Genomic DNA, 63,296 nt, shown 5'->3' with positions numbered 1-63,296 from the left:
TTTAAAAATATAGCAAAACATTTACAAAAGATATGACGCAAGATATGATGCTCATGCCATCAGCTAGTTAAACAGCTTAATATATACTTTTTGTATTGAAAAATGAATGGTGTAAAAAAGGAATTATTTTCCTCCTATTAATTTTAATTGTAATTAAAATTAATTTTTCGTCTTTCTGACTTAATGCAGACGAATCCACTAACACCCGAGAAATTACATAATTTTATCACGTTGACATGTTAATTTAGAGCTTCGCGTTACATACTGGTTCAACCGAGTGCCACGTGTGTCATTTCGCCATAGAGGCAGAACATGATGCGAAAATCCCACCAAAAATCAGATGTACTCAAGTTAGGCTAAGTAGTTGGCAACGTAAGATGGCCGCCGGTGACGTCACTTCTAGCACGAGCAAGCAACCATACTTTTAAAAACACATGATTCCAAACCAGCAAATCAACGAGTTATTTGTTATCCCATTGCCCAATTGACAAAATTTGGGCACGCCGTGCTTTCTTTTTTTTCCAGTTAGTGTATTGTTGGATATAATTTATTTACGTATTAATTGGTAAAATATTATATTTGGTCACTTGGCGTCTTTTTTTTCTAAATAGTAAACCCACACGACTCTCATAAACCAATAAGTGCTTTTACGTCAATTTCGTCATTCAAACCTTCGGCCAATCAGCAGTTGCTAACACGCCATACTTCCGTGTTTTCAATTCAAAGACAGGGAGTCGATATTGACCTCAACAACTGTGTATTTTGTGATGAAGACATTGAAACAATGGAACACTTTTTTTTTCTTACTGCAAATTCGTTAATGTATTCTGGGAAGATCTGTGTGATTGGTTATTTCCTAAACTGCCTAATCTGTCTATTCTGACAAAAGAAAATGTCCCGTATGGTATTTCTTTTAAGGAGTAATCTCATGATTTAGTCATTAACATACACATTATTCTTGGGGAAATTTTTGTTCATAAAAATATATATTTAAAATCCAAACCTAGCTTCATTCGTTTTCATAAGGACTTATGTCAATATTTTAATTATTTAAAATGTCTGAAGAATTAAAAACGGGATGAAAGTGTATGGGTTGGAGGGTCTTGATCTTTTTAATAACCCCTAGCTCCTCTCTTTTTTTCTTTCCTTTTGTGTTCTTTTGATTTATTTTGTTCTATTTGTATTTGACGTGGCTTGTTTGTATATTTTGTTCTTTTTTTATTTGTACACTTTGGACTTGTCTGCTGTGGATTGGGCGCATTGTTATGCCATCATGTTTTGTGTACATGTAATTTGTTTCAAATTGGAGTTTGTAAAAAAAAGTTTGAGTGGAAAAAAATTAAATGACAGGGAGAACACAGCTCTAACAACAAATACATTAGATGTATTTATCACACCGTATTACATCATGTTTTGCGTTCTGTACCCGTACTTATAATTTCCTCAATCACGTTGCCTTTTTATTTTATTTATGTATTTTTATCAGATGCTTTTGGGCCATCTTCAGCGTTGACGAGGATTTTGTCCCACCTGAGCGTCCACGATCACGACATTCCAACAGATACAGCTAGATATGTGGCCTACTTCCAGAGGTATGCAAAAAAACAAAACAAAACATATATTGTTGTTAATATCTTGACTTCCAATATCTTTGGGAAAAAAATCCATGGTCTTTTTTTTTTTTTTTTAAACAACGCCTTGCTCTACATTTTATCACCTAACTATTATTTATTCTTAATCCCAATTACAATAATAAAAATAATAACGCATCACTTTTGTAGAACGCCATTCTAAACACAAAAAGAGACTTTACAACGAATACATTATTCGTTGAACAATGTTGGTCAATTGGAATATTGATATTGTTAACCTACAGGGAGCTGCACACACCTATTCTTGCCACAAGAGGACACTATTGCATTGTATCTATCTTGAGGCCTTCGGATTTACGGGTAATTCGCCCCAATACTTTACCGAGTGGGCTGGACTACAATATTAATCGTCTCCAAATCAATAACGTTGTCTGAAATAAAAGTTTAAAATTCATCTTAATTGAATTTGCTGTTGCAATTCTTGTTCCCAAAAAACGAGCAACCTGAAACCACAAAAAAAATGAGAGCAATTTTAACAATAATATGTATCAGCAGGTATTGTTTGACACAAATTGACGCAAAATGAATAAGCCTTTGGTAGGTCATTATTTTATAACATCCCTGATTGTAATTTAGTTTTGTTTGGGAGTAATGGCAGTTTAAATAAAACAACAATGATATAACCGATGTTAAAGAGGTAATACTCAACACATTATAAAAAAACAAAAACAAAAAAACAATCATGACTTGAGTTATTTAAATCCAACTAAAGAGAACAACATATTGGTATTAATAAATGAGTACATTAAAAGTATATACCGTTAGAAAAACTGATTTTTAGAGTTGCCACGCTATCTGCAAAATCAAGACCTGACCTGCAGTTTCTCAGTAGGTGTTGTTGCCCATGTAGTCCACTGGAGGGCACCCTCACCACTTTAGTTGTCCATGTAGACGAAGAAACACAGCCAAGACACGCCTTGAAAACGGTTTGCAACTTCAAATTTCATTCTATATTTTGAGCAGATTCAAGTACAGTATTCACAGTTTGTATAAAGCAGATGGTGTGTCAAAACGATCAGCTGTCCACTTCCAAATTCAAGCATGTATCAACCTAACTTGTCTATTCTCATTCAAACATTTTGATAAAGTTCCAAGTAACTTCATACGTTTTTCTTTGCTTTGCATACAAAGACAATTTACAGCCCTACAACACACAGTCGTTTTTTTTTTTTACATTTTTACATTACACAGTCATTTTTTGTGTATAAAAACACCTCACCTTTTTTTTTTTTTTTTACTGGAAAAATGCCTTACTAAAGTAAGCGAATGATGGCTGATTTTGCAGTAAAATCTCCTCACTATACATATATACATACATATATACAGTATACATAGTTTTTGGAGAAAAAACAAACAAAACAACAACCTTACTATAGGCTGTCATTTCTTGTGAAAAAAATCCTTATTATACATTGTTTTTTGCAAAAAACAAAACAAAACACAACAGCGGTCATTTACTGCGAATAAATGCCTTACATCAGGAGTGTCAAGGTCATTCTTATCGAGGGCCACGTTGCAGTTAGTTTCTGTCAGAGGGCCAGGATTACTGTGATAAAATACATTTTGGATGTCTTTGTCACACTTCCAACTAGTTTTGAAATCAGAGAGAGGGTGAGGGAAAAATTCGCTTGCTTTTTCCCCCAAACAATTTCAAATTGATTTACAAATTTGACCGGAAACTTGAATTGGAATGGGCATTTCACGGGCCGGGTAAGATGATGTGGTGGGCCGGATCTGGCCCCCGGGCCTTGAGTTTGACACCTGTGCTTTAAATTGTAATTTCTTGAAAAAAAAAAGTTTAAAAAAAGTCGGTTAAAAAAAACATTACATTGCCATTTCTTACCTTACTTTTTTACTTGGTCATTTTTTGCAGAAAAATCTACTTACAATACATTAAAAAAAAATTTAAACACATGGTTGTTTTTTTGTGGAAAATCATGGTGCTTTTTTGCATTAAAGGGTCTTTTTTTGCAGGATTTTCTTTACTATTCATGGTCTTTTTTGGATTAAAACGAAAACAAAACCTTTCTATACGTGGTCTTTTTTAGCAAAAAAAAAAGCCTTACTATACATGGTCGTTTTTTGTAGAAAAAAAGCTTTACTATATTTTGTCAGTTTTTGTGAAAAAAAAAAAATAGCCGTACTATACATAGTCATCTTTTGCAAATAAAAAAGCCTTACTATACATGGTCGTTTTTTGCAAAAAAAATAAATAAAAAGCCTTACAATATACTTTTTTTTTTTTTACGGAAAAAAGCCTTATTATACATGTTTTTTTGGCCGAGAAATAAACTTTTCTATATAGTGTCACTTTTGTGAAAAAAAAAACCTTAATTTTCAAATAAAAAATACCTTACTATACATGGTCGTTTTTATCGGAAAAAAACCCAACTTGTTTCTATTCAGGGTCATTTTTTGCAAAATAAAGCCTGACTATACATGGTTGTCTTTTACAAAAAAAAAAAAAGCCATGGTCATTTGCTGCGAGAAAAAAAAGCCTTACTATAGACTGTCGTTTTTTCAAAAAGAAAAAAAAATAGCCTTACTATAGGCTGTCATTTTTTTTTTCCCAAAAAAGCCTTACTATAGACTGTTAATTTGCGAAAAAAAAAGCCTTACTATAGACTGTCACAGGAAGGACACAGGAGCACACATAGACACAGCTATGTTTGAGTTAGAGTCTCTTTATTTATTATCCAATACTTGCTGGCTCAAAGGTTGAATGAGGTGAGCTGCTGTTGTGAGCCATCAGGGCCAGGCGAGGTCGATACACGGGTAAGCAAGAGTTGACCGGGAGTGGTCAGGTACGGATCAGTACACAGGCAGACAAAATTGGTCGGGTGCAGGCTGGGTCACAATACCGGCAGGCAAGGCTAGTTGGCGGCCTGGCGAATGGTCCGTACAGGTTGGATCAGGACACGGGTACGCAGCCGAGGAAGAGTGCTGGAAAGCTTGGCGTTATGCATCAAGACAATCTGGCCAGTTCTGGGAAGGAGAGACTGGTTACATACAGAGCAGGTAATTAGGAGCAGCTGTTGGTATTTAGTCTTGGTTAGCAGAAGAGTTGAGCAAGTGTGCTGAGAGAGAATGAAGTGACTGGACTGGTAGACTGACAAGGTAATTTTTTTGGGAAAAAAAAAAAAAAACACCTTACCATACACATGCACAGTTCTTGCAGAAAAAAAACACCTTACTATATATGGTTTATTTTGCTGAAAAAAAAAAAAAAAACCTTACAATTTATAGGGCTGCATTTTACAAAAAAACACCCTTTTATACATGGTCATTTTTTGCTGATGTTTGTTACCTTACTGGTCTTTTTTAGAAAAAAAACCCACACCTTACTACATGGTCAGTTTTTGCTGAAAAAAACCCTCAATATATGGTTGTATTTTTTCAAACAAAATAAGAAGTCAGGTTTTGCCCCCAAAAAACGGCTTACTTTGTATATGGTCATTTTTGCAAAAAAACCCCAGCCTCAGTTGTTTTTTTGCCGAAAAAAATGCCTTACTATGGTCATTTTTTGAATGGTTGTCATGATCTTTGTTGCAGATAGAAAATAAAAAACAAGGGGGAAAAAAAGCACCTTACAATACATGCCCGTTTTTGCAGAAAAAACACCCTCTATGAATAGTCATTAAAAAAAAAAAAAACCTGATAAAATGCCTTACAGGTTTGTTTTTATTTATTTTTTTTTTCCTCGCAAAAATAGCAATAGCAAACTAACTGGAACTAGTCTTTTATGCTGAAAAAATGCCTAAGTTCGTTTTTGCTTTAAAAAAGGAAGAATAACCCCAACCTCTTGCTACAAATGACTATTTTTAGCAAAAACACGTCTTACATAAAAAAAATGACTCACATGATCATTTTTTGTAGAAAATATAATTCTATAAATGTTTTTTTTGACAGGCCTTACTATACATGATTGTTTTTTTGCAGAAGAAACGTCTTACAAAACATGTCATTTTTTAGCAAAAAAAAAAGTTGCCTTACATATATGGTTGTTTTTTGTGTATGTGTGTGTGGGGCGGCTTCCTATACATGATCGTTTTTGGAAAAAAAAAGTCTAATTGTCTATTGTGAGAGATAGCCTTATCATATGCGGTCGTTCTTTTTTTTAATGCCCTACTGTACATGGTAATACCTTTTGTGAAATGTGTCGAAGCAAAGCATCAATTTGAATCTAAAAGGGAAGGGAGAGGAAAAAAAAAATCAATATTACATTACCTAATTGTTTGCGTGAGGAAAGAGCGATGATGCCAGGTGACAGCATTGGAGGAGCAACTGGAGTTCACGCGGACATCTGGAGGACAAAGTCAAACGGATGCTTAGCTTCCACCATATTGTCTCATCGAGCACTTATAAAATGTTTTTCTGGGGTGGTGGGGGGGTTATTATACATGGTTGCGTTTGCGGGAGAAAAAGTTTTTTTTTTTTTTGGTGGGGCGCCTTTCTATACATGAGCATTTTTTTTTCGGGGGGGGGGGGGGGGGGCTGTTTTTGGTCTTTTTTGGGGAGGGGGGGCAATAACTACAATTTACAGATTACAACTTAATCAAAGACAATTTTACATATTGGTAATACACATACTTTAGCTACTACACAATAAAATACAAGTTATTCTACAGAATAAAATACAAGTTATTACACCTACGGCTCCAAAAACGAAAAGCGAATTTTTCAAACACACCTACCGCAAAAAGGGCCGCAATCTACGAGTGCAAACTTTCCAAATGCGAGCACGTTTGGGCAATTGCGAAAGCGGAGCATCCCCGGCGTCCAGAGGGAGCGCGGGCGCCTCTCGTGTGTTGTATTAGTTGAACGATATAAAACATGACAAAACGCCCGCTCCAAGCCTATCAAAGGATTTCAGAGTCTTCCCGCGGGAACTTCTATGTAGGCCAAGAGCTTCTCTAATGTGCGGGCAACACAGCTACACAATGCACTGCAAAATGTTGCTTATCAGCAATCAAGCTCATCTCTTTGCTTTAACTGTTCGACTGCACACTTTTCAACACGTAGACGGGTAAAGCTAGTTTAGTCAGCTCTTTGCTAGTTAGTATATAAGTAATACAATACTACTTTAAACGTTAAAACGTAATATCATATTTGGCATGCCGTAGGGCAGTGCTTCTCAATTAGTTTTTGCAAAGAGAAAACATTTCGCTGCGGTGAATATAAATTAGATCATTATTTATGAAAATTGTATAACTATACCTAAAAAGATATCCTTTTTAACATTAACAAAAGAAAAAAAAAGCAATTTAAATAAAATTTCAGAAAAAGTTGGCTTTACTTTTAATGTTTTTTACAGGTTACAGCTTGTTCTGAATCTGAGAAAAAAATGCTTGACATGCATCAATGTGCCTGAAATTAAAAAAAAAAAGAACGAAAAGAAAATGTCAATCCATCATTTGATGCTGAAAACAAATAAGTGAACAAATACTAAATGTAAATTGATCTGGAACATTCACACACATATCTACAATATTTTAATCTAAAGGTATAAAACACATTTTTTTCAAAATCATATGAAACACCGGATGTCTGGGGATTTTTCACTAGCCTGGCCTTATCATCGTCCAATTCGGGCTGACTTTGAAAGGCTCATAACATTGTCAAAAATAAATACATATTTAACTTTCAATCCCTCAAAATGTGGCATCAGCCCTATCCTTACTTATAAACATTAATTTTGTTTTTAGTTTTTTTGTGGGGGGGAAAAAACATTGTATGAAACATGTACAAAAATTTAATAATAGCAAAACTACACTGTACATTAATATATTTATGACATTGAAGTATGAATAATTATTATGTCATAATTAGAGTATTATGATTTTCAGACTTTTGCATTATGGGGGTCCAGGCCAATCATCAAAGTCACTGAAAGGCTTGCAAATGTCATAAGTTGCCCGGTGGTATTGGGGTGTCAACACAAAAATTTCAATTGCTCCCCATTTGTGAGTTGCCATTGAAACGGTTCTTGCAAAAACTGAGGAAATATGAAAAAACACCAGGTTTTCAATATGTCCAAAATGGACACTATTCTAATTTTGAATGGCAGTAAATGAGCCTGACATGGGCTAAATTTGCCACCTATAGATTGTACCTCTCGACCTTCCCTTTGCAAGCATTTAGAAGGGACGGCAGCGTGGCAAATGGAAAGTAGGCATCATGTTTTGACAATGTATGCAATATTTTAGTCTCCTACTGTTTTTTATTTTTGGTTTGCTTTTTCTTTGATATCACACATCAAAAACATCCAAAAGCCTGAGTTAGGTGAAAATTTCCTCTAGGGGTTAATCATTCATTTGATTTAGAAAAACAAATGCATACTTTGACAACGAGAGCACCACTGCACCATCTGGTGTCGTCAATGTGTAATTAAAGTTTCCGTATCTATCAGCAAATCAATTTTAATGTTTATTTTTTTAATGACTTGACATGAAATGTACATTTTCAAATTAAAAGCAAACTAACAGGAACATGAAACTACGTATTGCTAGGGGTACTTGGTTAAATAACAAGGAAAAAAAAACACTGCGGGCACATCATTGGAAAAAAAGATTGAGGACCACTTAGTTTACTCTATTCGAGTGGTTTAGGAATATTTATAAATAAATAATAAAGTTGGGTAAATCATAATTCCCAACTTCAACTTTTCTTCTGTATAGACTGTAAACATTGAAAGTTCCCACAGGAAATTGTGTTTTATACTAGCCTTAAAACTATAATGAACGTGATAACCAATTTTATTTATTTTTATTATCTTATTATTATATGTCCAATTAAAAACTTTACAATATATATTTGGCTGAAAACAACATCACCTCACCTCAGGCTTGGGTATTGACTAATCACAGCTCACTTTTTTCGAAGGAGGTCTCCACATGACCTCTTTTCATCTGTGAAGCCCTTTGAGACTTCGGTGATTTAGGGCTAGACAAATAAAATTTGATTTGACTTGTTGGTCATGTGACATTCACAGACTCAGCTGTGATTGGTTGCCATCTGAGGCTTCGGCACATGTAATGTCAATTTGTAGTTGTCACTCGACAGTAAGTCATGTGTTTTTAAATTTATAGACAAAGTGGCGTTTTATAAGCTTGCTTTATATTTCAATTGCTTTATAAGCAATGTTTAGCTTTTCAGTAGATATTACATTGTAATTTGAATATTCATAGAGGAATCTTTTGAGTGAAGGATAAAAATATAACAAAACAGCCACCATAAGTATTATAAAATTGAAAACAAACTTTGACCTTCATTTTTCTATATGGAGCCCCAAAACCCGAAGGTTCACTTAGTCAAAAAACACGCAACTGCAGTTTGTTACTTTTCATGATTAAAAATAAGTTAATTATGAATTAGTTTAGCGTTGCAGTTCCCACAGACGACCAACAGAGGCTGCTAGAGATTCCTGAGCGCACTTATTCAAGTGTTGGCCTTCCTCATCCTCCTACTGGCTTTTATTTCCCTCCCGTCAACAGGAAGCACACACAAACACACGCACGCACGCACACAGAAACTCACACTTCCTGTAGCCTGGAGAAAGGCAGCTGCAAAAGGCCTCAGTGGCGCAGGCTGACGAGAAGTGACAGGTCTCTGTATCAGCCGCCTTCCTCTGACAGCTGACAGACGGGAGGGAAACGAGAGGCGAGGGATCGCTCGTCTCGCCGGGATCGAGGCCGCGCCGTCCGGCGCCTCGCAGTATTGGCTGTTCTCTTCCAAAGAATGTCTGACAAAGTTAATACATTAATACTGTTAAATAAAAACTACAAAGCACCTGATTTTTTATTATTATTTTTTTTTTTTACCAGATTTGTACAATGTTTTTTCAAGTACAGTACAAATATTGCTTTTAAAATGTGGAAGAATATTATCTAAAATGTATAATTTACTATTCTGTAAAAATCATGATTTTAACCAATAACTTTGTTAATTTTTCTCATAATTTTTTAAGGGTGGGGGGGGGGTATTTTTCCAGATACAGAGCATGCATTAGAGCAATGTTTGAAAATTAAAATGACAACTTCAGTCTTGTAAAATTAAAATTTTTCCTATAACATGCGTTTATTACCCTTGAATTCTAACTTTTTTTTTCATAAAATATCTACTTTTCTCCTGCAAAATTACTTTTTCTTTTTTTTTTAAACTGTTTTCCCCATTTTTGGATACAGAAGATACGGAAAGCCAACTCAGTTATGTAGGCTACTAAAATTAAAATTTTGCAAAATTAATTCCATCACTCTCATAACATACAACTAGTTAATCCTAAATCATTCAATCTCAAAGATGTAATTTAAAATTTTTAAGAGTCCCAATTTTCCAGCCCAGGTACTTCCTTAAAGTATATATTTTTTCAAATATTTTCAAGTGCTAAAGGAATGTTCAAACTCAATTTAATTTTCGTGAATAATGTTCATGAAATAAAATTTCAAGTATTTCATGCAAAATCACTTTTTTTTTCTTATCCAGAAAATGTAGCTGGGATGCCATTTTAGCAATGTAGGCTACTTGTGCCTACTGTTGTCCAATTGGAAAATTGGGGGCGGGGGGGGGGGGGGGGGGGCACGCCATGCCATCAGTTTGTCCCTGCCATGATTCACTAATTAAGTGCAGCCTGATGGCGAGAGTGACATGACGCCAGCCCCCGATGGACGCCGCTAAAAGAAGTGACGAGAGTTAAATGGAGCGGATTAGCATAAGCCAACGCCGACTCTTTGCAAAGCTCATTTGAAGTGGCGTGCGCGCATGCGTGCGCGTGCCACGGCCGTGCCAATTTGGAGAGAATTCAATCTGCCGCCATCAAGTAATCGGACGTCTGAAAAGAGCAATTTACGCAAAGGCGAGGTCGTATCAGCATCGGCGCTCCATTTCCAACCTTTCTTATCAGGCGTCGTCGGGCGGATTAGGATATAATGCAGTCGATCATTTTGAGAGGCAGCCGTAATGTTTAAGAGGCTATCGGCTGTCGGAGCCAATTGTTGGAAAGTTGATGAAGTGTTGTTTGCGTTCGCTAATCCAACGGAGCGCTCGCCCGATTTTGCACGTTTACGCTCGTTTCGTTAAAGGACTGTCCCTTTTCGCTACTTTGGAGCGCTCACTTCAGCTTTCAATTGGAGACTTTTACCTCTGTTTACAAATGTTTTGGGTTACAAATATTGGCTTGATTTTACGTTCAATTTCTGATATTTGCGGTGTTACCGTGTAAAAGATGCATGCATTAAGTGTGCATCGGGTTTCCTATATTGCGAGCGGTCGGTGAACGCAGCGCCAATGTAACGGTGAATGTGCTTGAAGCAGTTGTTTTTCTTTTTCTTGCTGCTCACGTTCAATTTGCCATGAATCCCTGAAGTTGCGCAGCATTCTTGTTTCACCGTTTGTGATTATTTATTTATGCCAAAAGACCGCAATTAATAAATGAGCCAAAGGTGTGTCTATCCTGTGCCACTCTTAAATGAATCAGCTGGAGATCCCAACGTTTACATGATTCTCCTCGTTTTCGTCATATTCCTGTGACCGAGAAAGGATGGACTCGGACGTTGGTTCAGTCTGCTTGCTTCTTCTATTGAAAATAATAACATAGCAACCAAAGCAAACACAAGCTGTGTTAGCTGCAACAGATATTTAGCTAATGGACGTCCACTTAACTCGTCCCTTTACAGTAATTACTTTAAGTAAGAACACAGTCAATATAAAAATGCACATCTGTATGTCAAAACTCTGCTTATGTGGTTGACAGATCAATCGTTTTCAAAATCTAATCTTGAAGTTTAGTAATATTCCTATGTGTGAACAAGGACGAACTATGATGTTGGTTCAGTCTGGTCAGTTCTTTGATTGAAAGTAATGCCCTAAGAACCTCAGCGAACACGAACTGCCGCCATCTGTAACAGGCACTGGTTGCTAACAGCCACGGACGTCCGGTCTCTAGCTCGTATTCTTAAGGAACTTTCCTTCTCACCCACAACATGAGTTTGTCAGGTTATACAAAACACAATGATGGCCGATTTCACCTTTTCAAGTTTATTATTGCCCAAATTACGACAACTATCCGACACACAGCTCCAGTCACTTTGAAGTTACAGTCTACCTTCGATTTTGCGCTGAAGCTAAACTCTTGACATTTTGGAGGGCGCTATATGTATGGCATTCGGGCACCAGCGCCAACCGAAACATGGCACTTGGACCGAGTGAACACGCGCCCCAAAAATCTCATGAAAGTGTCACGCTTTGATGATTGTGATGAATGACGATCATGCGAGCGGAATGTGCACTTTTGTCCCACTATTATCTCTGCTCTGTTTGCACAAACAGCACTTTAACGCTCGGCGGGAGACGCCTGTGAATAACATTACAATGACTGGATGTGAAGGAGGCCCCCAATGTGTGTGTGTGTTTGCGCATCACATGATGAATGTTCTCTCTCTCATAATCTATGTGCTTGAAAATATGATGTATGTGAGGATGAACTCTGAATTATAAGCCGAAGAGTGACTCATTAATCTTCAGATTTTGGTGGGGAGTGGACCAGAGGAAGCCATTTGCAGCGTTTATGTTTTATGAACATCGCAATGCAATATATATATATATATATATATATATATATATATATATATATATATATATATTTCACTTGTTTCTAGCATGCTATTAAAATTGTTATCATTAAATGATGTGATTAAAAATCTTGTTAACAACTGAGTGCATATTTCAAAAATCCAACTGCAGGGTCACTTTTTGAACCTATCATTCAGTTTTTTGTCATGTTCTTGTGTTCACCTTTTGAAGTCTTGGTGCCAAAGAACTGAAATAAATTGAAGCTTCTCATTATTGCTAATAAACTAAGTTTAAAATATCCTAATATCCTTCCTGTGAGATTAAAGTAATACTTTCCCACCATCTTGGAGCATCTTAGTGCTGAGGACCTATGTTTGCCAAAAGTAGTGCTAGCAGAATCTTAGTTATGATGAAAAATGTTGACGTGAGGTATCACCCGTCAATTGAACAAAATAAGGGCTTTGCTGCTATCTTGTGGCATCTAAGTGATCAGAAACTATCTTGAAATGAGTTGAGCTTCACTTTACCAAAAGTAGTGCTTTGACACAATCTTGCGGAATTTTGGTGCCAAAGAACAATATTGAAGTGAATTGTCACACAAGAGACAAAAGTAGTGTGATTTAGTCAAGGAACTATGTTAAAGTGAGTTTAGCTTCTGCTTGACTAAAGTAGAGCTAGAAGAACTTCAGTGCTTAGCAAAGCTGAAGTGAGTGATCATGCTTCAATTAGACAAAAGTAGTGCTTTGCCACCATCTTGTGGCATCCTACTGCCAAGGAAATATGTTCATTGTATGTATGTTTTGATAACAGTAATGCTCATTTGTAATCTTGTGGCATCTTCTTGCTAAGGAAACATGTTTAAGTTAGTCTTGCAAGACATTTTGGGAGCTAAATCATAACTTTATGAGATTAATGACAATCCTGTGAGATATAAATCATGATCAGGAGACAAAACATGTCATTTACAAAATCAAACTTCATAGGATTCAAATTATCATCATACTTGACAACAATAGTATTTCAATCAATTAGCTAATTAGTGCATTGCAGTTGTCTGAAAATGTTCAGACATCTCTAAGAGGATTGAAAGGCTTCACGTATAAAGCCAAATTAAATAGCGGGAAGATACTGAGGTCTGACTGTGGGGGGGGGGCTTGGATGGGTGATGACAGGTCCCGGGCCCCCTGCTGTCCTCACCACAGGACAGGAGGGTACCTGACTCCGCCATATGGAGGATAGGACCAGCGCTGTCACTGAAAGATGGCACATTGAGAAAACCAAAGAAAAATATAAGCTAAGACGAGCTTTCTCGACGTAACGATTTGAAATTTCTTCAGGAGAAAAGACTCACTGCAATTTTTTAAACTCGCCACAATACACTTATTCAATGTCTGTTTTTTCAGCTGGCCCGCCAATATTTTTAGAGAACGGTGTTTTTTAAAAAAAAAATTTTTTTTAATGTGAATGTTTGGCTTTCTGGAAGCAGAGGTGAGAAAGCTCTTTAGTCAATGAAATGATGATTAAAGTTAGACCGCTGTTCTTCAGAAGTTGCTTGAACCCGCCGTAATGCGAGCGACATCGCCTACGCGGGAAGCGGAGGGCGCGCGGAGCGTGACGAGACATTAAAACATTCCCAATGAAAGGTGCGTCGTCGGCGGCGCCTCGCCCCCCGAGATGAAAGGGCTCTCGCCGTCTTTCTGTCGTCGGGGGTTCAAGGATTTGTCGGCTAAGATTCCAACAAACACTTCCACAATAATTACAAGTAGACTTTTCTTCAACGCCGCAGGCGAAGGTGAGGATGTTTAATTGTCACTTTTTATTACGCCCCACCACACAGCCGCCCCCCGAGGCCGTTATTCCGCGATTAAAGGCCGCGCATCGGGAACGAGCGGGGGGTATTTAGTTCAGGTATTAGTCGAGAAACCAAGGTGTCGCCGTCATGCCAAAGTTCCTATGACACTGGCGGCTCAAGTACGACTTTTCTTTTTTAGCACTTTAGAGCTTAACGCTCTTCCAAAGCTTCCGTCTATGATGGAAAGTTGGCTTTTGCATGGAACAAAACCGCTCAACTGACCAGAAAAGACAAAACCTTTCGGTGGGGTGCGCCAAAAAGTTCTGAAATCATTTACAAAACTTACACGTGGAAGTGTAGCTGACAAATCGGTAATTGCAATGAAACTTCAATGTTCATCTTCCTATATGATTTATTGTCTTGCAATAACAAACTTCTTCTCATGATTTCCCTTTAAAGGACGCACACGCACACACACTCAAAAACTCATTTTGAAATGCCTTAGATTCTGATGCATTTTGTGGAATACCCCCTTTTCTGACTTAGTTTTTGTCTTCAGTGGCAAAATTTCACTATTAAACTCATGAGATTGTTTTCTTAACTTACAAAATTACAATATTAATTACTAGGATCAGGATTTTATATCTTGTGAGATTGGGACAATTCTAGTAAGAAGACTACATACAGAATTAAAACAAAATCTTGTAAACATGGATCATGATGCTATTCTTGTAAAATGACCATTTGTTTAAATACAATTCTAGTCTCGACAATTACAAACTTCTGCTGGTAAGATTATGACTTATTTTGATAGGTTTTGCAATGACTGTCTTGCAAACTTATCTAATATGCACGATTGCTCTTACAAAAATATAATTTTATCTCATTATTTTGATTTTTTTTTTTTTTTTTTTTACTGGTGGAAATGGGCTTCCACAAAATATGATGGTTTGATTGAAAAAAAAAACATTTCTTTTTATCTTTTTTTACCCCTTAATTTCCCTGCCAGAAAAATATTGACCTCTGATCAATTGTCATTTCATCAAAAGTGTATTTATGCCTTGTAAATGAGAGTTGTCATAGTATGGTTAAATAGAAAAAAAAATGTATCAATAATTTTACAGTATTGTGGAAGTAACAGACTCAATGACTGTGATGCTAAACCAGCTAGCGCAAGTCCTAAGAGTATCAGAGTAATGTCGCAAAAACAAAAATACAGCACTGAGGCAGAACTATCCGAAAATTGATTTTTTTTTTTAAAAATGAGCAACCGGAGAGGGGAGGAAACAAAAACAAAAATACATATAATAGGATTATCGTTTATGTTTGTCATGGAGGATGAAGGAAAATGGCAGTTAAGACTAAGGGAGCTTAGAAGCATGGCGTTATCGGCCAAACGACTGAACGTTTGCGTTTTCGTTTAAAGTCTTTGAATTCTTTAGTTTTAATTGGTCGCTTAATAATCGCACAGAAAAATGACAAAAAGTGACGTCTGAGTGGGAGGATATTTGAGGAAAAAAAATAGGCTGACACCGGCAGTCATCTCGATGGTTGTGGGTTGAGTGCTTATGTGTCATAAAAAAATAAAAATAAAAATCTTGTTTTTGGTACCTTAGTAACGTGCTATGAGCTTGTCTCGTGTCATCACCTGTTACAACATAAGTGTTCCACTGCACTTCAGAACGGCGGAAGGTCGTTTTCTACCCGCAAAAAAAAAAAGTTTTGTGGGTATCGTGTTAGCAAGGAGAACAATTGTTAAAGCCATAATAAATTATTAGAGTACAGTGTTTCCTCGTCACATCGCTGTTCGGTTAGCTTACATTTCTATATTTCTTGCTTCTATTTCAGTCACACCGCCAAATAAACAAAATAAATCTACCTTTCATACCACTAATCTTTATTTTTAATTACCTTTTAATGAACTACTTAATTTACCTAGCTCATGTTAATCGTTAGAGAAGACAAAAAAAACACCTATTTTCTCTTTTTTTTTAAATAGGTAAAAAAAAAAAGAAAAATAATTGCATGCAATATAAGGGAACACTCTATAATGTATTAGATTTCTTCAAGTACATTTGTCTGAATATTTGACCATGTAACGTGAAATTGAAGTTGGAGTTCAAAACAAAAACACGAATGATAGCGGGGAACCACATTCGATAACCATAAAGAGATAAAGATTAATGTATGATAGGAAAATGTGAGTGGCAGTTAAGAGTTTGCTGGGGACGGGGGAATTTGTCATTTTGTTTATTTTCAAGGGTGTAGTTGTAAGATGATTGAATTGATAAGGTATAATTCAACCTCTGAAGCTTGTATTTCTTCACCTGTATATTAAAAAAAGCAAAAAAAAACATTGATCAATAGTATCTGAATTTTGACAACTACTGGCTTTTAAACCACAATTTTTCCTTTTTGGTGGGCGTCTCTGGAGAGAATGCAAGCTAGTTTCTTATTTTTTAGGCTTTCCAACAAGTCTGACGCCTTTGCATGTGTTGCTGTTAAGCATACGTAAATAACACGGCTCGGAATATGACAGTCGGGTGTGTGCGCGTGTTGACAGGCCTGATCAAGACGCGATGACACCCTATGATTGTCAAAAGGCTCCTCAATAAGTGGCGGGAAGGTTGCCTGGTTCCTCATTTCCTTCTTCCTGCTCCTGTCGCGTCTTTCTCTCTTGGTCCGCTTCAGGTAAAGATGGAGAAACGGGATCAATCACAAAGACAAGTTGGGGCCAGACAACTTTGGACGATAACAATACAAGTCGAAGCTGGAGCTCACCAGCAGGAGGATTAGAAAGAATCCATCCACATGTGATGCAGACATTTCCCTTCTCGCCGCCCTCCTGTCACCGTGCTGTCATTTTTGGGAGCTACGCCGTAACTGGTGGAGAGCTGTAAATTAAAAGATGTCAAATGCCAGATAATGATAGGGACCTAATTTAGGGTTTATGAAATCATACCAGAAAAAAAAAAATGATAGAAGCGCTCTATAAAAAAGGAACATCAATGGCGGAGAGGGAAAAAAACAAACATACTTCTATACTTTTGTAGTACTTTATAGTCATTTTCACTGCTAAAAATTCTTACATATGTAATTAGTTTCTACTATACAATTACACAGCCACAAACAATGCAATGGAACGTTCCAATTTAAGCAAAAATTCAGTTTACATCGCCACCAACTTTGCAGAAAACAGTAACATTGGACTATCCAATTTTTGTCACAACTGCTGTATAAATACTCATTTGAATCTGGTCAAAATTAGGGTATATCTCGGTCTCTTATATGGAGACCTTTGCGACCACATCAGTATGGGTGAGATCACAAAAATCCACATTCCGTATTAGAGGACAATCAATCGTTTTGTGAGTTCTGCTTCACATGAGCCAACGATGGATCAAAATGCAATTGTACTGAGGACGCTTGGCCTCAACAACACACAGTGATAAATACAGATCCACAGCATAATGTACACAAGTAAGAGAGAAGCAGTTTTCTATACCCAAAATAAAAAAAGCAAACATCCAACACCTATTTGCATATCAAATATTAAGATATTCGGTCCAGTCATTGTTTACGGTCACATTATACTAAATGGGCAGGGTTACAAACACAATATATTCAGATACAGTTTCTACCAGCTATAAATCCACCAAGAGTGAAAATCTGGATTTCATATCAAAGAGGTAGTTTGCATGCGGTGTACTGTTTTCGAACTGCCCCTGAAGGCATCACCTCAAGATGACACTGTATTCATTCCAGGAGAGAAGGTAGATTTTCTAACAACCTTGCTCCATCGTAAAGTTGTTTTTGATTTCATAGGTAACATGAGGGGCCATGAAACGACAAATTAATCTTATGAAGGTAACATTTGATTTGACACCGCTGATTAGCTCACTCACACACGCATCGTCAAGTAGATTCGACAATGACCATGTCACGTGGTAACAAGGTGACTTGGTTAGCATAGCAGGCTAGCATAAGTTCCGTCGAAGCTGCGGGACTTTGACAGCTCAAACGTTTCATTGCAAAGTATTTTTTAAAACGACAAATCAGCTATGAATAATTGATGACGAGAGCCAAGCGAGCGCATCTCTCATTGACTCAGTTCAATCGCTTCCGGGACTTCCCGTTCAATACAGCGATACATTAGCATCAACCAATAATGACTTAACACTTCTCTTTTATCTGTGAGAAGGAAAGAAAATGCCAATTTGCCCAAATTTAAACGATTTACATGCCTGCTGAGGTCCCAAAGGGGAAAACGACGAGACAAGGACGTCGCGGAAGATGACGTTAATGACTGATTGAAGCACCTGTGAGCCGAGGTGGGTGAAATAAAGTGGGCGTGGTCACCGTTGCCGTGACCAAGCATTACTATGATCAGTGGCTGGCTGCACATGAATGAATATCACCAAGCACGCAATCACATCTATGGTTAAGTTTGTGCAGTACTTTTCAAAGTTTTTTCAGTGATGTACCCGCTGTGAAATATCTTTCCAGCAAAGTACCCCTTAACCACATAAAAAAAGGACTTAAAATATGCCATCAGTGTCTGATTTATTACATTTTAGACCCTTTCAAACTTCATTTGTATTGGTCCACTTTTTTTTTAAATAATTATAAATAAATATTTGTCCAGAGAGAAATATTCAACTCAAAGTGTCCTCTTTTGGGATCAGAGTAAAGATATGTTCCAAAAATAAATCATTACTTGACAGGTAACGAGAGGTGGCACATGACAGGTTGGGTCCAACCATTCGTATGTATGAGGGAGAATCTGGCAATAATGAATTTGAATAACCTTATGAACATAAAATTTGTTTTATGAACTTATATTTTCCTGAAACAACTAATACTTTCTATAATTATTTTTAAAGGATTTTTTTTGCATGTTTGTTTGTTTTATTTAAAATCTCGAGTACTGAAGTTCCTTCAAGTACCCTCAGGTACCCCCATGTAAGAACAGCTGATTTAGCGTGTCCAATACACCTACCATGTATGTTTTTAGAGTGTGTGAGGAAACCAGAGTCTCCGGAGCAAACCCGCACGGGCTCTGGAAGAACATGCAAACTACACATAGGAAGGATGGGGCAAGCTGGGTTTGAACTCGACATTCTGAACTTTGAGGCGGATGTGCTAACCACCGAGCCGCCGCTTTGGGTCAATAATGGTTAGAAAAGAGGTCGAGGGGGTTTATGACAAACTAGTCCGTTGCGTGGCATTTGCAACCTGAAAACTTCGTAGATGGGTATCGGCGTAAACCGAGGACCTCCGTTTCGCCTCTAATAAATTCCCTCCGTCTCTCTTCTTCAACGTGTCTTCTTCCCGCCTTGTGACAGTAACGCTAGGCCGTCGCTTTTATGCATAATGCGGATGCTCCTTGTGGAGGTCGAGTGAAAACTCCCGTCGACATGTGTCAGGAGCTCGCCGCGTCGCCTTGGACTAATGATGGCACGCAGGCCGGCCCACTGCCCTCAGCATATGCCCACTCCCACGTAGAGTGTGTGTGTGCGCGCACACAGGGAAGGGTTCGTCATGCTGATTAAAAGCAGCCCCCCCCCCCTCCTCTCTCCACTCCCAACCTGGCTAACAAAGCCCCTCAGAAAAAGACAGCGGGGAACATGAAGCGGTGTCAGGTCGGCCCGGGTGAGGCCGCCGGATGGGTGTCACCTGAATTTAGCCGCCTAATATGACAGCCGCCTGCTGACGGCTTGTCGGCCGAGTGTCACTTTGCCAGAGTTTGGGGGCCCCATTCTCATGCAAAAGCATTTGGACCACACGTGAATGAGGCTCGTCACACTGTCCGCCGAGGCTGCCGGATGAAACGCGTTTGACATCCCCCCCGACCAGGAATAGTCAGGAATAATGAGGAAATGGCAGCAGCGACAGTTGTAACCTATTTATTTTGTATCACGCAACACCAGTGTCTCCAGGAGGGTGATGTCACCGTCTGCATTGTGGTCAAGCGGAGACGTCCACAGCCTACTTTTCATGTGACACAATCCGACAATTCATATTTTTTCCAACGGTACGGCCAGTAATAACACACACAATCGACCCCAAAAAAGTCAAACCTTCGCAAGTCGACACGTTCCAGGTGGATGTCGCTGTTTTTGATTTGTTTGGAACCTGTCTCCCTTAGTTATGGTTTACCAAGTCTGTCAAGCGTTGAGAAGCAACATGTATTTGGATTTTTTTTCAGGAGAGAACATTAAGACATTTCCATTGGCAAATTACTGCAGCTACGCCTCATTTGTAAACAACAACAATACAGCTAAGCCTCTGGCGAGTGGACAATGCTAAACATGACCTGATATGAATCAGAATAATTATCGTGGGGGTATGGCAGCCCTACATGTGATAATTACGATTATTTTGATCTATATTGAAGTCACGATTATTTGTCACGATTATTCATCGTGTTTGGTCAAACATTTCTATTTATTGTTCTTTTTTTGAAACAAGCAGTATATAAACAAGGCTTCAAGCCTTGATACTTACAAATAATAATAAAGTAAAATAAATAATTAAAACAAACGGCACACAGGGCAATAACTGACTTGCTGAGTGAAAACCAATGAGAACAATGAAGCCTACTTAGAACCAAACACATTATTTACTTTTAGGCAAATTTTAAACAATTAGTAGTCAAAATGTCATTTTCGGTCATTTCAAACCGAATTTATTCCAATTTTTGTTCGGATTTTTCAAAATGTGTCGCAATTGACTGCTAGCACTGTATATATTAGGAATCAGGTGAGAAACTCAACGCCATTTCACACTGGTAAATTGTATATTAGGGTGAGAAAATAAGAGACTTTTGTCATGTGGGAAACATTGCCCCCTGGTGGTAGTGCCTAATTTGACTTGTAATAAAAAAAAGTGCTTGACTTTCTAAATGTTAATATCGCCGTGCATCTGCTTAATTACGGTTAAAATTTGTGCAGGCCTACATGGGTGTTATGCTCCAAAAAATACCTGAAGGGAAATTTGTGAGGTAGAGGTTGATCTTTATTATTATTATTATTTATTTATTTTTAGCCCCTCTGACCCATTGAAAGTTATACTACCGTATTTTCCGCATTATAAGGCGCACCTTCAGTAAATGGTCTATTTTCAAAGTAGTGGTTGGTGTTGCGTTATGTGTCCACTAGATAGAGCTGCGCTAAAGGGAATGTCAACCAATTTATCAGATAAATCAATCAAACATTTCAATCAGAAATTAAGAATAAAAATGATTTGTGGAAAGCGAAGAATGGGAAAAAAAAACCTTTTGATTACATTAAAATATTGTTTGGATCAATACCAATATGAATCAAGAGTTTAAAAGAATATAATTCAAGTAATCAAATCGCAACTAAAAATCTTAAAAAAAATGTATTGTTTTGTTGATGGACTTATTTGATGAAAATTGTTACTGGATAAAAAAAAAAAAAATTGAAAAAACTCAAGGTTTTTGTGCCTTGTTCCTATATAAATTGCTTTAATTGGAGCATATATACCATATCAAAATAAAAAACAACAGGGTGTTATAAAAATCTAATTGTAAAAAATGCAGAGGTAAAAATGAAATAATTTACATGGCGATTAAGTTATTTTATATTTTTCTCGTCCACCTGTGCACTGTCAACTTTTTAGATAGTTGAAGGCTTTTAGGGGTGCCTTATAGCATGGAAAATACGGTAAATGTTGAACGTAGTTTTTTAATATGCATCACAGGAATCACAGGATTCGTTAGTTAGCTAATTAATAGGCGTTTGTTACTTATTCATTTGCAGTGTGTTTTATTTTCTTTAAATGCTTTCTCATTGATCCTAATTTTCCCTGTTTTAGATCATTTGAAGGTTTTATATTTTTAAGGTTGAATATATATGGTTTTGTTTATTCTATACGTTTCATTTACGGTATGTTTTTGTTTATTATAAGAGCTTTTTCATTTGTCATGTTGATTTTTATTTGGGGTTTTCCGTAATGCAGTGCATGCATTTACCCCTCACCACATTTTATAAATTTTTCAGACATGCATTAACATTTTGTCGGATTTTTCTCATTTAACTATACGCTCAGATTTCAAACTGCAATGGAAAAAAAATCTGTGAAACAGTGAGGTGGTGAAATGGGGAACTGTGTTGCATAAAAAAAAAATATATCAAGGTGTACTCAGGTTATTCTTTGGAGCCATGGTCGGCGGCCTACCCCAAAAAATAAATATCTGTCAGAAATCAATGCCACGCCCCAAAGGATTTGTAACTCCCTATAGATGCCACAAGATGGGAGCAAGTTATTGTTTTGTATAAATGAAGCGCCTCAATTCACTTCAATTTGTTTCCTTGGCCAAATAATGACAAATTTCTTAAAACAACAACAACATAGAATCAAAAGGCTGAATACAAATATATTGCTGGTTACGAAGAAGAAAAAAAAAAACTCATACTGGAGCAGGCATGTCAAAAAAAAAGAACTGAATTACTTTATCTTTTAACTGTTACAGATTTGTGCCTTGTTTGGCTAAGTATGCTTTTGGTGCCGCCTCTGGGCGCTGTAGATAATGCATTCGGGTACCTAAATAAAGCCAATGTAACATCTCGGAAGGACAGAACATTGGATTATTCATAAAAAAAAAAAAAAGAAGAAAAAAACAACAAACTACAATTGTTTGCTAACGGGGCGATGAAGCCAGCAAAGCTAATGCTGTTTTTGAGTAAATAATTGGCAGCTCACTTTTTGGGGGAAATAGACCTGTTTTTTTATAAAGAGTCATGCAATTTGCAATTTTTATTTTTTAAATTTCAGTATAGCCGAAAAGTAACAAATATAGTTGTCATCAAATTGAATATGTTGCTGAATAAAAAGAGCACTTATTTTCGGCTTAAATGACTTTTTCTTTGTTTTGTTCCCGCAAACATTTGCAATGGGGGTCCATAGAAAATGTGCTTTGTAAAAGGGGTTCCTGACTCCAAAAGGTTTGAGAATCCCTGCATTAGGGGGTCCCACTGTGGCCTTCGTGGATGATTTTTTTCAAAATGCAAATAAAAGAACACCGTGACTGCTATTTTTAAATATTGTATTTAAGAAAATTTTGTTGCCCCTTGTTTTCACTGGAGAGATGGCTCGTCAAATGTCTGAAAATGGCAGAATGTAATGCATGATATTGATGCTTTTGGAACATCTAGAAGACACCAAGTACGTACCTATCTACCTACCTACCTACCTACCTACTCACCGTACATACCTACGTAGATAGGTGGTATCTATCTATCTATCTATCTATCTATCTATCTATCTATCTATCTATCTATCTATCTATCTATCTATCTATCTATCTATCTATCTATCTATCTATCTATCTATCTATCTATCTATCCATCCATCCATCCATCCATCCATCCATCCATCCATCCATCCATCCATCCATCCATCCATCCATCCATCCATCCATCCATCCATCCACAGCATAAATACCTACCTACCTATCTATCATCACTATACTGCATATCTAAGAATATACTGTACAGTGTTAAGACAGAAAATTGTCAGCGTTTTTCCTGCACCTTTTTCCTGCAAGTCCGTGACGTATTGGAAGAGAAGCTTCATCCATCGGCCGCTTAGGCAGGTGTCGTTACTCTGAAAAGGATCAACGTTGTCACCTGTCAAAGTGCCTCATCTTCCCTCTCAGCCCTGACGAATGTCACCGCGTGGTATCTTAACAAAAACAACAAGTTTCACTGAGAGTTAGATGCCGGACGTTGTTGATGGGCGAACACTCCTGGCTGATTTGGAAACCTTTAGCTTCACACTCAGAAAGTGTAAACGTGCTTTATTGATTTGCTGTCAAATGAGAAATGAGTCTGCCATGTCTTTCCAATACTTGAGTAAAGTATGTGGTAAAAATAAGTGATCATAGCAAAACACAGAACAAAAGATTTTCTTAAAATGCCATATCATGTTGCAGATGATTCTGCTATTAAGTTAATCAGTCAGAGAATCTCAGAAGTAAGATTTTGTGGGGTGGGGTATCTGTAAAAGGATTAGATTTGAGAGACCAGGTTCTAATGGACTGTTGACTTATGCCGGTTATTCTCAAAGAATGGGGCGGGCCCACTTGGGGGGCATGAATTGATTCTAAGGAAAAAGCATTGCCTTTGCCACGTGATGTGTTATTGCAATAAAATAAGGAATGGACATTTTTTTTCATGAATATTTCAGGCAGTTTGATGCACTCAGTTATTTTTTTCAGTTTTAGACTAACCTATAACCTGTAGAAACACTATTGTAGTTAGCAGTTGTTGAAAGTTGATTTGCCAAATTGCGAATATGATATGAATTATAATTGCAAAATTGCCTTCTGCACACTATCGTACTCATGGTTTGGCTTCTAATCCCACTTCTGACACAGTTGCGGTTATAGTGATGGCTCATTATCTACTTTAAGGAACACTGTATTTGAAAATTTTCTGGTGGATCAGAAAACCTGTAAACTCACAAGAAATGACTAGCTAGGCTCTGAGGCGTGACTACAAAACGCTACACTTCTTTCCCACTTCTGACACCATTTGTCACAAGCCTTTAATAATAAAATCACAGTGATTTTTTTATTATTATTGCGACTTAATCCTTTTTTAATATTTAGCCTCTGAAGTTTGACAATGTTTTCAGAACCGCGGGCGCTTGAATGACCCTCAAATGTTCCAAGACTAAAGCCAGGGGTACTTCTGAACACCCCGGGGGAGAGAGAAAGACGGCAGCAGTGGGGGTCTATTTTCCGGAGAGACACCGCAAGCTTTATTGTTCCCGGGAGTGAAGACGCTTGAGGCGAGCGTTCAAGAGCAGAGCGGGGCGGGATTGTGTCGACTTAAATGCCCTCTGTGGAAATGTGCCGTGGCTTTTTCGTTTTTATCATCAGGTGCCTGACTGCTGCTGAACGGCAAACATGCGCGTCACAAGCTCATTTTGTCTTTTCTGTTTTATCTACAACAGCCCACTATAAAGGGATTATTTTGCCGTATAAACACACACATGCGCAGATTCGGAGCACCGAAATGCAAAAAGCAAAAGTCAATCTGCTCTCCGTGGAAACGCAAAATTAACAAGCGCAAACAGACATCTGATATTGAGTAGCGGGCATAAATAAAGTATGTCACTAACTTATTTTGACAAAGCTTGTAATATTGCAACAGCAAAATTTCTCCCTAAGGTATTTGAGACTATAATTCAAGAAAAGAAAAACATCAAAATTTTGGACCTTTTTCCCCATCATCATTTGTCTTCCTGTGTTTGTTACACTAATCAAAATTTAGGAAAATGCATAAACAACATATTTTTTAAAAATATTATAATTATTTACAGTGTTCCCATAAACAATAGCCGCAGCAACTAAATCCACGAAGTAGAGATTTAACTTTTTTTTTTTGGTCCCCTTTTTAAGTTTGTCAAAAAAACAAACAAACTAAAAAAAAAAAAAAAAAAAACAAACATAAAATATATATTTTTGGATTGGTCCGGCCCAGGAGGAAAACATCCATAAAAATAGCCGTTTAAATCTGCAAATAGACAGTTATTTTTTTCTATCAATTATTATTTTTTTTAAATAAATTAAATTGCTTTTTTATTTATTTATTTATTTTTTTTCTTTTTTACTAATCTCACTTAAAAGAAAGATTACAAGAAAAATAGCAAGGTAACCCTGCAATAGATATGGTTAGAAATGAAAATCCACAGAGGTTAATTATATATATTTTTTTAAATAAATAAAATTGCTATATTTGACTAATTGACTTAAAGCAAGTATGTGTAATTTTTCGCAAGCGCCCGTGGGAGCTTTAAGGGCATTACGGAAAATGCAGCAATACACACTCCTCCTCCGACTGTCCGTAGCTACATAATTCAATGATAACTAGACCTACGATTATATCTAAAACATATTGTTGGTCATTAAGAACATATTAATTGCAAGTTTTTGTCATATATAATAATTTATTGTATTAATTTTTAATGAAAATTGGTCCAAATCTTACATATTGTCACTTTAAAAAGAAGAAAAAAAATACAAGAAAAATAGCAACCTAACCCAGCAATAAAAAAAATTCTGGTCATAAATAAAAATCCGCGATCAAACGACCCACGTTGTAGTGAGGGAAACACTGCAATCACATCATGATTATTCTACCTCTGGTATATCATATTTCAGCTTTCTTCCCTATGTGCCCATTGGCATTTTCAAACCTCTGAAATGTACAGCAGACAGTGACAAAGCATTAAATTTTAAACCATGGCATTTATTTTACAACCAAAGACAAAAATAGCATCATTGCAAATGAACAAGATAAACGTCAGGAAAACGTTGAGGATTTGTTCTTTTATCTGCGTTATTGTTACGAGTGTTTTAGTGTAAACCACAATGAATGTAGAATAAGCAAAACAAAACCTAACTTTGTACACTTTCAGTTGTCTTTTACCTAGAAAATAACATTATAAAAATTCACACAGTACAAATAATGTGGAATTGTAACAAGCCAGATATGCCGACACACATCTGCTTGCTGATTATTCATACAGTAACTTCATTCATTTTATAATGATTACCCAACTAATGCAAATACTGTACATGTCAAAACAATTCAGTTGATTTTTTTTTTTGTTTTGTTTTTCAAGCAGGTGTGTTATTTCTTCATTCCTTTCCACTTGTTTAAATAGTTATAATACCAATTTTAGAGCATCCTTCAACTGCTACACCTTCATTTACTTGGCTGTCATTTTTTTATTTTATTTTTTTCCCCGCCGCTTTACATTAAAACATGCACAAACAATCTCATAAATAATACGCGAGTTGACCGTGACAGAAATAGGGGAGCGTCGGTCCAGTTTTCAAACAACAGATGGACGATTCCCAAAGGCTCATAAAAGATGCAGTGCACCAATGCGAGAGACGAGCGGTCGGTTGCCGCGTCGTTTCGGTACATTTTACATCACCCCGCAACATTTTAACTTTGGAACAAGGCAAGATCACCCTCCGCTCTCTCGTATGGCCATAATGCATGAATGAGTAATTACACTATGTGGCAACAAAAGTCTGTGTATCATTCTTAAAGTTCATCATTAATTGGTAATCAAAAATGTAAAACATTGGGCAAAAAAACCCCGATTGTAACAAAAAACAAAAATATTTTCATCATTTTAGAGGAAAACCACAACATTAAAAATTGGGCTGCATGGCGGGTTCGTGGCCTTCCTGCAGGGGGTCGGTGAAATAATTTGGGTATTAATAAAAACATATATTTTTGTTCATTTTATGTTACAGTATTTTATATTTAATTGTGAAAGTATTCATTACTCTTCAATAAAACCATCAATTCAACCCAGTCCACACATTCAATCCCAGATACTTAACTCTTTTAGTGCCAAGCCTTATCAGAAAAGGAAACGTCTAGAGGGCAAGTAGATTTAGCGGTTTCACTCATCTTTCGAGGCCGACAGAATATTGTGTGCTATGTCTATGTAAATATGAGTGCTGCTATTGAAAGATTGACTTTCATTCTTCAGTTACTCTTGTAACACATGTAGGTAACAGCTGTGTTGTATGTGTGGGAACACTGCCATCCAAAGGCATTTTATTTTATAATGCTTTTTTTGACTAAATAATTGGAAATTATCCCGGTTTGTTATTAAGGAGGTGTGCAATTTGCAATTTTTCTTTTCTAAACTTTAGTGTAGCTGAAAATTGACAAAATTAACAAATATACCATTTTGTTTTGTTTTGTTTTGTTTCTGCAAATATTTGCAATTGGGGTGCTTGGAAAATTTGCTTTCTAAAAGGGGTCCCTGACCCCCAAAAAATTGATAATCCCTGATGTAAACAACACATTTACAAATGGTAACATACTCAGCCCTGTGTTCCATTTCTTCATTTGGGTAAAGCCAGTGGAATGAGACCAGTTAAATTTTTGTTTTTTGTCTTTTGTACGTGGAGTAAAAATGTGCCAAATATTTGACAGGGAAATCTTTTTTTTTTTTTTTTTTTAACTCCATAGCTCAGATTTCACAGTCAAATATATACAGTATTTAGTTTTATTCTGTATTTCATGTAGTGAATTTTATAGAAAGTATCAGGAAAAAAACGACACCGCTTTACTGTCGTAAATGGTCCGCTCATATTGTACCCAAATAGCAAATACAGTTGTATATCTTAGTGAAACCTTTTAGTGAAACCTTTTTTAGTGAACGTTTGTGTTTTTTAAAGCAATCCTCAAAAACTCTTTCAGCTATGCTTGAGAACGTTTAAGCAAAATTAGATCCTTGATATCACTTTTACCCTCACAAATTATTATTTTTTGTTTTATTTGCACCTATCAACAAAACGAGAAAATTTGAGCATTTTTTTTTGTGAGATTAAAATATGTCTGTGGTTGGGGCGGATGGTACTTGTTCGATTCGATCCGAAGAGTTAAAAGTTAAATATTGTATGAACAATGACTGTGTACATTGCTTTTGCTGTACGGTCAATGATCATTCCTGCAAGAATATTACATGAATTTGATATTTCAAAAAACTTTGGGCTTAACACAAAAACAAATACAGTAAAAGGTGGCATTCATTTTTCATGTATTTTTCTTCGTTTTTGATTGCCAATTGCAAATGAAAAAAACCAAATGATACACAGATGGGTAAAGCTACCATGTGTGCTGTGACGACGCTTTGTACAGTTGTGGCACTCGTCTTGGACAGATTGAAGCTGGGCGTTCTAGTGCAACGGTCGTCGTTGCTCGGGATGCGCCGGCACGGCCGAGTCACTGCTTGTCAAACTCTTTGACAAAAATCAGGTGGTCCTCGGGGGACTTGCCATGCGTCTTGCAGAGGTGCAGTTTGATGGCGTGCTTGGTCACGAAGGTCCGACTGCACAGTTTGCACTGATTCAGCGAGCCGCCATCGTTGTCGTCGTGCTCCGTGAACTCCGACGGGCCAAGAGTCTTTTCGTCCGTCTTGCCGACGACCTGTTGCTGGAGGAAGTCTATGGAGAGCTTGGAGAGGTCCTGGAGGGTGAAGCCCAGGTGGGACTCCAAGTGCCGAATGTAAGAGGAAGGAGTTCTGAACTGAGAGGCGCAGTCGCCGCAAAGAAACAGCGGCTGGCCAGAGTCCATGTTCTTGAGGAACTTGGTGCTGCCTGTCCGCTTTAGCTGGTACTTCACATTAGCCAGCCAATGTGAAATGGTGGTCATGGAGAGACCGGTGAATTTGCAGATGTGCACCCGCTCCTGGGGACCCAGGTCGCTCATGACGTACTTTCCCTCGGCGGTCTCCCGCAGGCTGGAGGCGAACTGCGCCTGGAGGATCAGGAGGTGCTGCGGATTCCAGTTGGACTGCCGGCCTTTCCTCCTCTGGATGGGGGACAGCTCCTCCAGACTGTCCTCGAAGGTCGCCCCGTCAACGTCGGATTTGTCCGAGACGGAGGACGGTGTGGTAGACTTTGGCGTCAATCGACCTGTCAGATTCTTCACCATGTCAGATATGTCCATTAAAGCGTTTTCCCGGAGGGGTGAGGATGAGGACTGGGACACGCTTTTGGAGCCCGCTTGTCGGTTTGGTGTGGTACAGTTCGCCGGGGCTCCATTGGCACTCCTCGATTTGGTCAAATCCATGGGCTGGTCATTGTTTTGGTACTCCACCGTCGGCTCGGCGGGCTTCACTAGCGGCGACTTGCCATTGAGTTTGTAGAGGGTGGAGAAGGGGTCACTGAAGGGCGTGTTCACCTTGGCGGCTTTGCCCAAATGAGTGTTCATGATGGACTGCAGGGCACTGAGGGGGTTGACGAGGGGCTGCTCCGGGGAGTGGTCGGTGATAATGCTAAGGTTGTTACAGCTGTCGTTGACAGCCTTTTTTGGCGACATTGCCTCCTCCTTGATCTGCGTACCTTTTCCTCTCCACTCAGTTTTGTCAACGGCAGTCTTTTCCGGTTTGGGTGAAACCCGTTTGTCTTTACAATTTGGAGATGGCGATTTGGCAGACCTGACCTTCTCCTCTTTTTCAGTCTTCACCAAGCTTTTGCCGGTTACCTTCTCCACCAGTTTCTCCATGGCCTGCATGTTGTTCTTATGGCTCGATGGGGTCGATGGACTACAGGGGACCAAGTCCGACGGTATTATCTTTAGAGAGTTGCTGCTGAATAAAGGTTGGACCTGCGGGCAAGAAGGCAGTGTGGACTTGAGGGAGCTCTGAAGCTGGTATGCAGCGTGGATGCTGGGGTAGCCGCCCCATGACGGCGTGCCCGTCTGGGCCTTGCTGATCGCACTGGAGACGGTGTTTGCCAACGACTTCAAGATGTCCAGTCCCCCTTTAGGAGCCTCCTCCAAGTCTTCCTCTCTGAGGTACTGGTAGGACTTTGCTTTCTCTGGATTATCTGACTTCTCTGGTGGATCTTCCTTCTCTTCTTTAATTTTTTTATCTAGTTCCATCGGGATTTCAGGCTCTTCCTCTGCCTCTTCTTCCTCTCCTTCCCTGTTCTCTTCCTCGGGGCTTACTGGCTGCAAAGGGGAGTCGGGTTGCGACTTCCCGTTGGGAGCTGGGAGCTTGGTGGTCGTCGGAGGCAAGGGAATGGACTGAAATTTTTCCTCGCTCGCAGGATCGAAAACGAGCTGCTTCCCCTTTTTAGAGGCCGAGTTAGTGACTTTTAGAAAGTGCCCGGTGACCATCATGTGTGCCGTCAATTGCTGCAAGGTGTCGTGGGAACTGCCACATTCCATGCACTTGAGGATCTGTGCCTTGCGAGCCTCAAATTGCCACGTGTAACTGGCACCGTTTTGGTAACCGTAGCGGTTGTTGGGTGTGACGTAGGGATTGGTCAACCTCTGATCTTTGGGCGTTTCTCCAAACGGGACGTTGGAGGACACAGAGTCAGGGGAGCTCGGCGACATCAATTCTTGAAAGGGTCTTTTTTTGGTCGGCGGGATGAGCTTGGAGGTGAGAGCCGGCATTGGTTCTTTCAGAGGCACTTTCTGATAGTGTTTAGTTTTGATCATGTGGACGCTAAGGTCCTGCAAGGACTCAAACGAGTGGCCACAGTACATGCATTTCAAAACCTTCTGGGCGTCTTCCTTGCCCTCCATTTCCAACAGGGAGCGCTTGCGTGGCTTGGACCACTTCTTGCCCCGATCGTCCTCTGTGTCCTTATTGTCGTCGCGATAGTGGCCCGTCTCATTCATGTGGATGGTCAGTCCAACCAAGGTGTCGTAGGCCGCACTGCAGTCCTTGCACCTGAACTTACTAGCACCTGTGAACACGGGTCCGTAGAGCTTGTTGTTTTGCCTGTAGAGCTGCACTGTGCTGAAGAGGCTCGGTTCAGGGAGAAGTTGGTAAGGTGTGTGCTGAAAGGTTTTGGCCAAAGCCGCCTGGTGCCAATCGTAGGCTAATCCCGAATTGACACCGGGATTGTTGGATGCGGTTCGTGATATGGCAGTACTGCTGGTAGTCGTATTAGTGCTAGTGCAGCTGCTGCTCAATCTGCTCTTCGACAGGGCGCTTGCTTGACTGTGGTTGCTCAGGATCCCATTGCTCTCGCTGTGTTCACTTTTGTTGTTTTTGCCGGACGCGATGCTGTCGTCTTGTTTACTTTTCACCATGTCCAAAGCGATGCTAGACCACGAGGCGTCGGAGATCAAGTTTGCATAGACCGCTTTCATTTTGGCCAAACTGTCCTGCAAAGAGAGCCCATTGAGTGGCTCGGCGCCGTCCTCCGGCTTCTCCTCCAGCTTTTGCCGAGCGTCGTTGACCAAGGGGGGCGTCTTGATGTCCGCCGCGTGGTCGCTGGCCGCGCTGAGCGGCGACGCGTAGCCGGCATCCGGGTTGGTGCCGTTGCTGAGTGGCGAGTTCTGACAACTGAAGCGATCGCCAGCATCCTCGTCGTCGTTGAACAGGTAGTCAGTGTCCTGGCCGTCCAAAGAGAGGCCGTCATCCTGAAGATGTTCCTCTTCATCGGCCTTGTCCGATCCAAACTCATCCTCTGGACTGTAAGCTGAAAAACAGTAAACAACGTTTTGTAAATTCCAAGCACATGCAGCTTTAATTATGAAGTAATACACATTTCTATTATTAATGTGAATGAAATGAGAGCAGAGCGGCAGTGTCAAACTAATTTTACATTGCAAACGGTGACAAATTCAAACGAATGGCTGCTATTAAAGTGAAAACTATGTACGGTAAATGCATAATAAGCATCATATTACATATATACTATTCATTTGATTGCTATAATAATGTAAATTTTTTGAAAAACAATGCATCAGAAAAAGCGGTAAAGGAAATTAGTGACATGCAAATATTTTACTGTACAACTATTGTCCAATTAATTTTAATATGAACAATTGGAACATAGTTTTGTTAAAATGTGTTAAACTTGACTTGTTTTCCGTCTAAATGAAAACAACAAATCCTTTCAGCTAGAGACAAAGGAGGCATATTTATTCATTTTAAAGGGCTGTATTATTTGACGCAGTGGGTTGGGTGGCCCACGGGCCATCAACTTGACATGTGACATGGACAAAAGTATTGGGTCATAACACCAAAAGGGAACAAATAAGGGGTTTATAACAAACTATTGACTCCATTGAGACTTTTTTAAAAACGTTTGGGAATATGTCTGAGGAAATTTGGGGCCCTTTTTGAGGTTGCTGATGACAGACCTGAAAGAGACCTTATGGACAAAAGTATGTTGGCACCAGGCCATTTCAACCAAACAATGAAACGGAAAAAAAAAAAAAAAAAAAATCTGTGCTCAGAATTGCAGTAAATCGTCTATTAAAAAAAAACAAAAAACTTTTTGGTCAACAGAGAACAATCATATTCATAATAATATCAAATATTATGCACAAAATAGTTCCCTGCTTGATGTTTGTAACCTTGAAATCGTCATCAATCAGAGGCGGGCAAAAGGTAAAATAATAAAAATGTCATTGAATGGTTAATTGATATGACACCTTCTGATTATGCTACTGTGCAGGGAAAAAAGGTGGACTGAAAAATGAATTTACAACAATTTGCAACATTCAGGATTTTACCACCAGATCAAAAGTACCAACTCACACGGGAAAACTGACACAATCCCTCGATTTGACTGGACGTGCGCACACAATTTGGCCTCCAAAGTAATGGAGATAGTGCGAGGACGAGAGCCCATGCCAGTTCCGTGTGCCTCGCCAAGCTGTGGCTGGCAGGGAGGAGTGGACTTGGCAGCGGCGGTGGAAGTCTTCCCAGCGTGAGGCGAGAGAAAGAGCCAGCGGACATGACAGCCCGGTCGCGCTTTGAAAGACGCCTGACTGAAAATGAGGCGACATTGTAAAGAAACTAAATATTTCCAGAAGGGAAGGGGGAGAAAAAGAGGGTAGAGTATAAAAAAAAGCAACCCCTTATCCTTTCGCCTTCCCTCCCCCAAATCCATCTCGGGTAAGATGCTTGTCTGAGGTGCCAGAATGAGTCTCCAGCGAGGAGGCAGATGTGCTGTCAGCTTCAAACAGCGTGTTGCACTCCATCCCATAATAGGAGTGGACATAATACCTGATGTGTGTGAGGTGCCAGTCACAGCTGCCTGGGAAAAGCTGGAGATTCAACAGTTGTAAGCACCTCTTCTTTTTTCTCTTTCTGCGTGTGTTGGGAGGCAGAAAGACTCAACACACATCCGTTTTTGTCTTAAAAATAAACCATTATAATTACACTCTACTTGAGCCATTCACAAAATTCGGCCCATTGAAAACGCTTTCATGTACGCATTGGAATAGAAAAGCGGAGGAAAGCGTTCACGTCCGAGGTGGCGAGTTCAAGTTAAAGACAAAGCTGAGCTGACAGCACAACAAACAGAGAGGGAAAAAAAAAAAAAAAAACACTTGAGGAGTATGTGTGTGTGTGTAAAAGTGGGTGGGAGGGGCACGGAACAACAATAACAAGAAAAAACCCTCTACCATCTGTGTATGGCAAAAAAAAAAAAAAAGGAAACTGCGAGTGCCACCTCCGGCTAATAAGGCAATCAGAGATGGGGAAAGATGCTGACGCGGCTGCTTTCGGGCGGAACAAAAGATGGCGAGGGAGGGGGAATGAAGGGGGGGGGGATTAAAATGGAGGTGTCTGTTGTGGTTGTCAGTCAAAAATGTACAAAGCCCATTCGGGAAGGATGAGGGAATGAAGTTAAACAACATCCAACATACAAGTACAAGAGAGTTTTCAGGTCTGGTGTTCGAGGAGACGTGTTATTGAACATTGACCCTTTAATTTTAGATAACGTTAGCTTATGAATTGTAAGCATTTACTTGATTACTCAGTTAAGTAGTAGGCGGGTACTAGTGTGGAGGCGGTGTTTGTATTTGGCAACGTATCCATACGCCACAAAAAATGCATTGTTGTCTTAGATTGCTTTCCACACCGTGGGCTCTGCGAGTTGAAGCAATCAGCTAGCGCAAGCTCATATAAAGACCTTAAATTGCGCCTATAAAGTATTCAACAACAGTTGAAACCTGGCATTGTCCGTAACATAATTTGCCCACAAATCCAACATTGAGAATAGAATGCCTGGGTTGTTTTCTTCTCTTGTCTCTAATAGGTGCAATTGTTGATACTCGTGTCATTTCTTAGCCAAATAAGTCAGAAATAAATAAAACAAATATACACAAACAAAGAGTAATCCCGCAATTTAGCGAGTGTTCTGTATTAAATACGAGTGTGTGTTTGTGTGTGTGTAAGAGGCAATGCCATCTGTGAGTGGCGCAGAGCCTGTCACGATGACTGTGTATAGTCCAGGATTTCCTGCTGCAGACAGGTGACACCACAGTGGGACACCAAAACACCCCCTCATCACAAAGAACAACATACCTCCCCCAGGCCAGGGAGATGTGTAAGGTCCTCTAAAACATTATGTCCTACACACATATAGTGACATGCTAGATTAACAAGGGTACACACACAGGTTGAAGTCCTGAGGCATTTGGACCATGATAGTGTTTGTCACTTTCAATAGTGTACTCCATTTTGTCTTGTGCACTTGGTAGAAAATGTTTTCACCGAGAGATCGCCTCCTATTGGTCTGTACCCAAATAGTAGTTTAGTGGAAACTCTTTCGTCAACACTGAAAATCTACACTTCCTGTTTTGTGTTTTTGAAAGGAATCCTCAAAAACTATCAGCTATGCTTGGGAAAGTTGGAAGAAAATTAGGCACTGGACATCAATCACTTTCACCCACAAAAAAATTGGCGGACATCATAAGAGGACGCATAAAAGAGATGGATTTTTCCTTTGAAGCTGTCATTTCTGGCAAATTCCCGGTCTTTTATTTGGTCATATTCCCACAAGGGAGTTCTAGGTATGCTAGATAGATATGCAATGCTAAAATGGCAATTTTTACTTTTTTTATTTTTTTGTCTATGGCATCTAATCTTGGTCTCCAACACCAGTTTCATTAATTGTCAAAAAAAAAAAAAAAAAAAGGGCGGACATTTCGATATTTAGTTTCTATTTTCATATTGTAGCTACCATTTTGGAGCAAATTACAGCAGGGACCAAATTGTAGCAAGTACGCTAAACATATTTCTTGCAAAGTTGACTAATTTTTGAGGGTTTGCCGCAACAACTAAAGTGCTTTATTACCCAATAAAGTAGCACTTGTCACACGTCAGACATCTCGTGTCACGCCGCCGAAAACAATCAACTTCAACCTGCGCACACACACACACCCACACATACAAACACACCTTGGCCCGTAACGCATCTTCATTTATTCATGTCGTCTCGAGCAAGAGCGCAATCCCGCCTCTCATTTGCAGAGCTAATGTTCAATTCCGCCAGCTTTCACCCCCGCTGATTTACCCGCCGCGTTCCAGCCGGAGGCCCCCACCCTTTCGCGCCATTTAGCGAGCCCCTTTTGCAGCGGGCAGCCCTTATTTCCCTTCTATCCCGTTTCGCTTTGTCACCAGCCCCTCCATTCGCTGCCACTCACCTCTGATGGCTTTGGACAGGCCTGATCAGTGTGTGCCACTGACCTGCAGGAAGGTAGAGGCTGTAAATAAAATGACATTATTACTTCCCGCGTCCTATACGCGCAGGATAGGCAATTATGCCGACACTGAGCATGTCACCACGTCTGGGTTCTCTGTGGGATGCTCTTTTAGGTATACCCGCACAATGTCCTGATACCCAAGACAAGGGCGCATGTTTTGAGGCCCAAACAGTACACCTTCAACCAAAATGTGTATTGCAGCTCAGACTTTTAGTTTGTTGTTCGTTGAACAGCAAAACACTTGAGAAAGAATGAACACCACCACTGTCAAAGCATCGCACCTATTTTGCCTCGGTTGCTTCAAGACATGATTCATCAACAAATGATTGCTATTAGAAATAGTTCTTTGTTTGATCCCATCATACAAGGGAGAAAACCCCTCCAGCATTTGTATCAAAACAATCAATTAGACATCAATAGATGCAGCATATTTACTCGTTTCATGGGCTTACTATCTCTGTCATTATAGAGATGAGATTTTTATCAGAAGGCCCTTACCAAGTGATTATTTAAGTTGGTTGTTGACCTCCTTTAGGTCATCTCTGTGGGAGGTACAAAGGAAGCAACTAGTTTTGGGTTGATAACCGATTTGACGGTTCAATCCGGTTGTTCACAACTCAAAGTTTCAAAAATTGCCAATATCGTATGTCATTAGTAATGAGTGCCTTTGTTTTTTGCTTAATCTAACAAAAGGGGCATTTAAACGAAGGTGCCCCTGTGGAAATGCATGCATGGAGGATAAGGAAGAGGTCTTTATCCTAACATCTTCAGACCTAAGCATCACACCTGGATGACATGGCACGTTTGCATGTTCAAACAATAAATATGCTCAATTTAGATGATATCGCCACTTCTGGGAGATGACTGGTTGAAACGTTACCAAACGAAACCAAGTCAAGACACTTACATACCCTATTTGTGTTTTTTGGATCTTACAAGATGACTCTTAAAACACAACTAAAAAAGAGAGCATATCACATCATTAATTTAGATATTCTTTTCAAAGTCTAGTGTGCCTCAAAATGGACATTCGTTGAAATGCAGTGCAGTTCAACAATATTGAGACTGGTGATATGGTATCCCTACTGCTTGCAGAGTTGACTCCATATAGTTGACTCCTCCTTGGCATGCATATAGGATAAGGAGGTGGTCTTTGGAAAAACCTGTCATTTTAGTACCGTGATACGAGTACCGTGACACCGTGATATTTTTGCTCATGGTTATCTCACACCGTCAGAATCTGAACCATCAGCCGTCTGGGGTCAACTGGTCCCTGTCCTTCGATTGGTTGACGCAGCACGGGGCTCCGCTGCACACATCCATTTCCTGGTTACTACATGTGAATGAGACAGAGCTGCCTGCCAGCTGTTGCCAAAGCCATAAAAAGTACAGATATACAATGAACCAAATATTGTTTTACAACAGCAGTGAACCCTATTGCCAATGCCATATGTACTAACAATGAATTTTTTTGCCTTTAACAAACCGCTTGCAGGGTCTCGCCATTTATTTGATATTTACAAGTAAGTTCAGATACTTGGCCACAGGGAAAATTACTCACAAAAGTACCATTGTAGTTTACCTTTCATCGACCAATCATGTTTTACTGGTGAAAAGCTGGCTTCGCCACACTGTCAAACGAGCGTTTGTTATGAGATTAAACAATAGCCATTAGCTCATCACACACACAACCCCCCACCTCCGTGTGTGTGTACACACACACACACACACACACACACACACACTCGAGGGTTGGAACAACAACTGTGCTCTTGTGCTGCACAGGCATTCCAAACCATCTGGTTCGCTTTTTGAGGCAAAGTGCACATAAAGCGTCACTAATGCTAATTAAAAATGATGCCACTGTGAGAGCTGAGATTTGCTCAGCTGACTCCATCTAGGTCAGACAACACTTGTGTATTCAATATGAACTCAGTATTCCACCTACGAATCACTTAATTGGGTTAAAATTAAACAAAGTAGCACTTTACTGGACAAGGAAACACATTAAAATGGATGTCTTAGTATAGGGCTACAATGGCAATTATGATATTATGATAATGATGCACTCCCAGCCAATCAGCAAATACAATACTCATTATGCACACATACACACACACACAAAATAATAATTATATATATATATATATATATATATATATATATATATATATATATATATATATATATATATATATATATATATATACACACACACACAAACACACCGCTCATATACACACATATACAAACACATACATACAGGGGTGTACATAACATTTAACCTGAACCCTATATACACGTGTATTTTGCAAAATGAAACACCCCTAAATATCAATAAATAATGTTGATAAGTCAATTCCACCCTCTGCCTGTAGAATTAATCACCAGTCACAAATATGTGAAATCAACCTCACCCAAATTTCAATCTTGAAAAATAACTTGGAGATGTCTTCATCATCTAAAAGGGTCAATTTGCAATTTTTAAATACCTTTTTCCTTCACTTTATTATTTTGTTAGACTATGAAAAATTGAGTGGACATCCTCTTTAAACGTATCCCAAAAATGGTTCCTTGCTTCTGGTTATCTGCACTTTTTGATGTTTTGCCAAGTAACCAGGTTGTTTAATAATGTTTTACAATAATGCAAACTAAATCTGACAGCAATTGTTCCTAAGTACAGCTAGTGCGTAATACAACGGACCGTTAGGGCTGGAGGTTAAGAATGCACCATCTTGACGTTGACGTTTCATATTCGCCTACTCACCCCCACCTCACCACACACACAGTTTGAGTTCACCTGCGCTGCCCCGGACCGTCTTCCCGTTGACTAAACAACATCTGCTCCCATCGCCTAGCAACAAGATGCTTGACGGATGACCCCCAAAAGATGGATAATTACCATAAATCACTGTCGCCGTTGTGGACAATAGAGAGCGGAAAAGCATTGACAGATGAGTTTTTAACTTTTTCTCCGTGGTGGGGAAAACTTCTCTGCGACTCTGGAAGACAATAGAAACCATGAACAAACGTGAGTGTGTCCCTGAACTATGAATAGAGGCGTTAAAATGGAACTTTTCTACTCAAGGGACTCAAGCGGCGACGAAGGGAAACAAAGTTAAGGTCTGACGAAGGAAGAATGAAAGATTGCACACAAAGAATATATTGGACTAAAAATAATGTCAAAAAACTACCCTCAGTTATAAACAATACAACTGTTTATAGTTTGAGTATTCTTATGTATATGAAGAAAGTGTCTACTACAATGAAAATTTAGATGAGATGGCATCGGGCCAAAACCTAACCAGTGGGGTCTTGTCGAGTCTGCTGCCACAAAAAGCCATCAATCAGCTTTCACCAAGGACACTCGCTTTGTACAACACTGATGAGCAAAGCGGCAAAAAACATTCACACACTCACACACACCCACACATGTACTTTAAAAAAAGAATAGCTACATAAATGTCTGGCTCAATAACTAAAGACTTTATTGTGTAAGATTTTGGGCAATATTAAAGTAATATTAAAGCAATATAAAGTAGCAGAATACAATACAATATACAAAATGTCAGAAAAATTGACTTTCTGTTTCTTTCTTGAGGGGTTAATACCGTAATTCCTGAATATAAGACACACCTGTGTATAGGACACATCCTAAATTTTGAAGTCAAATTCTGACATTTTTTTCGTTAGCGTGTACCAACACTCAGGCAACAATGTAAAAACTTTAGCAAAACAAACTGCATCTCTTCTTCCTAAACTTCATATTTCTCACATTGTGAGCGGTCAGTGAACGCCTCGCCAGTGTTACGTTGAATGCGCTCGAAGCAGTTGTTATTCCTTTTCCTTGCAACGCAGCTCAAGTTCATTTTACCATAAATACCCAAAGTTACACAGAATCCGTGTTTTACCAAGTTTATGTTTGTATATGTCAAAAGACCACAATTAATAAATGCGTGAAATGCAAAACATTTCCAGGTTCTCTCACCGAAGTACTCGGCTGCATACCTTGCATGCATACCCCCTTAAATGAATCATCTGGAGACATCAAAACTTTTACATGATTCTCTCTGTTTTCATAATATTCCGGTGTGTGAACAAGGATTGACTTGGACGTTGGTTCAGTCTGCTCTCTTCTTTTATTGAAAATAATGCCGTAAGAACCTCAGCTAACATGAGCTGCTGTTAGCTGCAACAGGCACTTGGTGCTAACCCCCGACTGACATCCGCCCCCAAATAAAAATGCACAATCGGTGTGTCAGAACTCGGCTTATGTGACAGACAGATCAATCGTCCTCGAATGTTGTCAAATAAAAAATAAGAATTTTTAAAGTACCATTTATATATAGTACACATCCATACTTTTGGCCTTTGCTTTTGGAAAAAAAAGTGTGTCTTATATTTGGGGAATTATGGTAATCACAAAATAATCCTCCTAACCAATAAACTGGAATTAAATGGAGTATGTGTAATTTTTCGAATGCATCCATGGGAGCTTTGGGGGCAGTAAATGCAGCATTACACACTCCTCCTCCGGCTGTCCGTAGCAATAACAGACATGGCGACCTCCAGAGGAGTGCCACCCCCATGTAATATAATTTAATAATAACTAGACCTACAACTATATTTAAAACATACTTTTGGCCGTTAACAACACATTTATTTGCAAGTTTTTGAAATTTATTGTAATTTAATGTATTGATTTTTAATGAAAAACTGTCTAAATCTTACATATTGTCACTTTAATCAAAGTCTCATTCCATCCAATTGCTTCATATAATAAAGAAGTCATTCTCAAAAAGTGGCCCTTGCGGGGCATGGGGTGATGCCAGGGGGCCATGCAAAGTGTAACTGTAATAAAATGAGGATTGGCATCTTTTTTATTTTTTAATTTCAGGCATTTTGATGCACTTGGTTATTTTTTTTCAGTTTTAGACTAACCTTGTAAACTGTATAAACTTTGTAAAAAAAGTAGTTAACAGCTGTTTTGCCTAAAGGAGAAAAATGTAAAAATGTACATAGCTAATAAGGTATAAAACTCAAAATTTTTCATGTAACATTGGGTTGATTGGTCACATTTCTCTCACCTTGAATTGTTGTACACGTGACAAATTTCAGGTGTCAGGAAACGCAATAAAGTAGGACAACTACATATTTATTTTTATCTACCTTGAAATAAGGACATCGAGTTAACTGCTAAAAATGCGAATGACAAGTTTTTTCTTTTCAGCGACTGTATTAAAAGAGAGAAAATAAAAGGAAAAAAGGAAGATGAAAAACCATAAAAGTGACTTCAGGGAAATTAATTAGAACCACAAAAAGCCTCCGGGTGGAAGTCTGCGCAGGACGACCGAGACGTCCCCAAATATTTGAGCGCTTTCAACCGCATGTGTCACCGGGGAAATCCCGCCAATTGTGCACCGTGAAAGCCATTATCCTTTATGCTTGGCCAAGTTTTCTACATTATTTTCTTTTTTTAACCTAGTGACAAAGTGCCGCTGAAGGCCGAAGTTCCATTAGCCAGTTTTCACTGTTGGCATTTCAACAGATTAAGAGGGGACGGATCGCACACAAGCATATATCATAAAACAAAATAGAACCATATATTTAATGAGCTAGGGAGTTGCGGAGTAACACACGATATGATGACACAAAACGATACTGACATCACAACAGCACTTGCGGGATTATTCTTTTATTATAATAACGCATCATGATACATCACAACATCAAACAACTCCCAATATTTTTCCAATGATACCAATAATATCACGTTACAGCATTACTGCGACGTATGGAGAAAACACTTTTATGATGAGTAATGGTACCATCCAAGCTAGCACACGGTTTCTTGCCAGCCATTGCAAGAAAAATGACAATATGATAATTGTTAAAGTGGAAGTCAAAATCTACAACACATTAAGTTGTCTATGTACGTGGACCCAATAAAGAAAATGGGGATGATGACGATTTTGCCAAACAAACAAATACATTTTTTGCAGGATAATCGATAAACAGTGGCTTGAATAAATTCATTACATGACTATATTCTAATGTCAGGACATTGGTATCGCAAAAGGATGTTTCTCAATTAATAGAAGTGTCATTAATCCAGGTGCACAAAGTGCTTTTTGTGGCAAGTATCGTTTTGTCTCTACTTGAGCTGCTTCACTGTTTATAACAAGGAATGTAGCTATCAAATGTGTTTAAAATTGATTATGCTATGAATAATTTCACTGGTTAATAAAAAAAATTTAAAAATGGATGAAGAAAAATGCTTGTAAAGTGTTCCCTTACATCGTGGTTCAGTTATTTTGGCCTCGTTATTGCAGATTTTCATTTATGTACATAACTTTCTATTGCAGGTTTATATTGCTATTTTTCTTCTTTTTAAGACATGCTAGACAAAAAAGCAAATTTAACCTCTATCTTCGATGAATACACTCATATCTGTTGCAGACTTACCTCACTATTTTTCTTGACATTTTTCCTCTTATGTCAGACAAAAGTACCTAACCAATTTTATGTATTTGTTTTTATCAATGAAAGTACCAAATAGGGCTGCACGTTTATGGCCAAAATAATAATCACAATTATTTTGGTCAATATTGTGCAAACCAATGAAAAATAAGAAACCTACTTACAAGATATTATTCACTTTTAAGCAAATTTCAATCAATTATGCAGTCAAAATGTCATTTTCGGTCATTTCAGACTGGATTTATTCAAATTTTTTGACAATTGGATTTTTCAAAATGGCTCTCAATTGACAACTAGCACGATACATATTGGTAATCAGGTGAGAAACTCAACGTCGTTTCACGCTGGTAAATAATATATCAGGGTGAGAAAAGTAGAGGCTTTTATCATGCAAACATATGGGAAACAGTGCCCCCTGGTGGTAGGATGACAAAGTGCTTGATTTGACATAAAGGTAGCCAGCTTTTTAAATGCTGGGGATCAGCTTAATTATGGCAGCCAATATCGGGATCACGATTAAATTCGATTTATTGTGCAGCCATAATGCCAACCTTAAAAAAAAAGGGAAAAAAAAGTTCAATCTCTACATTGCGGATTTCGGTTACTGCGGGTATTTTTGGGAATGTAACCCCCATGATAAACGAGGACACATTGTATCTCAAAATTTAGCTTGAAAGTCAAAGCAGAATGGATATATAAATGCACAGTCATCTGGGCAAAGGCTGAAACTGTATCTTGAAAAAAGAAAAATCAACCAAAATCCACAAATTTTAATTAAGGGTGTGGAGCTTTTTATTGATTTTAAAAAATGGGAATGGAGGAAATGATGTACTGGTGAGTTTGTATTAGTCGTCATGTCCAGCTAATTGTTCTATATGTGACTCTGCATGTCTGCCTGTTGTGTGTGTGCATTTGTTCGAGTGTGTTGGGTCGAAGCTGCCTCCCGGCCGGAGAGAGGCAGGAAGAAAGGAAGCCATCCTTCAACAGAGCACAATATCCGACCGCGGACAGACAACCAACGGCTGTGCGGGTGTGGAAAATGGCAGGGACAAAAAAACAAAAAAAAAAAACATGTCCCCATTGCCAAAGGTGCCCTCTATCTCCGATGAATACATTCGTACACAACCACACACAAATTTCACCATATCTGCAGGAATGCTAAAAGAGAAAGAGCTCAAAAGGTCTGAGTAGGTGAAGCGAGCGTGTGCTATGTGGCGGTACAGTAAAAAGCACGTGTTGTGAGTGTGTGTGTGTTGGGAGGTCAGGTGTGCGCCCAGGGAGCGTGCGTCACGCGGCGTGGGAGGGAGACTGATGTGTGTCAGCGCACATCTGCGGGCCCAGCGAATAAATTAGGCTTATGAAGACAAATGAACGGGCGCTTGAAAGAGGAGACGATGGGGAGGGTGGGGGATGGTCTGCCGGCGGGGTGGGGGTGAGATCACAGAAGAGGACGTGATGAAGAAGGAAGAGAGGCGTATGGCGGGACTGTGGCGGCGTGCATGCAAAGAGAGTTGCAGTATTGAGGTTTGATAGTTAGCAGGCTACTTCGTACTAACGATTTAAGCACGGAAGTGCGTTTCATCTTTGAATGCTCAAACAGCATTCAAAGAAAAGACAATGTGCAGTCAATGGGAGGGTTTTGTTTTTTTTTGTATAGATGTGGATTTCTTGTAGCCAATTTAGTCAGACACATTTTTCAATGTAATACTAAGTTGCTCCACAACCTGGTGGGCAACACTAAAGACTAAAGTCATAAGAAAGAAGCACATAAGATCCCAAACTACTACAATCTGTAGGAATAGTTTTAGTCCTAGTAATAGTGTGATTGTATTGTATGCTTCTTTCACATGTTTGCTCAATGTGTTTTAAAATGGCAGTTGTTAAATTATTAAGATTACTTATTACTTATTACTTATTATTACTTATTCAGTCATTTTCAGAAAAATATTTAGTCTATAATTTGTTTACTAAATTATTTATCATGTGCAACTAATACTTTTAAAAACAGCACAAGTGCTGCAACTCAGCTTGTGAAGGTCACATGACCAAGCCCAGATAACAGGTGAGCCGTTATTGGTCATTACATGAGACTTGACCAGATTTAATGTTGTCCATTTTTAATGGAGAGCTAGTGGAAAAAATGTGCTTTTAAAGATATTTATCATACATGAAAACTTAGGTATGAAATTACTGTAAGTTATAGAAAAAAAAATACTGCTGAAAATGGCAAAATAAGTTAAGAGAAAATTATAACCTAACCTAGGACCTCGGGTATTGTATAAAAAGATCTAAATCCAACATTACTGGACATTTTGATGTTGTAATATAAAATGCAAATACATTTTTCCTGTCAGGTTTATGCAAAATTGAACTGCAGGGACGAACAGCTTGGAGCAAGCATGCTCAATTTCTTTATGGGGAACTCTGCAAGTGAGGTTTTGTTTTCTCAAACTGATATATGATCGTCTACGCTTTCTTGACAGCAAGGGAGTGAGAAAAAGCACTAAGGAATACTTCATAACGGGTTAACATAAGTTTGAATGTGTTTAAAGTGTGTGTATGTGTTTTTATATGGTATCTTCTTTATTATGGACTATCAACTATCACGGGCGAGTCTGGAACTCATCCCACCGATAAACTGAGTTTTTTCTTCTTTTTCAAATAATGACTTTTTGAGCCATAATGAGACTTTAGTTCATGGACTGTGGGCATGTATCCACCGTTGTAGATGTGGGGCTTTGTCACACAGCCTGTGTGAGACCCTTGCGCCCCCCCACACCCGTCCCCCCGTTTGATAAATGACACGTGTCATTCTGTCAGCCCTTGCCATCCGGGCTGGGAGGCCCCACTCTGATGTATGGCTGCCCCTGCTTCAAGGAAATGGCCGTGTTTTGGCAGCGGCCAGAAAAAACATGGCCTCTGTATAAGGCTACGTGTCGTACAGTGTGTATCGCAGTGTGTGCGCTTATTAGCGATGGCGTACGAGCATGTGCGTGCTCTGAAAGCTGTCAAGCGGACGGGCAGAGGGAGACAAATCATCGTCATGGCCGCTCCAGCTGTTCCCCAAATTTGGTGCGAGGAGGAGAGCGAGGAGGTGGTGGTGGAGTGGGGAGAGTGAGAGAGAAAAAAAAAATCAGGCCATTTGAGTTCTAAATGGCTGACGCTTCCCAGAAACGGCGAGGACAAGTGGCGCTGACACACACACACGCACACACACACACACGCTCGGGATGGGAGCCTAGCCAATCCCAGAAGGAAGTGTTTTCTACACATGCAAACACACATCAAACAAACAACATGCTAGTAACCACATCAGGTGGAAACTAAATTTATGTTTAAGGTCTTGTTTAAACCAGTGCTTTTCACACTGGGTCCCTGTATTGAAAAAAAAATAGAAAAACAAAAAACAACAACAACAAAAAAAAAACCCAATGGCTCTTTCCTACTCTAGCTTTGGGCTAACTAAAAGGTCTGATCTGTTGATAACGCCTCATCACATAAGTCAGATGCATGATTAAAGTTATTGTTTTCTTTGTCAAAAGCTGTACTATTAAAGGAATGAAGTAACACATTTCAGGAAGAAAAAAAACTTTTTTTTCTGCGAACAGTATTTTGTAGAGAATAAAGACATTCTCCAGACTAAAAGGAATATTTCTGACTTTCTTTTCTGACTTCTCTATCAAAAGATTGTGACTTCTCATCAGATGAACGTCTTTATAATCCAACAAAATACTTGTTCTTGTAAAGATTTTTTGTTCTTGGAAAAATGACTACTTCCATTCATTCATTTTTTTCTTCAGTGGGGAAATATAAATGTTACTGTAGCACAGTGCTTCTCAATTATATTTTGTCAAGTCCCCCTTGAGAAAGAGAACTTTTCACGCCCTCCCCACTCGACGCCCTGATTATGAATAAGGTTCTCATCTACAAAAATTGTATAAGTACACCTTAGCTTGCATCTTTTTTTAATATTAAAAGAAAAAAGCAACATAAATCATCTTTTAACGATTAAGCATTTTTTACAGCATTCATACAGGTTACAGCTTAGTCTAAAACAGAAAAAAATAACCAAGTGCATCAAACTGCCAGAAACTAAAAAAGAAAAGATGTAACTTTTTATTTTATGGCAAATACACTTCACATGCCAAAAACAAAGCCTTTTCCCTAGGGTCATCCGTGCCCCCCCTGGCATCGCCTCACGCCCGCCCCAGGGGAGCCACGCCCCACGATTTGAGAAGCACTGCTGTAGCATGACATCCAAATAATGCAGCTTCTATATTTCTTTAGTATTTAGGGAATAGGGTATATTTAGGGTATATTCCAGTCATTGAGGGCCAGTATACTGCATGTTTTCTGATTTGCTCTCCCCAACACACCTGATTTAAATCAATATCCTACTAGCAAACTCTACAGGAGCTTGAAAATGATCCTTGAATTAGGTGTGTTTGAGAGGGAGCCTTTGAAAACATGCAGGATACCGGCCCTTGAGGACTTAAGTTCGATACTTGCAATTTAGGGAAGTCTTGTCTTTTAAAATAGTAATACAATTTTGGTCAAAGACATTTTTTTATGGAGAGGAGCTGACACACTTGACTAAAGCGTACCTAATATAAGCCAATTGAGCACTGTAGCGATAACTGTGACCATTGGATGGCGGTGTTTCCACACTTAGAGTACAACACAGATGTTACCTACATGCAAGTGTAACTGAAGAATGGAAGTCAATCTTTCAATGGCAGCACCCATATTTAAATACACACCACATTCTGCTGGCCTTGAAAGGTTAGTGAAAATGAAAAATATACTGACCCTCTAGAGGTTTCCTTTCCAATAACGCTTGGCACTAAAAGCATTAAATAATTGGCATTATCTAGTCCATTTATCTATTCTTGACTAAAAACAAGAAAAAACAAAAACAGGATTTGGAAAACACAAATGTAATCGTTCCCATGTATGTGATAAATGGGATGAAAACGTTATTGAGGTGTTTCATTTATACTGGAATTTAAGAACAAAAAAAGCCACTCCAGTAGTCAAATTTCAAATCAAAACCTCTGCTTATGATGGCAGTATGCATTCATGAGCAGTGACGCAGAAGCGTCCACCTACTGGCCGGGAATGCATATTACACGCTTGCAGCAGTTTCTACCGCAGAACGTTTTGTCAAGCGTCTGTAAGTGAAACTTTCGAAAAGCGTCAAACAATAACTAATTTTTCGACACAGACGTATCATGTAAACCATGGCCGTCCCCGTCCGGACAGTTTTAAGAACAACAGTGGTGGAGGAGAGCCCCACCTGGAGGTTGTGAACTCTGAGTGACCCCATTTGGTCGGGCTGAGCTCCCTCCTACTAAACTCCTCTCATAGCGTCCTCTCTCCCACGGCGGGAAGAGGGAGGAGGGGAGACTGGCGGGGGGAGGAGAAAAAAACAGCGTCATTAGGTTGTGAGTGATGAGTGGCAGCCATGGGTGACATCCTCCCCTCTCTTTTTCTTTCTCCGCGCAGACGTCCAAATGCCGCCCCCCCACCCCGCCGCTGCCCCAGCCACCCTCGTTTGCCTTGATACTTTTCTCCTGCTTACTTTATTTCGCCGATCGCACAAGTCATTTTTCTTTCACTTCGCCTCCTCTTTTTCCACAGCCACCCCTCCTCCTCTCATTCTTTCTTGTCTGCTGTCACTCTCCCCCTTTTCTTTCTTCACTTTTTCGCTTCTCAGACTCAGACCCGTCGAGGCCCACTTAGACACCCTATACATAAAAGAGCCTCAAAATCTAAAGGCTCAGACGAGAGTTGCACATTTCCACCCACTCAGATTTGGGAGTTGCTTCCATGTTTGGTACGGTTGAGCTATAAAGAAGTTGCCAACTGTTACCGATTCAATTTTAACCGAGAGGTCATGTGTTGTAAATGTCAAAGTTACAGAATGATTTCGTACAATATCTGTTATTAGTAGTGGATTATTTGTTTTTGTTTTTTTGCATAACCTAATCTTCATGTTACTTTCAAACACTTTCCGTGCTGCTACTGTGAGGTGATAAAATTCGGAAGATTAACATTTTAAGCAAGTAGAACATTTGGTAGCACTTCCACATGGGAGTGTTATAGAAGTTTTGGAACATTTTGTACAATATTTGCATTATAATCCTTGCACAGATTATGAGTATTCAAAGTTATCCAAAATAGCTTTGTTGCCTGTTACTAGAGATGGGTACTTCAATGATACAGATTATCGATATCAGGCCAATATCTGGTCCAGTTCAATGCATCGGCCACTCTCTTGGCGCAATTTCAAAGTTTAAACAAAGTATAGAAAACCACGGTTAATTTTATGAAAATCTAAGGGAAAGGCTTGTGTAACAAGTATTACAAGTGTCAGTGCATGGTATCGATGAATACTCAAGGGTTAAGTACTGGTATTGGTGCATAAAAAGTGCTATTGAACATCCCAACCTGTTACTATTCGGGGGGCTGCAAAGTTATCGTTAACACTGAAGAAACGCAGAGCAAAAAAAGTGATCTAAGAAACATTTACAAATCTACAGGAGATATAATATTTATTTTTGGATAATTTTGAGCATGCGTTTACTTAAGATTAGTTTGTGGTCATGCGAAGTGCTTCCCGTGTGTTTTCCACTCTCTAGCTAACGCGCTACTGTCGCTTAAGTCAAACGTGCAGTATGTGCATTTTTATATATATATATATATATATATATATACTGTATATATATATATATACTGTATATATATATATATATATGTATATATATATATATATATATATATATATATATATATATATATATATATACTGTATATATATATATATATATATATATGTATATATATATATATATATATATGTATATATATATATATATATATATATATATATATGATAAACCATAAAAAATACTGTAAATAAAAAAATTGTATAGCAATGAGAAAAAAAGGAAAAACCTATGATTAACAGAAAAGCATTCCAAATGACAAAATACTCTAACTGAAATATGTAATAATAAAAATAAATTCTACACAGATATCCCATATTGAGGGTATTTTTTGGCACATAGCCCCTGTAATAAATGAGGAAGTGTGGTAATAGTAATATAGTAATCCTTGTTTTAGTGTTCTGACTGCGCAAAATGTCAAATTCAATCCTAAGGAGAGCACTTTTATAAAACATTTGCTTAAATAAGTCTCACAATCGAATAATTCCTAATGGTTTATTTATTTTTTTTATTTTACTGAAAACATTGCAAAATATTCTTTTTAGAGTGACAAGTTACGTTCCCTAAAAACTCAATTCCTGCACTTCAGGTAGTTCAAATGGAACCTAAGTAGCTTCTGATGTCTTTGTAATATTCAAACTAATGCTTGCAATGTGATGTCTCTTAATATAAAAAAGAAAAAAAAAAACTGGATAATTTCCTTGACTTGAAGGCAAGCAAAGAACTTGCGCAAATGATGCCGTTAATCAGCCTGATCCAATTCTTAATTAGCGAATCATTTCAAAGTGACTCCTTTCATGTGATGTTCTAAGACGTCGTTATATCGAATTAGCAGACACACTGCTATGCTAATTATGTCACTGTAATTTTACCATCAAATGTGTTTTTAAGCTGTTTTTTTTTTTTGAGTCGATCCCAGAAATAACACGCGATAGCGTCCTCGCTAAATGGGATACAGAGGTAAAGAAACGTCCTTCTGTTTCTTCAGACAGACGACTTAGTGGTACAGAGCCGGGCTTAGGACCCCCTGCGTAGACCCTGTAGGATGTCTGAGACAAAGATTTGAACTTTTTTATTTAGTGGCACCTTTTCATCAGACAGACAAGGGATCTCAAGGATCTAGCAGCCCCGCACCCCACCAATGCGGTGAAGCAGGAGACTACAAAGCCATGACTTTGGTGTAACCTCGAGCAAATGGCGATCAATGGCTTCCCTTTTACGTAGAACGCCGCCAACAGAAATATGCTTTGATTCCCCCGGCGAGCGACATGTTTTATTGCCTGGCACGAAGGGAAATGGCCTCTCGGAAAATATGTGACAGTCATGAGTTTTTTGACTTCAAAAGCGCGTCGTCTGCCTGTGATGTTCCCACTTGTGAAGATTGAGGAATTAAACGCCAATGTACACTGGTGTAAACCACTAAAAAAAAATCCAAAGGCAATCACTTTTTAATTACTTACATACCTTCTTTAAAAAAAAAACATACATTTTAATCTGTGTGAAAGTTGAATTTTAGGTCCTCGAGGGGTCGAGGACAACAAACACCATGCATGCCTGTCAAGAGTCCATGCTGTAGGAGGTGCATAAAGGCACATAAACGCAAAACAAACTTAGCCTAAGTGCAGTGTTCCCTGGCTATAACGTGGTTCACCTTTCGTGACCTTGCTGTTTCTTAATTTTTTTTCCCCCAAAGAATTTGAATTGTAAGAGTGTGGTTAAGTGAGAGACCTGAGAAAATTATTTTGTCTTAGAAAATTATGAACTGTGTGGTGAGGGGTTTTACACTTTGAAACATTAAAAAAAGTAAAAATAAGCGTAAAAAAAAAAGGTAAAAAATACTGTAAATGAAAAAATTGTACATTTAAAAAACACAAATGAAAATATTTGTTAAAAAACAAACAAACTTACAATAAACAAAAACACACTGTAAATCAGGGGTGGCCAGGTCCAGTCCTCCAGCGTCACAATCCAGCTTGTTTTCGATGTTTCCCCTCAACCAACACACAGGGTTAAATCAGGGTCATTATCAGGCTTCTGCAAACCTTGTTGACCTGATCATTTGAATATGCTGTGTTGGCCAGCAGGAAATATCAAAAACAGGCTGGGTGAGGCTCTCGAGGACTGGACTTGGCCCCAACCCAGTGAAGTTAAAAAAAAAAAAAAAAAATATATATATATATATATATATATATATATATATATATATATGATAAACCATAAAAAAATACTGTAAATAAAAAATTGTATAGCAATGAGAAAAAAAGGAAAAACCTATGATTAACAGAAAAGCATTTCAAATGACAAAATACTCTAACTGAAATATGTAATGATAAAAATAAATTCTACACAGATATCCCATATTGAGGGTATTTTTTGGCACATAGCCCCTGTAATAAATGAGGAAGTGTGGTAATAGTAATACAATGCATGTAGTAATCAAACTTTATCTAATCAAAAAGTTTTCTAGTTACAGTACAGCTTATCCTATTGGTTGAGTTGGTAATTAATAATTCTATGGATATAATAATTGACAAATTCATTATTCCAAAATATTCAAGCATAATAGCAGGCCTTTTTATATTTAACACAATGATAGCGATGTAAGAGGGCGCCAACAACTGTCATAATGCACTCTGCCAGTGTGGATTGCTATTAGGGATGGTGGCAAGTTTTTTTTTTTTTTTTTTTTTTTACAAAACACTGCAGCATCTTGTCAAAGTGATGACTTGTACAAGCAGCTGAGAGACCGCAGCAGTGCCTGATGGGAAGCGAATGGGCGTCCCAGGCCGGTCGCTTTACAGGAGGAGGAGGCGGCTCGCTTCATCCAGACGATCTCATTCTTTCAGTCACTGACGCTAAAGCTTGTGACCGAAGTGTCGGGACAGAAATCAGATGGGAAATTGAGGGTTTCACTCCACAGGCAAATTAGTATTTTCTGTTTTTTTCTCACAGCCGAGGCGGACGTGTCCCGTTGACATGTCTTGATCTGATTTGGTGATCGCGGATTTGAAAAACGTTGAAAACGTCAAAGTAGCCCATTACAAAACTAGTCACTCTCACCACCTGACTGTATGCGTGTATAGTACTGTTGAATTTGAACTTCATAAAAATCTTAAAATATAATGTATGCTTACAAAATACAAAATATTATAAAAATGCTAACACATATTCTTTACAAAATCACAAAAGATTATGGATTTAAAAAAAGAAAATTTAACATCTAGAAATATTTTTCCGAAAACAAATATAGAAAATATTTACACATATAGTTACATATAGATATAAAAATGATCTACCGTATTTAAGTACAATACAGAACTAAACCCATACATAGGGCGCACCTCATTAAAAGCCGCATGCTAAAAAAATTCAGCAGCAAAACGCGCTTAATTTTCTCCGATGGTTTATCGCTGCCAGAGTACATACTGTACGTAATACGTAATGTTCTCTGATTGCTATCATTGCTTGCGTACGTACTGTGTGCGTGTGTGTGTGTGTGTGCATTCCCTTACATCCTTGTGTCAGCGAGAAATAGTTCAAAAGTCATTCAAGCAGAAGCCCTACCAAAGTCAGACAATAACATTTTTACAGATTTTCGGCGCAAAGACTGCAAAATGAACAATTACATTTATCCTTTACAGATATGCTAATAAATAGCTATAAAACACATAAACATTAAAATGACCAGTGAAAAACAAAAACTTGAAGTTGCAGGAAGCTACCTTCAAAATCCCATCATAATCTCAAACTTTTTTTGAACTGTTAACGATATGAAAATGACTGTACTTACACAACAAAAAACGAGCTTTGATGCGTTTTTGGGCCTGTTTACATCTGGCGAAGTTGCAACGCTTAATTTAAATTTTGTGAAGCGGATGCTTTAGTAACCAAGGCATGGCATGGCGTGAGGCGGTGCTCTGCGTAAATCAATGCCAACCCCAAAAAGATGCTAACACACTGGCGATTGATCAACTTTGTGCTTTTGCAAGGCCGTAGCCACCAGGTGCAAAAAACTCTTGACAAGGGTAAAGTATGTCTTCAAAAATGCATCTCACAGGAAAAGAGTGAGAGTAAAGAGACATGGGGTGGCAGTGCCGTAGTACTTCCTAATTGACACCTGTCACAGTCACGGCGGCAGTCACAGCTGCGAGTGCTGTTCGTCTGTCACTTTTGATAGCTTTCATTCACGCGGGACGACGCCCAGCATGCGCATCTCGCCGGATGGTGTTTTCCGCCTCCCCCTCCCAGATGTTCAAGGCTGCTAGTGGCCATTTTGGGTGAAGTGGAGTTACTTTACCAGCACTGCACAAAGTTGACGGTCATGTTTATCTCCAACTGTTGCCCAGTGTTCCGTTGCTAAATTGCGGTTCATGTTTTGTGATCCTTCTACAGTGCAGATTTCAACTGATGCTTCTTGACATTCACCGCTTGAATATATTGGAAATACTGTAACTGTATTGTTGTATGTGCTCTGTTCAAGTCGTGTTGAAGGTTCATAATTACCGTAAACACCTAAGTTATTTTCCTTTGGCCAATCAACGGCAATTCATTACCATCATGCTAAGCAAACTTTCATAGGAAAAAAAACAAAGTATAGGGCATACCTGTGTAAAGGACGCACCCTTAATTTTAGGATGGAATTCTGTTATTTTCTATGTTGCCGCGTATAAGATGCACCAACAGTTTGGCAACAATGTAAAAACTATAGCAAAACAGTACCAATCTCATCTTCCTAAATTCTTCATACTTTCTTGTGTTCATATCTGTAAATTATATATTTGTTGTGGGTTATGTTGAGTGTATTTTCAGATTTCCCACATTGTGAGTGGTCAATGAACGCCAGTGTAACGTAGAATGCTCTCTAAACAGTTGTTTTCACTTTTCCCCACGACGCAGTTCATTTTGCCATAAATACCCAAAATGGCACACCATCGGTGGTCCATGAAGGTTATGATTTTGTGTAAATACCACAAGACCGAGTAGGATGAAATGCCTTTCTGTGCTCTAACCAGTGCCACTCTTAATTGAATCAGCTGCAGACATCATAACCTTGATCCACTGTGTTTCAGTAAAATTCCTGTGTGTGAACAAGGATGGACTTTGACGTTGGTTCAGTCTGCTCACTTCTTTTAATGAAACTGATGCCATAAAAATCTCAGTTAACACGAGCTGCTGTTAGTCACAACAGGTACTGGCTGGAATTATGGTAATTTCCCTTTGAAGTAAAAAATGTCCAAAGTCAAGTCAAAGATGACCAAACTCTTGTACTCCAAATGTCTGAATTTTGTCACTGTAATTCATGGATTCACTACTTGGAAATTAAGTAAAACAACAAAAATCTGGAAGGAAAAAAAAAATCCAGCAATGAAACTAAGTGAAAACAAATCGCGTGGCAATAAAACTAATGTGCGCACAGATCGCACAAGGACACACACTGTGGTGTAACACAATGCCGAAAGTGGACTTCAATCGTAAAAATGCCAAGGTGTAAAACTGCTGCAAGCAGAGCAACCGACATGACAAGCCCATAAAGTCTTCCCTAAATCATGACTCATCACTTTTCTCCCTCTTTTCCTTCCTTTTTTTTTTTTTGTCCCAGACACTAAAACCTGTACAAGTAAAAACATGCAATGATCTCATGCGGGTGTGCGTCTGAACTCGAGTTTGTCTTTTTCATGTCTTCAAACCGCAAATTAGCATCAAACACTGGGCTGATTAGTGACAATGTCCTACCTGCACGGACATATTTATGCCACAAAGATTTGTTTTGTTAAAAAAAAAAAAAAAAAAAAAAAAAGAAAAAGGAAAAGACCGACCTTGCTTCCTTGTCAAGGATTCTTTTGTTATATTAGAGTGGAAAGCCAGGCCTTCCTGTTTCCTCCTCAACCTCATTAAAGTCGCGGATAAGTTTACCTCGCGGCGACGGGGCTGAATGCCTTTACGTCGTCGCCCAGCTGGACGGCTAAATTTCAGGAAGGTTGGACTTTTTCCATTTTTTTTTCCTCAACTACCATCATGCGTCACTGTAACATCCTGTGAAAAAAGGCGCATTTAGTGATGATTAGCATTCCAGTTGATTTTAGCATGGTGGCGCTCCGCAACTTGTGAGCATCCATGTCTCTGGCACCTTTCAGTTTAGCTTTTTAAACTCTGGCTTCACCTGACATGCATTGTAATATATCATACTTGGACAAATAAAGCCCCCCCCCCCATCTGCAGTTGAGTAAATAAACTCCCCTGGCCGCTATTTGCAGAAAGCCAGTATATCCACTGACTCTGTCAATGTCACCCCTTAATGATACTTTGCATATGCTGCCTTATCACTGGATCACACTTGCACAAACTCGGCGAAGCGTACACATTCATACACATACACACGGCACATTCTTGTGTGTACTTCAAACATTTCCTCCTGCAGCACGCCACCGAGCCCTGACAAATGTCATTAAACGTTTTATCGGATGGCATCCAGATAGGAGTGTCGGCGAGGTGCTAATGGTGTGATGCTTGCCGCCTTCCTTGGCTGACGGCTGTCGTGTGCTACATTGCCATGCAGGCAAGCGGCAACAACAACAAATAGTAGCGCTTGGAACGGTACATTATTTCCTTTATTTTGACAAAAACAAAATAAGTTTGCACCTTGTCCAAAGCATTAATTCTGCAGTGCGTTTCGGGACTGCAGAAAGAAAAAAAAAAGACTTCACTACATAAACAACCGGATCAACTTCATTGACAATTAACAATCTAAAATAACACACACACACACACACACACACACACATACACACACGCACACGCCGTACTTTTCAGACTATAAGCCTCGTGACTGGAGCCCTGCGGCTTATAGTTCAATGCATCTGTTCAAGGTGCCAATTTATGGAACAACTATGAAATAGAACTCAAAAAGAGATTGTATAAAATACTTTGTGACGTGTAAATTTCATATGCAGTACATATGATCATATTTATATATTTATGATTGTGCATATGAATTGTCTGCAATGTGTTTATATGTTCACTAAAATAATCTAGCAATCAAAAAAAGGGAAACAGAAGAAGATGCTATCGAAGTATTGATTGAGTTTGAACTACTATTTAACTGCAGTATTCTGGAGGTGTTATCGTGAAAATATCCATCCGTTTTTGTACAAACGTGTTGATGCTAAATATGCAGAATTGTTGAGGCTGTTAAAGAGAGGATGTTGCTGTTGGCACACAATTAAAAAGAATTAACTATAAAAAAAAATTAAATTAAATATTTTCACATGAAAATCTGATGTTATGACCTGCAGCTTATCTGTGTCTTATTATTAGATGTCTCTTATCTGTGACAAAATGTTTTTTTTTTTGCTCAATTTTTGATGCTGCGGCTGATAATATAATATAATATAATATAATATATATATATATATATATATATATATATATATATATATATATATATATATATATATATATATATACACACACACTTTTTTTTTTTTATTTTATCTTTGGATTATTCAAATCACATCATGGCCATTCCCATGACATCATCCTCTGCCAGTTTAGAGCAAACTAATTGAGTCTGAATAAACAAACTGAATGGATTAAATTACACACAATTCTCAAAGATCAAAAATCTTTTGTGAATTTATCATTGCCATTTGTACTAATACTTGTATCTGCAACCTGTTTAGGCAGCACACTTAATAGGGCCTGAATGAGTTGCATTCGCTGCTATTTTGCTGCCAAGTAATAACTTGGAGAGCAATGACAACATAACCTCAATAACACCAACAAAAGACAAATTACACAATCGAGCAAACAAATGCCATCTTATCATGCGCTCACTACTTTTGCAGCCTGTTGAGGCATCAAACTTGCTGTGAACCAATTTATCATTCTCATTCGTAAATGTTTTATGCAGATTCCCAGATGAAAATACATGCAAAATGTACCCTATTCCAACATGTCGCTTGAGAACGATGAAGCACTCCCTGCGATGTGTCACCAGCTCAGAGTGGCACCGGTAAAGTCGCTCGTCCCCTTTTTTTTTTTTTTTCACTCAATGACTGTAACGCAATCTGTGTCATTGTGTAATTACTCTGCCACGTTGAGTGATTAGTTGACACGTTCATTACAAAGAGTGGCGCACTTTGATTTAAGATTTTGTGGCTGGCAAAAGGAGAGAGTCGGGATGCCTTTTTTGACTTTGAACAAAAGTGGGGCGGTGGGTAATTCAGATAAATATAGTAACTTCGTCTTTGACTAGTGTAGTTTAGTAGCAATCTCGAAATTTGTACATTAATTTGCTCAGGGTACCTTGTCACATTGACGGTAGTACAAAAAAGGCCTGCTGCTGTTGTCCTGTTCTTGCCAAAAGCCTATCCTCAAAAACGACTTGAAATTGCGCCGTTGATGTTAATCACCCACCTTCCGCACATAAACACTCCTTCCCGAAAATGTCGACAAACGACTGCAGCAAAAAAGACAAACTTAAAAATGGGGTACCATGCTCAAATGGTGCCGCGCCAAAACTAACAGATGCACTAATGTGGTTCCAGATGAGGGAACACTGATGTATTGTCAGTGGCCATAAAGGAGATAGGCCCGAGTGCCATTACTGGGTGTAAAAGCATCCCTGTGACTGATGAAACGGAGCCTATTGAAAACGGAGCACACACACAAACACACACACAAGGAGCCTTTGAAATTTTCCCTCTTGGGGAGCAAATGCTGCTTTTGTTTTAACCCTCAGGGGACAAATCTGGTGATATTTGGCCAGGGATGTAAACATACTCCCAGGAGTTTCGTGCAAGGCACCGGTGTTGTAAGCTTAGACGCGATGGATGCATGTCGGTCACTTAGCAGACCAGAAAATCTCTTGCCAAATCAACGAGTGCACCATGTAGGATCTTATCAACAAGATTTGTCTCAGTCCAGAACGCAATAGATTTTTTAAGGGCCAACAACAAATGAACACCTGATATTGTGAGATTCTCATGGAATTGACAGGGTACCATATTTGGCTCCTCTGAAAACCTTGGACGAACCAATCAAATGGGGCTACCGGGTGACATTTTCCATTTCCGTTTTATGGACATTGTACATAGAGAAACAATGAGCCAAAAACCCAAGGTTGAAATCTTGTTTCATTTTTGCTATGATTTTTTTCAACTCGATAATTCAGGAAACCCGCAGAAAAAAAAACGCAAAACAGCCTAACATTTTCAGCGTAATATTTGGTTTTATTCTGTAGTTCATGCGTCAAAACAGTAAATTTTGCAGAAAAAAAAGGGTGAAAATTTTACTGACACCACTTCACTGTCTTAGACATTACTTATTGTGTTTTTTTTCTTGCCACCTGTAAAATTGGGGTTTTCACCAAGCGGTTCCATTCTTTTGGCCCGTAAACATTTGGTACCTTGATTGTGTGTTACTGTGACAGTGCGGGGCAGTAGAAAGTCACTTACGACAAATGAACAAAATCGAAGTTGAGACAGAAAATCAAGTTAATGTGATAAGATTCAAATACGGTATTTTTTTAAATGTAGGGGAATGAATAACAGTTTAGGACATCTGAGACCTTTCTTGAATGATGATTTAGGGATTACATGTCATTTTTAAGAATTATACCTTTTTTGCAAATAAAAGACTTTGATTTTGTCTACTCAAATTACGGATCTTCTTAAAGTCATTTGTATTCCACTATTCTATCAGGCAGCTCTACTGATTGGCTGGAAGCAATCACATGACTCTCCTGTGAAGCCTGTGGCAATCATTTTGACTTAAATATGGTTTCTTGCACAATGAATCATGACAGTTACATAAGCTGGATCGGATCTAGTTCAAACTAGGTTGGCTGACACCACTTCTGATCGCGTGTACAAAGTTATGACATCATCAATGTGTGGATATAATCAAAGGAATCCGGTACCCTACATCAAAAGGAACCGTGAAGTTGCGCACAAACAAATGTAGTGAAAACATACGTTCCTTGGAAGAGGTAACCGCAACGGTCAAAAGCTTCAACTCGGCTATGAGATGCACTTCTTTTGCGGCGTGCTCTTCAAACGGCAGCACATCCATCAGCGAAGCCCGCTGTCAATTAGACATTACAGCCACGACCAGTTCAAAGTGTCCGTGCCCGCAACCTTGATTAAGTCTGCTTAACCTCACATTTCCTCGCAGACGCCTGCTTAGCATTCCGTTCGCTCGGCTTTGGTCATCGCGGAGTGGACTTCAAACGACTTCGGCCGCCATTTGGGTGTCAATCACAAAGGCGCGAGATTCACTGGAAACTTACGGAGAGGCCTGAAAAGACCATGTAACGAACGTCTGAGTCACTTTCAAAGGATGGAATGACTCCAGGAAACTATAATGAGTTATTGCAACACTGCTTGAACAATACGCTATAAAGGATATTTGATGAGCATGTATGATACACCCTCATATACTGTATATCGAACTGATGAAGGTACAGTATGCCCAATGTTTTTATGTAATCGGACTAACATAGATTATTACAGATCAAATATTGTACTGGTAAACAGTAACATTATTGCAGACAATTGAGAACCCCCTTGAAACCAAGGGGTTTATTCTCTCAATAAATTAAACTTAACTCTTGAGCCACTGTTGCATTAACATTACTACAGTTGTGTTTGGGAATCGAGTGCACACTCAAAAATTATTATTTTTGTAACCACAATAAAACATGAATGGAAATATGAAACTGCATTTGCTAACTCAACACCATCGGGATAATGTTGATAACCCTGGGAAAAGTTGTATTTTTTTTTATCTGCATTCACATTTCAACTAAGTAAAAGCTTCACATCAATTCCAGATCATTTTGTATCCTATGGGATAAAAACACGATATCACTATTCACTAAGAGCTACATAATACCATTAAGATTTATGCTTTATTCATTGAAAAAAATGGCAACCTAAACTTGAAAATGGGCACTTTTCTGCCCTGCTCCCCCCCCCCTTCCCCCCATGCCATTGATCTGTACAATCTGCACTATCATGCAATGAGAGGACGACATTGACCTGGTCCATCTTGCCTCTTCTGAAGTAATATCAAAGTTGTGAGAGACATATTCTTGTGTCTACGGAGATTCAGCGATGTGCGTTGTGAATCGGTGTCAAATAAAACAGAATAGAAATCAAGATTGAAAAAGTATAACTTCTACCGTCTTGGCGGTGCCGACAAAGATTTTATACGTCACACTAAACGCTGCCGCTGACGTCACCTCATTATTTGATAACAGAATGCTGTGTGTCTGTATGAACGTGCACGGATGCGGCAACATCCCACCTTTGTTGGTTTGGGTGCTAAAGGCTAAGGGTGAAAGCCCTTGAGATCTCTTGTTAGGGATCTGATGCATCATTTTGTGGGATCTCAGAATGCAAGAAGCTATTCAAACACACACAAAACCCCGTCAAAAATCAAACTCTGACCTCAATCAAGTACAACTTCAGATTTCCCACATAAAGTATTATTTCGCAATTTTACCATTAAGATTCTGACATTCAGATAAACGAAAAAAACTCCCGTCAATCTGAATAAACAAAAAGCTTTTTTTATTTATTCTATTAACCCAAGAAAACCAACTGATAATAATTGTTATCTTTTCAACAAACATTGACGAAAACCACCTTGGTGGAGGTATTTGGGGTCAAGTCTCGCACCATAGGCTACCTCTTCATAAATTTACAAATCGGGTCACGACTCCTGCTCGTCCGACACTTTACCAACACAGAGGTCAGGTCACGGCGTTAAGAGGCTGCTTTTCCGGCTTTTTCTTCCCCTGTGATCTCGCTACGGCCCAGCACCCTTCTCCCCCCTTGGACTCTCAGTAAGCCCCCCACATCCCACCCCTCCATTTTCGGGGGGAATTAATCGACTTGTATTCATCCCATTTTAGAACTTTTCTTTCAATTTGTCAGGTTGGGTTCTAAAGGGGGGGGGGGGGGGGGTGACCCGTTGAGTCCAGCAGATGGGCGCATGCGTGGCCAACGATTTGGTTGATGTTCAATGCCAATGAAAAGATGAAAGGCTGCGGCGTGACAGGCGATCAATCAAGCATCAAATCGAGGATGGCAATGCCTGAGCGAGCTGAAAATACACTTTTGCTTTTTTTTGATACCGTTTTATCTTTACACTTCAAACGCTTTGACACATTGGCAACACACATATATATATATATATATATATATATATATATATATATATATATACACACATATATATGAAGTTGTGATAGCTTGTTCCTTTATGGAAACACTGAAAGGAAGGAAAACTACCATAAAAACTAATTTAGGGCTAATTACTAGTTATCGGTTTTGTACTTTAACGGTATGTTCCCGGAAATAATAAAACAAAGTACAAATTAAGTTAAGTTCATCATGACACTTTGACCAGTAAAAGTATTCCGTTTCCAAAGGAATTCGCCAAAGCAGTAAATTTCCATTAAAATATCTAATTGTAAGTTTTGTGCTCAACTTTGCGTAAATCGAGCATAACTCTGATGTGCTTGCATCGCGTCAATTAAATGCGTGTGGTGAGCGAGGGTGTGTTTGTTTATAACACCAGGACGTACCTGATGAGCGCCGCGGTGCTTGCTGCTTCCTCCTCGGCATGCTGCCGCTGCTGGACTTTTCATGCAGATCCCGAACTGCTCAACAAAAAAAAAAAAAAAAGAAAAAGAAAAAAAGCGGCTGCGAGTCCCCGGAGTCTTCGTGTAGATCCTTCCTTCGCGTTGCGTGGTTATTTAAAAGAAAGAGCTTTTTTTAACTCATCACTCGTGGTGAGTATTTCCGCCAAAAAAAAGGAGAGAAGGTCCGCGAAGTTGGCGGAAGGCTCCGTGTGGATGTACCGGAGGTAGCTCGGCGAAGGGAAGCGAGGAGGGGGGTTGCCCCCTCAGCTCCAAGACCCTCTTTTGACGGGACTATTTCCTACCTTAGCGGCTCCAAAAGTACGGCGGAGCAGTTGGGAACTCTCGTGGGGGGGTGTCCGCGACGGGCGGGGGGGCTTCCGTGCTGCGGGCCGTGGGAGCTTCCGTGACACTCTGTGGGAGCGAGGAGGAAAGACGAAAAAAAAAAGAGTGACACGTTTAGAGCTTGCGCTCGCTCGGCGTGTCAGTCATTGGGCGTGCGCGAGCCCGCGACACTCACGGGCGCGCGCGCTCTCCGTCAATATAATTGTCGGCGAATTAAAAACAAACAAAGCGTCACACAACAACAAGGAAAAGAGAGCTCCTCGGCAGCGTGGATGAGGAGAATGACGGCGCGGCTCGCACTGATGGACGGACACACGCAACGCAGCGCAGCCGGGGCCGGCCTCTGCGCTGCTTTTTTTTTTTTTTTTTTTTTTACTCCACCCCTTCAAGGCGCGTCACCCTGACAAGCCGGAGCCCACCTGTCCGTCAATCCGCCGACGAGTGTTAACCAGTCGGCGTCACTTTTGACATCAACACCCACCCACAGTCTCTCCCTCTCGCGCTCTCTCTCTCACACACGCACACACACACGTGCGCACGCACACGCACACACGAACACACGAGTCAATGTTTTGGTGGCAACATTGTGGACATCTTTTTCCTATCAGGGGCCAAAGTGCTCTGAGGGAATAAAAAATTAATGAACTTAGATCAACGCACAAAATACAGAAGCAGCTATACTGATTCCTAAAGATCTAAATTTCCAAATGGCTCTTGGACACCCACTAAAAAGTATATATATATATATATATATATATATATATATATATATATATATATATATATATATATATATACTATATAGACAGTGAAGTGGTGTCGTTTATTTTTCCTGCCATTTACTAAGAAACGGCTATATATACACACACATATATATATATATATATATATATATATATATATATATATATATATATATATATATATATATATATATATATATATATATATATATATATATATATATGTAATTAAAAAGGAATGAAAGAAATGTAAAGTATTCTGAAAATGTTTGCTCCTGACCGGTTAGCATTACAGCTAACAGCTAGCTCAGGC

The 63,296-nt window shown here is 38.9% G+C and overlaps 2 protein-coding genes across 3 annotated transcripts; both read right to left on the bottom strand.

The window, feature by feature from the left end:
- Positions 1–4,197: 4,197 nt before the first annotated feature.
- Positions 4,198–18,376, bottom strand: LOC148406580 (uncharacterized). Of its 2 annotated transcripts, none has more exons than XM_088405309.1 (6): positions 18,255–18,376; positions 16,792–16,904; positions 16,574–16,695; positions 9,189–9,391; positions 5,880–5,955; positions 4,198–4,651 (listed from the first exon to the last, which is right to left on the bottom strand). In XM_088405309.1, the coding sequence occupies exons 2-6, from the start codon at positions 16,834–16,836 to the stop codon at positions 4,618–4,620; spliced, it is 480 nt and encodes a 159-aa protein (XP_088261435.1). In that variant the 5' UTR covers positions 16,837–16,904; positions 18,255–18,376; the 3' UTR covers positions 4,198–4,617. The 2 variants fall into 2 exon arrangements, with proteins under 2 accessions (XP_088261435.1, XP_088261434.1); XM_088405308.1 differs by having other exon boundaries at positions 4,198–4,637.
- Positions 18,377–26,270: 7,894 nt separating this feature from the next.
- LOC148406579 (teashirt homolog 1-like) lies at positions 26,271–62,135 on the bottom strand. Its single transcript, XM_088405548.1, has 2 exons — positions 61,842–62,135; positions 26,271–32,017 (listed from the first exon to the last, which is right to left on the bottom strand). Exons 1-2 carry the CDS (start codon positions 61,879–61,881, stop codon positions 28,800–28,802), a joined length of 3,258 nt encoding a protein of 1,085 aa, XP_088261674.1. The 5' UTR covers positions 61,882–62,135; the 3' UTR covers positions 26,271–28,799.
- Between the last annotated feature and the right edge of the window lie 1,161 nt (positions 62,136–63,296).

This window comes from Hippichthys cyanospilos, chromosome 21 (assembly GCF_059441005.1).
Source record: "Hippichthys cyanospilos isolate Australia breed blue-spotted pipefish chromosome 21, RoL_Hcya_1.0, whole genome shotgun sequence".
Classification (NCBI taxonomy): Eukaryota; Metazoa; Chordata; class Actinopteri; order Syngnathiformes; family Syngnathidae; genus Hippichthys; species Hippichthys cyanospilos.
The sequence above is the reverse complement of the archived record's forward strand: the minus strand, read 5'-3'. Positions and strand labels throughout refer to the sequence as shown.

Bases quoted from the DNA above. Each gene is read 5' to 3' on its own strand.
- LOC148406580 (XM_088405308.1), bottom strand. From the start codon at position 16,836: ATGTCTGCATCACATGTGGATGGATTCTTTCTAATCCTCCTGCTG. The intron at 9,392-16,573 runs CTGTCAACACGC...ACTTTGTCAGAC, and splicing joins TCATCGCGTCTTGATCAGGC to ATTCTTTGGAAGAGAACAGC. The intron at 4,638-5,879 runs GTAATGTAATAT...TCTCCTTCCCAG, and splicing joins TTCCTCACGCAAACAATTAG to AACTGGCCAGATTGTCTTGA.
- LOC148406579 (XM_088405548.1), bottom strand. From the start codon at position 61,881: ATGCCGAGGAGGAAGCAGCAAGCACCGCGGCGCTCATCAG. The intron at 32,018-61,841 runs GTACGTCCTGGT...ACTGTTTTTCAG, and splicing joins AGCACCGCGGCGCTCATCAG to CTTACAGTCCAGAGGATGAG.